This window comes from Musca vetustissima, unplaced genomic scaffold (genome assembly GCF_032173495.1).
Source record: "Musca vetustissima isolate MV318-11 ecotype Yass unplaced genomic scaffold, APGP_CSIRO_Mvet_v1 utg16953, whole genome shotgun sequence".
Taxonomy (NCBI): Eukaryota; Metazoa; Arthropoda; class Insecta; order Diptera; family Muscidae; genus Musca; species Musca vetustissima.
This window is the reverse complement of record NW_026888897.1, coordinates 27,151-99,239: the sequence shown is the minus strand read 5'-3', so window position 1 is coordinate 99,239 and position 72,089 is coordinate 27,151. Positions and strand designations below refer to the sequence as shown.

The following is a 72,089-nucleotide window of genomic DNA, read 5'->3' as shown; positions in this document are numbered from 1 at the left end:
ATGTTTTTTGCTGCCGCGAAGTTAATCAACCTCATGCCGTTGTGGGATGTTTCTTCGTGGAGGCTGAATTTTTCGACGGTGGGACCAAAGATATTCTCCCTTCCGATTTTTGCATTAAAGTCTCCTAGCAGAATTATAATGTCATGGCCAGGGAAACGGTCATATGCTGTTTCTAGGCGCTCGTAAAATATGTCTTTGGTCTGCTCATCTTTGTTTTCGGTCAGAGCATGGGCGCAAATGAGACTGATGTAGAAGAACTTCGCTTTTATACGGATTATATCAATTTGCTCATCTACTGGAGTGAATCGGAAGACGAGGTCTTTTATTCTCCTGTTAAATCCGCAGGCAAATTCATGTCTCGCCTCATGGCAGCTATAATACAGGGCGTAATCATCTGATTTATTTACGCCTGTCACTTTCCATAGCATTTCCTGTAAGGCAATAATATCGGCTTTGTACCTCTTGAGTACATCTGCCAAAATGAACACTGCGGCTGTTCTGTACAACGTGAGCACATTCCAAGTGCAGATTCGCAGATTACGGAGGTCGTCAACATTATGGGGGTTTGGTTTACTTTTTCTTAGCTTTTTCATAGTAGTTTGGGTTTTCCGAGTGTGGGCAACTAACACGATGCCTCAACCCATTTTTTTACAGTTCTTATAGGTGAACTCGCGGCACATATTAGCTCACTATTTCATCGGGTGATGAAAATAGCTACCCCAGGTGTCACCGCGAAAAGGTCAGTGTCCACAATTGAGATGAAAGAGGGACCAAGTTAAGCTTGGACTTCGCATTCCTTGGTACCGCCATAAATAAAACGAATGACATCAGTTTTGAAATTTGGAGAAGGATAGGGGTGGCCAACCGGTGGCAAATCTGAGCAAACAACTCAAAAGCAAGACCACCTCCCACCAGACCAAACTCACACTCTACAAGACGTTGATACTACCCGTGCTGTTATATGGATCTGAAGCATGGGTACTTGAGTAAGCAGATGAGGCAACTCTTGGGGTGTTTGAAACAAAAATTCTCCGAAAGATCTACGGGCCGATCTGCGTCGGAGGTGGATATCGGCGGTGAATATCGGCGTCGAATGAACCACGAGCTTTACAATTTATACGCGAACATCGAACAGTCGTATTAAGCTGCAGCGACTACGATGGCTAGGCCATGTTGATCGAATCTAAGAGAATGCCCCAGCTCAAAAGGCATATAAAATCGAGCCTACTGATGATTCTCGCAGAAGGGGAAGGCCACGAATCAGATGGAAAGGCCAAGTAGAAAACAACATATTGGAACGTGGTTTTTCAAATTGTAGGAGATGCTCACAAGACCGACACGCTTGGAAATCTTTTTTTAAGTTCGGCTCATGGAACAACCGTTCTGTAACAAGCCGGCTAAGTAAGTAATAGTACCATATAGTACCTTTCGTACACATGACCATACGCTTTCAAAACCATCTTCTTAAATGTAACCTACTTAACTTAAATGTTAACCTACTCAAACTTAAATCACACGCTATCCGTTCACGTGCTACGAAATTGTACCAAATTTAGTACATTTCTGATAGTTATAGTTCGAATTTTGAAAAACCCTTTGGTACATCTATCCTACACTCCATCATCGATCACCAATCCAATTTTTAGAGTTTTAGCTTCGCCAAATACAAATAGTATCACAATTAGGACTTTTCGTACCGTTCTAGTACGTATTTCCAAAAACCCAGCCTTATCTGTCACCTTTGGACCAAGAGTGACCCTCACCCAAAATTTCAAGGTTCTAGCTTCAGCAGTTTCGTCTGGGCGTTGATGAATCGTTAAGTCAGTCAGTCACTCACTTTACTCTTTTATTATTGTAGATAATTCTTAAAATATAAATTTTTGTATTCTTTAAGAATTTTAGTATTTATTTTAAATTTTGTTGTAATTTTTTTGTACAACAATTTTAGTCTATATCAACAATATAAGTTTTTTTTTTAATTTTTCCTTCAAACTGTTGACTTGTAGTTTTTAATCTTTTAAGTTGTAGTTTATTTTCCCCCAACTCTTACATAAAAGACAAAGTCATCTGCAAAAGTTTGCCCACAGGAATTAGATGAGAATGAAATAAGAGAAAAAAGAAAACATATAAAAAAACTTAGTCCTGAACATTGAAACCCCATAGCAAATATGCAACAATTTCAACATTTTATCTAATTATACAAAGTCTGTTTTTATACCCTCCACCATAGTATGGAGGGTATATTAGTTTTGTTTTTCCGTTTGTAACGCATCGAAATAACCATTTCCGACCCTATAAAGTATATATATTCTTGATCAGCGTAAAATTCTAAGACGATCTAAGCATGTCCGTCTGTCCGTCTGTCTGTTGTAATCACTCTAGCGTCTAAACGAATTGAGATAGAGCCCCAAAATTTTGCATAGAGTCGTCTTTTGTCTGCAGGCAGGTCAAGTTCGATGATGGGCTATATCGGTCCACGTTTAGGCATAGCTCCCATATAAGGGTACCTCCCATTTTTCAGTATTTTGAGGTTCTTGAGCGCGCTTTTCAACCGAATTCGCTGAAATTTGGTACATTGGGTTCTTATTGGGTACCAAATGTCCCTACTAAAAATTATATATATAGGTCCACTTTTTCTGGTAGCCCCCATATAAGGGTACCTCCCCATAACGAGTTTTTGGGGGGTTTTGACCGTATTTTTTCACCGAATTGGCTGAAATTCGGTACTTTGAGTACTTGGTGGGTAGCAAATCTTTGTACTAAAAATTATAAATATAGGTAAATTTTTTCGGGTAGCCCCCATATAAGGGTACCCCCAATATTCGGTATTTTAGGGTTCTTGAGCGCGGTTTTGAATCGAATTCGCTGAAATTTGGTACATGGGGTTCTTATTAGGTACCAAATTTCCCCTCTAAAAATTATAAATATAGGTCCACTTTTTCTGGTAGACCCCATATAAGGGTACCTCCCAATTTCCAGTTTTTGGGGGTTTTGACCGGATTTTTTTACCTAATTGACTGTAATTTAGTAATTTGAGTTCTTATTGGGTAGCAAATCTCTTCACAAAAAATTATAAATATAGGTCAATTTTTTCGGGTAGCCCCCATATAAGGGTACCCCCAATGTTCGATATTTTGAGGTTCTTGAGCGCGTTTTTCAACCGAATTCGCTGAAATTTGGTATTTTGTAGTCGTATATGGTAACAAATCTCCCCACCAAAAATTATTAATATTCACCGCTTTTTAGGGGTAGTCCCCATATAACCCCCTTTTTTATATTAAAATAGTTATCTGATTTGTTCCGTGTGTTGCGGTTGGGTAGTCGTTACGGGGAATAGTCAATGTTTACCCTACAAAGACTATTTAGCCATCTGTTGCAATCATTCCGCCTTCTAAAGGTATTGTGATAAAAGAATCCTCAAACATGACGATAACGAAATATATCGGCAGACATTTAGGCATCTCCTCAATATAGTGATACCTCCTGAAGGAAAGAATTGAGATAAACAACTAAAATATTGGGTTCAATATTGGCATATACCGGTGATTAATTAGGCATAGCACTCATATAATGATATCCCCAAATATTCGCCATTTTCCTACACTATGTAATCAATATTAGTCCCCCTTTAGGCATAGCCTCATATAACTTTGTAATCTAAAGTACAGTAGTTTGAGGATTTTATACTCTACCATGCGTTATCAGCATCAGTCCACTTTTTGGATCTTGCAGATTTTAGGAAAAATCCCCATTAAAAATTGCTGAAGTTTGTATTTGGTGTACATAATGGTTTACATAAATCGGTTTGTAGAATTATCGGTATATACCCACTTTTTGGTATTTTCCCTATATTTTCATAACATGTATCTGTCAGTATAACTATGGTGGAGGGTATTCGAAGTTCGGCCCGGCCGAACTTAACGCTTTTTCACTTGTTTTTTTCTATAATACTACAATTTAGATTTTACTTATTATTTTTTCTGGTTCTGTTGGCTTTGCTCTTGGTAATTTCTAGTTTTGCATACAAAAATGTAAACAATTTAATTTGTATGCAATTCTAATGCCATACATGCAGCCCTAGATGTATGTAGCATTTTTTATATTAGTATTTGTGTTGTAGTAACACAAAGGATATGGAAAGCTAGGATATCCTTTTCACATTTTAAATTCTGTATACAAATTATTATTATTTTTGTTTATAAAAAAAATATGGATAGGACTTTCCCATGTTCATGTAATTCTTTAAATGTCTGTCATGCCACTGCTAGCAAACAACTTCTATTCTCTTGGATTTTTCTATAATAAATTAAATTTCAACTGTTGCACAAGAGATAAAGGAAATCCTAGCAGGTATCTCTTTTTCTTTTTTTGTCACATGGTGACGTAGCAAAAGTAGAAAGAAAAATTCCACAGAAAAATGGAACAAAAAGTAATGCAAACATTTACTGTTTGCATAATTAAAAAGATAAAAAGTGCTGCAGGATAACCAACCAAAGCATTCAACAATTTCATTTTTTTGCATTTTTAATGGCTTCGCGGTGTCATAGTGATGGCTGCGGAAATTCGCAATTAAGCTACGAACAGAGGTGTTACTATATTTTCTATGCAGAGATTTAAACGTGAGCTTTTCAAAGCAGATCTTTAAAGCTATACATTTAGATTTGAAAAGAATTTTTCCATCAATGATTTTTTCTCAAGGATTCCTCGACCAGTTTTCCAGCCACAAAGTGGGAAAGTTACTTTTCAAGAACTCTCACAGCCTTTGACATTGATTTTTAAAGGGATTCAAACACTTTTTTATTATAATATTTTTAAAATAATCACAATGTGTTTTGTTATATTTTATAAAAAACAAATCCAAGCTTGCGTTTTTTTAAACTTACACCTATGAAAGACTCCTTAAAATTTGGTATTCAAAAAATAAATAACAAAAAATCCATGTTAAAAAAAAATTTAAAAAATGGTTGCAGATCCCATGTTTCTTTGGACCAAATGCGTTTCAGAAAACTTGTAGTTGATTTAGCCATGTTCGTTCGTTGTTCGTCTCTCTGTCGAGCTGGCTGGTGCGCACGATAACTCTCGTCGAAGGCAGCAACCGATTTCATTCAAACTTTGCACATCTTCATCTTTCTTCCGGACTTAGTTTAATTTCGAAGATGGAGAATATCGGTACACACCTTCTGTTAACTCCCTCCCTCATAAGATAGTCAAAATTTTTCAAAAATTAATTTTATATTAACATGCAAACGGAAATTGGACCCATTGGTCCACTCCTTCTGGTACCTCCCCCACAAATGGTCAACATTTTTCGATATTTATAAAACCAATATCAGTCGATTGGAATGTCTAATTTGAACCACCATTTGTATAATTTTTTTATCTTTACCAAGAATAGATCAAGTTATAACATGGGACCCATTGGTCTACTCCTTCTCGTACCCCCCCCCCCCACAATGCGTCAAAATGTTCAATGTTTATATATCCAATATAAATTCTAAGAGCTCCTCCGCACACCATAGGGTGAGGGTATATATCCGTCGGCAACATCGAATGACACATTTTTACTTGTTTTAAAAATCCACGTCTATTCTGGGTCGAGTTCTCTAAAAATTATTTTTATTCTATTCTGGGTCGATTTCTCTATTTTTTTTTTAATCCACGCCTATTTTGGGTCGATTTCTCTAATTTTTTTTTTATATCCACGCCTATTCTGTGTTCGAGTTCTTTAAAAAAATATATTTTTTTAAATTCACGCCCATTCTAGTTCGAGTTCTCTAAAAAATCAACGCCTATTCTGTGTTCGAGTTCTTTAAAAAAATATATATTTTTTAAATTCACGCCCATTCTAGTTCGAGTTCTCTAAAAAGTATATTTAATAAAAAATCAACGCCTATTCTGTATTCGAGTTCTCTAAAATATATTTTTTTAAATAATCCACGCCTATTCTGTGTCGATTTCTCTAAAAATGATTTTTTTAAATCCACGCCTATTCTGGGTAGTGTTTCCTATTTTTTTTTTTAAACCCAAGCCTATTTTGTGTCGAGTTCTCTAAAAAATATACTTTTTTTGTTTAAATCCACGGCTATTTTGGGTCGATTTATCTAAAAATAATTTTTTTAAATACACGTCTATTATGTGTTCGAGTTATCTAAAATTTTTAAACCAGTGAGGGGAGCAGTATAGTCGGACGGGGCCGACCATACGAACCTGTATCGTGTTTACAAATTATAATGGGCAGACGGATGGACACACGTGTCTAGATCGACTCACTTAGTCGAGATATACTTAAAGGTGGGCCTAGGACCAATATTTCGCGGCGTTATAAACTCTTGGGGCTGCACAAAGTTATAATACCCTGACAACATAGTTGTGTAGGGTATAATTAAAAAAACCACTACTATTTACGGTTCCAAAAATATATTTTTAAAAAAATGCACGCTTGTGTAGGGTTCTGGGTAGCCTTCCCTAATTATTAATTTTAAAAAATAGGGTTAAAATGTATATTTAAAAAAAATATATATTAAAAAAAATATATATTAAAAAAAAAGAAAATTCATGTAGGGTACTAATAAAATCTCGCTTAATTAGGATTCCTGGTCTAGTTCCCAAATTATTACTGTTTGAAAAAAAAATCTCCCTGATTAAGGTTCTCTAAAAATATATTTTTTTTTTTTAGAAAATACTCACATATTGAGTTTTAAAAAAATGTGTTCTTAAAAATTGTTTCTGTTTAAGGTTCTTAAAAAATAAGTTTTAAAAAAGTTAAACCAGATTTTCACGCATGTCCAGTGTTCTGTGTCGAATTCTCTATTTTTTTTTAATTCTAAACTGTTTACGGTTACAAAGATTATTTTGTAAAAATTTACGTCTGTGAAGGGTTCTAGAAACTGGACGCCTGTTTAGAGTTCTTTGTAGAATTCTTTTAAAAATTTTCTATATTTGTTAAACATTCTAGGCAACGTGGGCTTCTCTATAAAAAATATTTTTTTAATACACACTTACGGATTGTTTTCTTAACAAAAACATATTTTAAAAATCCACGGAAGTTTGTGAATCTAAATCTATGCCCTTGGTACCTTAAAATATCGTTTCGAAGTAATTAACACCTAGCTGTCTTCTCTTAAAATATTATTTTTTTTATAAACTCCGACGGGTGATTTTCTAACTTATTTTTAACCATCATCTGTAAAATATTATTTTTTTATCCACTCCTTGGAGTTGGGTAAAAAATTTATCAACGAGGCATTTTTTTAATCATTGTTTAATGTTCAGATTTCCCTTGAAGTCCATTGTAACTATTATCGGATTGAATAACAAATGTGAAATAAAATAAACAAAAAAAAACATATATTTTATTATGATTTCAAAATTATATAAATTTCTATTGTAACTCGAAACAAAACGAGAAAACAGCCCTAAAGTATGCTTCACATTAAACATCATGTAATGTAGAAAATTACATTACCCATACCCCCCGGCCGATGCAAAAAATACAAAGATGTTTTGACACAAACCTGCGAACAAATGTACACGTGCACACACACAGACACACTTCAGAATAGCAACAACAGAAGAAAAAAACAACAAACCAACAATAAAGCAATGCCTTTAATAAAAACAACAACAACACACAAAAACCGGGATTGGCTTTTGTGGAAACGGAAACATAGCTATTATGTTGTCGTTATTATAAGCCTCAAGTATGCTTGTATGTTGTTATGTACTTACGCACACACACACATGCACAAAACTCAAACGCACTCACTCACACACACAACGACATTAAATGGAAATGCCCTTTTGTTGTTGGCGTTTTCCATACATACACAAGCACACACACCATCACACATACTCCATTATATTCTCATGTTGCGAGGGAGGAAATATTTTCCTTATTTTTTGTGCCAGAAATAACATTGGCTTATTAAGCCGTAACAATGTAAACAACTTTAATACTCATACATTGACACACACAATCCTGGTAACGTTTGTGTGTGTGCGTGTAGTTTGAGGCTTACAACTTCATGTTGTGGTTATTATTGTTGTTATTGTAATAATGGCAAACAAATAACGGGAATAACAGAAAGATTGAAATAAAATAACACGAGACCTTTTATTTAACAAACTTCCCGAGGAGTTATTTTTGAGGACATAAAAAGGACCTCAAGGAGTAGTAAATGTCCTAAAATAACATCATTGATTTTAGTGATTATTTTGTGTTTTGTTTAAAAAAGTTTGGACCATTTGTAGGCATAGACTTTTTAAAAATATTTTGTTCAGGGCCATTTGTTGGCGTAGATTTTTAAATAATATTTTTATAGACCATTTTAGGCGTAGTTCTTTAAATAATAATTTTATAAACTATTTATAGGCCTGGATTTTTTAAATAATATTTTTCTTTGCCTATTAATACCCTACACAACTATGTTGTCGGGGTATTATAGCTTTGTGCAACCCCAAGAGTTTGCAACACAGCGAAATATTGGTCATAGATCCACCTTTAAATATACCGATCGTCATATCTCAACTATCTAAGTCGATCTAGATATGTGTGTCTGTCCATTATAGTTTGTAAACCCGATATAGGCCACACAATATGGACCAATCTTCACGACATTTTTTTGTCGGTTTTTGTGGTCGCTCCTGAGGCCGCAATTATGGCCCAAACGTTGCGAAACGTTTTTACATGGAGAAGGTTATCGGTCGAAAGTATAAGCATGCCTGTTTTGATAAAGATCGGTCAATATTTAGCGGGTCAAATGGACCCTGACTTTTGTGTGAAAAATTACACAATTTGTATTCTATAGCGTATATATTTACCCATGAAGGACATAGGCCCGAGAAGTTGATAATATATCCAAGGGGAGTGGCTGTCCTTTAAATTGATACCAGTTATATTGTCGAATGTATGGGAGATAAACCTAAATATTTACAGGTGCTTACGTATTCAGATATTATTTAGTTTTGAAATTTTCCATGAGGATCCAGGTAGGGTCAAGAACAACTCCTATAATTTTCAGAGATTATCAGATAATAATACTGGGATGAAGTGGACCGAAAACTAATCTTTTCTGGTTTTTCGAGTCGATGCCAATAATAGTACGAACATCACAACAGAACCCACGGTGAAGGGAATCTGGACAATTAATTAGAAGGGCGGTACAGAATATGAATAGTAATATTCGGAAAAGTGTCAGTGTAAGGACGAAGTGCTGTTGACCTCTAATCGGGCTAGATTGAACAAATATCACGAAATATTGCCCATGCTCGGAATAAACATTCGCAGAAAGTTAGAGTTCCGTGGTAGTTGTGTAGGGTAACGTATGGTCGGGCCCGTCCGACTATACAGCTCCACTCACTAGTTTAAATATGTTTTTTCAAATCACCACCAACAGGCGTGATTTTGTTAAACATATTTTTTAAGGACCTTGTGGATTTTTTAGAGAAGATTTCCAGGCACGTCTGTCTTTTGCGCAGTTTTTCCAATTTGAAAGCCCATATTCGGCAATGTTGTCTTGCACTTGGTCTTTCCTTCATATTCGTGGCCTTCCAATTCTGCGTGAACCATCAGGTGGTTCGCTTTTATATGCATTCTGGGCTGGGGCATCTTCATCCATTCCCACAATATGACCTAGCCACCGTAGTCGCTGCAGCTCAATACGTCTAACAATGCCGATGTCCGAGAATAGCTGGTACAACTCATGGTTCATTCGACGGCGATATTCACTGTCAACGCAGATCGGCCCACAGATCTTTCGGAGAATTTTTCTACCAAACACTGCCAAGAGCTGCCTCATCTGCTTGCGCAAGTACCCATGCTTCAGATCCATATAAAAGCACGGGTAGTATCAGCGTCTTGTAGAGTGTGAGTTTGGTCTAGCGGGAGGTGGTCTTGCTTATTAGTTGCCTACTCATACCATAGTAGCATATGTTGGCCATCACAATCCTTCTCCGAATTTCCAAACTGATGTCATTCGTTTTATTTATGGCGGTACCAATCTTTAACTACTTCTCAAGTTCCACAGTTGGTACAAGTCTACTGGACGTCTTGTGCGTTGATACCATCAGCTTGGTCTTCTCGCCGTTTACTGCCAGACCCACTTTGGCTCCTGCTGCTTTATTACTCTTCAGCCGATTGATTGCTATTCTTACTTCATCTTTGCTAGGTGGTATAAACTCTATACCGTCATCTATTATTGGTTCTGGGGTATCCTATTCACCGATATTATTTGACACCAGAAGTTTTTCAAAATGCTCCTTACAGATCCTCAGTACGCTCTCTGCATTGGTTACCAGGTTTCCTTCTTCATCTCTACAGGAGGATGTGCCTGCACAAAGGCCTTCGGTTTGGTGTTTTACCCGTTGGTAGAATTTTCGGACTTCATTCTGACTCCTGTACATCCCCAATTTTCGGTATTTTGGGGTTCTTGAGTGCGTTTTTTCAACCAAATTCACTGCAATTTGGTATTTTGTAGTCGTATATGGTAACAAATCTCCCTACCAAACATTTTTTTTATACTTTTTGGTATTTTCCATATTTTTTATTTCAAGTACCTGTCAGTATATCTATGGTGGAGGGTAGAAACGTACGAAATGAATTTTTTCACGGTAAATTTATGTTAGCAACAGCGACTTTTTTCATTTTGTACTACCGATTTTTTAATTTATTTTTTCCTGGATAATTTATCTTTGCCATTTCATAGGCGTGGAATTTTAAAATGCGTTTTTGTTATGTATCATTGAATAAACAATTACAATGTATCCTTGGCAATATTTTTTTACACCCAACAAATAAATCTACACACAAAAAAATAATGTTTTTGATGTGTCATGATGAGCCGATAATTGAATGGTTCAATTGTTGGAATTCTAAGAATGAAAAAAAATATTTCTTCAATGGAAGGTTTAAGAAGAATTAAAAAAAATAATAATGATACTGTGGTGTTTAATTACTGTCAGAAGCAGAACGCCAAAGAAAACAACAGATTAAAAAAATATGACATTAGGTTTGAGTCAATAAGGGCCGAACGATTGCATATTATAAGGCACACAATAAAAAATGGAAAGGTGGTAGTCGTAACTGGGTCGACCTTTGTAGAAAGTGGTACTTTAAAGCAACCTTAGCCACGAGGAATAGCATCAGTGGCTAGCTATTCCCAGGTCCCATGTGGTAGTCTTAGATTTTATAACATATATAAATAGAATAAATAAATATAATTTTAACACTTTAGGAATACTTCATGCTGTATGTCGACAAAAATAAATTTCTCTTTTAAATGTCCTCTAATGTAATAACTGATTTTAACTGTAAACGACATGGATTTTTTTGCCGTGTTTCCTACCCCTCAGGAGAAATTAATACAATTACAGAACAATTTATTTAAAATCATCATCATCAGTAGTAGCATCATCGGAGTATCGCCAAAATGCCATTCTGCGCAAGTCGTTATGTAATACACCTGACAAGTAAATCAAATTTATCAACATCATACTATGACATACTCACATGTGAATATTTACACATGTACGCACACATATATGTGTGTGTGTGTAACAGCTAATTTATTCATCATTCACGTTTCAGAATTTTTTTATGATTGGCTTTTTCGTAATATATTTATATGTCAAAATAGGCTTTTCAATATTTTTATTTTTTTAAGTCGTTAATAAGAGTTGCCAGATTTCCTAAAATAAAAAAATATTATTTAAAAGGCTCAAAAAATATACTTTAAAAGGGTTAAAAAAATATTCTTTAAAAATCCACGTCTTGTAAAAAGACTGAAAAAATTCTTTAATTCTTTAATCCACGCCTTGAAGGCTGAAGGCTTAAAAATCCACGCCTTGAAGGCTGAAGGCTTAAAAATCCACGCCTTGAAGGCTGAAGGCTTAAAAATCCTCGCCTTGAAGGCTGAAGGCTTAAAAATCCACGCCTTGAAGGCTGAAGGCTTAAAAATCCACGCCTTGAAGGCTGAAGGCTTAAAAATCCACGCCTTGAAGGCTGAAGGCTTAAAAATCCACGCCTTGAAGGCTGAAGGATTAAAAATCCACGCCTTGAAGGCTGAAGGCTTAAAAATCCACGCCTTGAAGGCTGAAAGCTTAAAAATCCACGCCTTGATGGCTGAAGGCTTAAAAATCCACGCCTTGAAGGCTGAAGGATTAAAAATCCACGCCTTGAAGGCTGAAGGCTTAAAAATCCACGCCTTGAAGGCTGAAGGCTTAAAAATCCACGCCTTGAAGGCTGAAGGCTTAAAAATCCACGCCTTGAAGGCTGAAGGAAAAAAATCCACGCCTTGAAGGCTGAAGGCTTAAAAATCCACGCCTTGAAGGCTTAAAAATCCACGCCTTGAAGGCTGAAGGCTTAAAAATCCACGCCTTGAAGGCTTAACAATCCACGCCTTGTATAAAGGCTCAAAATATATTCTTTAAAAAATCCACGCCTTGTATAAAGCCTCAAAAAATATTCTTTAAATAATCCGCGCCTTTTATAAAGCCTCAAAAAATATTTTTTAAAAAATTAACGCCTTGTATAAAGCCTCAAAAAATATTTTTTAAAAATCCGAGGCTTTTGTAAAACTTAAGATATATATATATATATTTTTTTTTGTAATTGATGAAGGCTTTGTATAAAGGCTTTAAAAAATCTTCGCCTTATGGCAATGATAATGGCTATCCAGCAAATGTTGTCGAATCAAATGCCATTGTATTTTATTTTGAGGGGAGATGGAATTTCTTTAGATCTTCGCAGCGACCTTGAATGTTTCTTTTTCTTTTACGAAAAAGAAGAAGAATTCGAATATAAATACAATGGATTTATGATGCCAACATATTTACGCTAAAACTTCTGACAAGTGATTTGTGTTAAATAATACCATTAGTGAATGTAACTACTGTTGTTGTTGGTGGTGGTGTTATTTTATTTGTTAACACACAAAAGACAACATCTGGTAAAAATTTGTGGTATAATACACACACACACCTGCTTACAAAAGATATGCTTTTGTTATTCGCCAGACACCAAATCTATTGATGCTCTCAGCCTGTCTGTTTGTTTCTTTTTGCAAATATATTTTTATTTTTGCCTTAAGATATGCTATACATTTTGTGCCATTTTGTCAATCATTGCCTACAGCAAAGCGGGGTGGTGGTATGATGTGCGTATTTCTTAGATGTGATTAATGTAATGCCTTAAGCTGTTTAGGTGGGGTGGCAAAGTCGGGAGATGGAAATACCTTTGACATGCCGATAATAACTAACTGTTGACATTGTTATGACGCCAATGACGTTGGGTGGCACAAAGGCGCTTATTATATATACAACAAGCAATGTGTCATCCGAAAAGATTCTTAAAATTATCTAAGACTTGTATAAAGGCTGAAAAAATATTCTTTAAAAAATCCACGCCTTGTATAAAGGCTGAAAAAATATTCTTTAAAAAATCCACGCCTTGTATAAAGGCTGAAAAAATATTCATTAAAAAATCCAAGCCTTGTATAAAGGCTGAAAAACTATTCTTTAAAAAATCCACGCCTTGTGTGAATACTGAAAAAATATTCATTAAAAAATCCACGCCTTGTATAAAGGCTGAAAAAATATTCTTTAAAAAATCCACGCCTTGTGTGAATACTGAAAAAAAAATATTCTATAAAAATCCACTGCAAGTAAAACCCTGGGAAAATAATTTAAAAAAAAAATCCACTTTAAAGCCATGAGACGTATGATTAATGCAAATCCATACAAGTTTTCCATTTCCATTGCTCATACACCCCACCGAACCTATCAACCATGGGCCGACTATATGATACCCTTCACGATTTTGGGTACATGCAAGACATGTTAATATCTACAATATCCTGTAGATAGAACGGTCATATAATCTTTGGAGGACCATTGAGATTAAATCGGGCAAAATTAAATGTGCCACAGTGTGGTGAAGGGTATAAAAAACCACGCCTTGTGTAAAGGCTGAAACAATATTCTTTAAACCAGTGAGCAGAGCAGTATAGTCGGACGGGGCCGACCATATGATACCCTACACAACTACCACCGAACTCTAACTTTCTGCTCGTGTTTATTCCGAGCCGGGACAATATTTCGTGATATTTGCACCCTCTTGCCCTATTAGAGGTCAACAGCACCATTTCCTTACACTGACATATTTTCGGAATATTACTAATATTCAGTCCTTCTAATTACTTGCCCATATTCCCTACACCGTGGGTTGTATTGCGATATTCGGCTTTCAAATGTGGCCTATACGTCGACTCGAAAAAACACAAAAAATTAAGTTTTCGGTCCATTTCATCCCAAAATGATTATGTGATCATCAGCGAAAATTATAGGCTTTGTTCTTGACCAAAACTGGAATCTTATGGAAAATTTCAAAGTAATCAGCGCTATAATTCTACCCTTTAGTGTGGTAATGGATTACTAAATAATATCTTTGTACCTAGGCACCCGTTAATATTTATGCGTAACTCCCACATCGGAATACAATTTAAAGGTCAACCACTCCTCTTGAACATACTATCAACTTCTCGGGTCTAGGACCTTACACAAAAGTAAGGGTCCATTTGACCCGCTAAATATTGACCGACCTTTATCAAAACAAGCATGCTTATACTTTGGCCCGATCCCCTTCTCCATGTAAAAATTCGCGATGTTTGGGACACAATTGCAGCCTCTAGAACGACCAGAAAATCAGACAAAAATAAAGTTTTTGGTCCATTTCATCCCCTAAATATTAACCGATCTTTTCCAAAAACAATAGGGGTCTTTGTTGGCCAGAACCCATCCTACATGCAACATTTCATGAAGATTGGTCCATAACTGTGGCCTGTATCGTGTTTACAAATTATAGTGGACAGACGGACGGTCGGTCACACATGTCTAGATAGACTCAGCTAGTCGAGATATGACGATCGGTATACTTAAAGGTGGGCCTAGGACCAATATTTCGCGGCGGTACAAAACTTTGGGGGATGCACAAAGCTATAATACCCTGACAACATAGTTATGTAGGGTATAAAAATCCACGCCTTCTATAAAGGCTGAAATGAAAAATATTCTTTAACAAATCTACGCCTTGTATAAAGGCTGAAAAAAATATTCTTTAAAAAATCCACGCCAAGTTAAAACTCGGAAAATAGTTTTTAAAAAATCCACTTCAAGCCCAGGGGACGTATGACTAATGCCGCACAAATTTCCCATTTCCATTGCTCTTACACCTCACCGAACCTAACAACCACGCCTTGTATAAAGTCTGAGAAAAATTATTCTTTAAAAAATCTACAACTTGTATAAAGGCTGAAAAAAAAATATTCTTTAAAAATTTACGCCTTGTGTGAAGGCTGAAAAAATATTCTTTAAAAAATCCACTTGTTGGCGAAAAATATTCTTCCACCAACTGATAATATTAATTATTACTATATGTGTTAATAGTTATTAATAATTCTTTCACATTTTTATGTTACAAAATACTTTTATTATTAACATTTCTAAATCATATTTGAGCCACTGTCTCTCCAGCGTAAATTTACATTTCATTCCTTTTTACATTCGGTTCTTAAAATCAGATACAAAATTTGCATATCATTTCTGTTAATTTGAGAGAATGGTCAAATAAAATAGAAAGAGAATCAGCAAAAATGTGACCACTCAAGAATAATTCCAGTATTCTATTTTTATGAGTATGAGCACATTAATAACCACAGCTTAATGTCTTGTTAAGCTGTTTGTTGTTGTTGCCGTCGGTAGGGCTTAACTGCAAGTGCATTGTGCCAGTTACACTGATGTCTGCATGTACACAACGATGTTTGCGGTCAAACATTAAACAATAATAAATGGATACATTTAAGTTTACTGTATGTTGTACATGCAGACCGAAGTGTACTCTGGTTGAGATGTTAATAACTGGAATTCTGAAGTGAGTTGTAAAATTTTTTTTGGAATAACTAAGAGGTTCGTGGTAGTTTAAATCTAAATTCTCTTTCTATTCTGTTTGAACATTCACCAGAGACACTTGTCGATAAGTATAAACTGATCTAACATTTACTGTTGCTTTTTTTTTCTTTACATGCTCTGTTGGCATATGTTTAACATATAGCATTTTTTTGTGAAATTCTTTGCTTTAATAAAATTCTTTTTTTTTTTTTTTTGATCCTTTCGATAGAAAAGATATAAACATTTTTTTTATATTTTTTTTTCTGAAAAATTGTTTTTTTGAAACTTTACGTACATAATTGGTGCCGAAACCCGGGATATCTCGTGAAACTTTAACAAAAATTTCTTTGTGGTACAATACAGTGTGGCAGAATTTAGTGAATCATTGCATAACCAAGTGAACTTGTGGTATCATCTTTTAATAAAACTTGTGAAAAATGAACTCTATGGATCAATTAATTCAATTGCAACGAGATTCATTGTCAACGTTGTTAAAATATCAAACCCGTTTTTTATCCAAAAATATTTCGGAAATAACCCCTGGTTATTTGCATACAATTGGGCAACGGGTTGATGATATATTTAACAACTTTGAAGGGCAACATAATGACATATTGCAAAAGATCCACGATGAAGACATAGATGGCCGCGATGTTCCATACATAAGTGATGAGTGCTACTTCGAATTTTCCGAAATTTATTTTACTTTTAAAGGGAAAATTATGGACGCTCTATCACAACATTCTCTTGCATATTCCCCTTTTTCAAGCACATTTGTTGCACCCAATGGCCGTGCTGATACCACAATTGGAGTCGATACAAAGCTCCCAAAAATTTCTCTTCCAAAGTTTACAGGCGATTACATGGAGTGGATACCCTTCCGTGATATTTATTTGTCGCTTGTCCACAACAATGAATCACTAAACAAAATTCAGAAATTTTATTATCTGAAAGGTACACTCGCTGGCGAAGCCGCGAGTCTTATAAAAACAATTTCAGCCACAGAGGCTAACTATGATTCCGCTTGGAAAACATTGGAATGTAGGTACCACAATAAAAGGATGATCGTGGGTCACTTAATCAGTAAATTGTTTAGTATAGATAAGTCAAATGGAGAATTTCGGACAATAAAAACTTTGCTTGACTCCACAAAGGAGTGTTTATCATCTCTTCAAAACTTGGGAATTGATACAAGTAGTTGGGACCCAATTTTGATTCACCTCATAGCCCAAAAGTTAGACCTTCACACAAGGAAAGATTGGGAAAAGTCTTTAAAATCTTCGACTGAGATTCCAACCCGGTCTGAAATTTTCGAATTTCTCGAACGAACGTTCAGAACTCTTGAATCCATTCACGATGATTTTCCATCTTTTAGTAGACAGAAATCACACAAAACTAATAAATATAATTCACCAGTCAAGAAAACTACGGTTCATACTGGTAAATTTTCTAAATCGAATACAAAATGTGCTTATTGTGATAAGCCACATTCACTTTCCAAGTGCTTTAAGTTCTTAGCGTTGTCATTACCTGAGAAAAATGAGTTTGTGCTGAACAAAAGAGCTTGTAGGAATTGCCTTTCAATTGGTCATAGCTCTGATCACTGTTCCTCACCTTTCCGTTGCATCATATGCAAACAATTGCACCATACTGTTCTTCATTCGGACGGACGTCCAGAACAAGTAACTTCGAACAACAACTCTACTTTATCTACGGAATCTAATTCAGTAACATCTAACAATGCCAATACCTTCACATCTGTACTTCTTTATACCATTCGTCTGTACATTCGTACAGATTCCGGATTTTATCCCTTGAGAGCTCTTCTAGATCCAGGATCACAAGGAACTTTAATTTCCGAATCTGTTGTACAGCTCATTGGTCTTAAAAAGCAAGGGTCACACTGCAATGTTATAGGGATTGGTGAGGGTCATGCTAACTTATCGAAATATTCTGTAAATCTTGATCTTTTTTCTCATTCAAAACAACATGTTTTGTCTTGTAGCGCGTTAGTATTGTCCAATTTGTCTGCCTACACACCACAGCCTTCTTCTAAGCATATATCTATGCCCGATTTATCAACAGATAGTTTAGCAGACCCATTTTTCTACAAATCTGATAAAATTGACATAATACTTGGATCTGATATTTGCTCTAGTATTAAGATCCCAACCGAATCCTTTGTGTTTAAGAATCTTTTCTTTCAAAACACATACTTTGGTTGGGTGTTTTCTGGCTCGACAAGCCACAACGTATCAAATAGAATTCACGTTCATACTTCCAACTTGGAAAATATTCTTCGCTCGTTTTGGGAGCAAGAAGAAATTTCTCTCGAAAGAAATTTCTCCGATGAAGAGTCAAAGTGTGAGGCATTTTTTAAAGCAACTACAAAGCATTCTGAATCTGGAAGATACGAAGTACAACTACCATTTAAATCTTTAATACAAAATAATACTCTTCCAGAAACAGATAATAATGTCGTAAATGCTCTCAAAAGACTCAGACAACTTGAAATTTCTTTCTCTAAGCGACCTGATTTTGCCCAAAACTACATATCATTCATGTCAGAATACGAAAATTTAGGACATATGTCTAAAATTGGAACGTATCCAAAAGATATTCGTACTAATTCCTATTTCCTACCACATCATGGGGTCTTCAAAAATGATAGCACAACGACCAAATTGAGAGTTGTTTTCGACGGTAGTAGTCATGCCAAGGACAAGCCCTCATTAAACGAAACGTTATGTTCTGGTCCTGCTCTACAAAATGAATTGCCAACCATAATGTCGCGTTGGAGAAGACATAAATATGCCTTTAGCGCAGACATCGAGAAAATGTTTCGCCAAATCGATATTTTTCCTGAGCAACGTAGGTTTCAACAAATCCTTTGGCGATATAATCCGTTAGATGAAATATCAATATATGAGTTAAACACGGTTACCTATGGTACCACATCAGCTCCATATCTCTCCATACGTGTTCTCCATGAAATAGCTCATGATTTTAGATCTGAATTCCCTGAGCCTTCTCAAATCCTGTTAACAGACTCATACGTTGATGACATTTTATCAGGATCAGATTCCTTGGAACAAACCATTTCCTTATACAAAGGTTTATCTTCACTTTTAAAGAAGGGCGGTTGTTATCTACGTAAGTGGATATCAAATTCTAAAGACGTTTTGGACGTTATTCCTATAGAAGATAGAGACCCTTCCTTAACCTTGGATTTCAATGGTGGGAATACTGTGAAAACCTTAGGAATACAGTGGAATACGTATGATGACTGTTTTTCTTTTCGAATAAACTTATCTGATAGCAAATGTGTCACCAAACGGTCTATTCTTTCCGAATCAGCTAGTCTGTACGATCCTTTGGGTTGGCTGACTCCATCCACATTACTGGCAAAAACTATATTTAAAAGCTTATGGGAACATGGACTTGATTGGGATACTGCAGTACCAAATTTTATAAAAACCAAATGGTTAAAGTATCGCACTTCTTTGCCAACACTTTCCTCCATAAAAATCCCTAGATGGTTACATAGTTCACCTAGTTCAAAAATGCAATTGCACTGTTTTTGTGATGCATCAACAGCAGCATATGCAGCTGTTGTGTATTCTAGAATTGAGTGTGATGATGACGTATTTGTCTCCTTACTACAAGCCAAGTCAAAAGTATCGCCAATAAAAACTGTCACCATTCCCAGGCTAGAGTTGTGTGCTGCTGCACTTTTGGTCAGGTTAACAGAAAAAGTTAAAACATCCTTGAACGACTTTGAAATAGACAGTATTTTTTATTGGAGTGACAGTTCAACCGTCTTGAGTTGGATACGAAAATCTCCTACACATTGGAACGTTTACGTAGGCAACAGAGTTGCTGAAATACAACGTTTGAGTAACCCCCTTGATTGGAGGTACGTTCCGTCAGGTTTGAATCCGGCAGATTGTGCATCTAGAGGCATTTTTCCACAAGATCTAGTTGAAAATGATACTTGGTGGCAAGGACCTACATTTTTGTACCAATCTCCACAAAATTGGCCCAATAATTTAGAAAACTTGTCGACAATGGAAGAACAAAGGAAAACCAAACTGTCTTCCAACATTTCTACTCTCAAAGACTACCCTATAGTTCTGTCTCAATTCTCGAAATTACAGGTCCTTCTAAGGTTTTCTGCGTATCTTATTCGATACATTAAAGTACACAAAAATCCAGATAAAAAACAAACTGGTCCTCTAGTCTATGCGGAAATATTCAATTCATTAATGAATTTTGTAAAAATGGTTCAAGCTATAGATTTTGCTGAAGAAATCAAAACTCTATCCAAAAATGGTATATTAAAAAATCGCCACATTTTAAAACTAATGCCATTTTTGGATAGCAATGGTATTATCAGGGTCGGCGGTCGTCTTGAAAACTCTACATTTCCGTTTGAGTTTAAACACCCTATTTTGCTCACAAAATCGAACCCATTATCACGGTTAATCGTCCTGGATGCCCATGAAAAAACACTTCATGGTGGTATTACATTGACTATGTCCTATGTTAATAGAAAATATTGGATCATTTCAGGAAACCAGCTAGCCAAATCCTTAATTCATAAGTGTGTCACATGTTTTAAATACGCTGCTAAAACTTCACGGCAAATAATGGGTAATTTGCCAAATGTACGGTTGAATATCACGAGGCCATTCAGACATAGTGGAGTTGACTACGCTGGTCCAATCACATTAAAATCTTCAACTTTACGATCAGCAAAAACATCTAAAGGATACATATGTCTGTTTGTATGTATGGTGACGAAGGCCATACATTTAGAAGCCGTCACTGACCTTACCACTAACGCTTTCCTCGCCGCCTTCCGTCGGTTTATATCCAGGAGAGGAGCTTGCACCGATTTGTACTCCGATTGTGGTACTAATTTTGTAGGGGCTTCGAAAGAATTGCAAGTTCTTTACAATAAGGCACAAAATTCACTACCGGAAGAGCTGCTACAGGCGCTAAGTTTAAATGGAACGGATTGGCACTTTATCCCCCCAGCTTCCCCAAATTTTGGTGGCCTTTGGGAAGCTGGAGTTAAGTCCACGAAATACCACCTCAAACGTATAGTGAATGATCGAGTCTTAACATTTGAGGAACTAGCGACACTGCTGTGCCAGATCGAAAGCTGTTTAAATTCAAGACCTCTGGCTCCACTATCCATCGATCCAACCAATTGTGACGCTCTGACGCCAGCTCATTTTCTGGTTGGCGAACCCACGACATGCATCCAAGAACCTTCTTTACTGGATAAAAACACAAATCATCTCACTCGATGGAAATGCGTTGAAAAAATGAAGCAGCATTTTTGGAAGAGATGGCGCAGTGAGTATTTGAATCGGCTACAATCCCGGCCAAAATGGTTAAGTCCGACTACAATGCCTAAAGTCGGTGACTTGGTCTTAATATCCGACGAAAGATGTGGTCCAGGTCAGTGGTTACTCGGTAGAATAAAACAAACACATCCTGGAGCAGATGGTTACGTGAGGGTTGTATCAGTCCAAACAAAAAACAAAATTATTAAACGTCCAATAACCAAAATTTGTCTCCTTCCAGGAAATGAAAACCCAGAAGAAGAAATGCCATATTCGAAACAGAAAGACAACACTATTTCATCACAATCGTCATCTATATTTTCATCTTTACCTAAAACCATGAATTTATCACAACCATAATCTTTGCATCAAAATATGTACAATATCATCATCTCATGACATCCTTTACGAGTTCTCGCCATATATTATTACACATTTGGAGATTTAAACATTGGAGGGGGATGGGGCCTAAACGTATTAAAGCTGTGAGCCGGAGCATAGCTGAGTCTTGAACTCAAATAAAACACTCCCAACGATAGGCCGTCCTTTTGTCCATACTTAAAAAACATTCGTTCTTTGGAGGGGGAGAATGTTGGCGAAAAATATTCTTCCACCAACTGATAATATTAATTATTACTATATGTGTTAATAGTTATTAATAATTCTTTCACATTTTTATGTTACAAAATACTTTTATTATTAACATTTCTAAATCATATTTGAGCCACTGTCTCTCCAGCGTAAATTTACATTTCATTCCTTTTTACATTCGGTTCTTAAAATCAGATACAAAATTTGCATATCATTTCTGTTAATTTGAGAGAATGGTCAAATAAAATAGAAAGAGAATCAGCAAAAATGTGACCACTCAAGAATAATTCCAGTATTCTATTTTTATGAGTATGAGCACATTAATAACCACAGCTTAATGTCTTGTTAAGCTGTTTGTTGTTGTTGCCGTCGGTAGGGCTTAACTGCAAGTGCATTGTGCCAGTTACACTGATGTCTGCATGTACACAACGATGTTTGCGGTCAAACATTAAACAATAATAAATGGATACATTTAAGTTTACTGTATGTTGTACATGCAGACCGAAGTGTACTCTGGTTGAGATGTTAATAACTGGAATTCTGAAGTGAGTTGTAAAATTTTTTTTTGGAATAACTAAGAGGTTCGTGGTAGTTTAAATCTAAATTCTCTTTCTATTCTGTTTGAACATTCACCAGAGACACTTGTCGATAAGTATAAACTGATCTAACATTTACTGTTGCTTTTTTTTTCTTTACATGCTCTGTTGGCATATGTTTAACATATAGCATTTTTTTGTGAAATTCTTTGCTTTAATAAAATTCTTTTTTTTGATCCTTTCGATAGAAAAGATATAAACATTTTTTTTATATTTTTTTTCTGAAAAATTGTTTTTTTGAAACTTTACGTACACACTTCAAACCCATTGGACGTATGACTAATGCAAATCCATACAAATTTTCCATTTCCATTGCTCATACATCCCACCGAACCCAATAAATAGTTAATTAACTTATGAGAAATCCATGAATATCTAATGATTGTTCAAAATTAAAAGTAAATTCTTTAATAATTTTGAATACACAATATTTTGATTGACATATATTGTATATATGAAAATTATTAATTAGTTGGTTAACACCATTTAGTAGTAATTTGAGAACAGCTCCTGAAAATCTTCATGTTGATTAGTTTTAAAATATTAATTATCTCCAATCTAATATTCAATATTGCCGATACATGAATAGGTATTAATGATGATTATAACGTAATTATATGAAAAATTTTAAATTTAGTGTTAAGGTAGATAATCAAATATTAAAAACTAATTTGGTGTTGGAAATTAATAAATTAAAGATTGTCACTTCATTACAATGTAGCCATTGGGGATTGTGTTTTTAATATGGGTCATGTTATTACTTAATTTAGTGAGTGTGACATTTAAGTTTCTTCAATAAATATTCTGTAAAAATCCACGACCTATGACCCTAAAGACCTTTCCAACAATATCCTTTAAAATTCCACGGCTAATGGCTAATGAATTTCAAGGGCTGAGCCGAGCCACAAACTTGATTTTTTCAATAATACAGGGTTGCCCATATTCGACGGACCCATCTGGCAACGCCATAACTTTTGACAGAGATGTCACATCGCTTAATGACATACCACGTTTGAAGCGTCAGTCCAAGCAGATTTTTACCATGAACCAATACACGCCACGCGAGCGCTCTGAAATAATTGAAATTTACATACAACAGAAGAAGTCAATTGTGAAAACTCAACGTGCCTTTAAAAAATTAAAAAATGTGAGAAGTGCGCCATTAAGCGTTTATACCAAAAAATTTTCGACTGGTAAGGCTCTTTCTAATCCGAAGAGACCATATAAAAGTCGACCAAGGCGATCGGCCGAGAATATCGCTGCCGTACGAACCAGTGTTGAGAGGTCCCCAAGAACATCCCAAAACCGCCGTTCTCAGCAGTTGGGCATGGCTCGGTCCACTTTACAACGGATTATTCGCATTGATTTGCATTTGTTCCCGTACAAAATTCAATTGACGCAAAGAATGTTGCCTGGGGACAAGCCTCGTCGATTGGAATTGGCCCAAAGAGTCATCGAAATGGCCGAAGATACGAGCAATTTTTGAACAAAATTATCATGTCCGATGAAGCCCATTTCACATTGAATGGGACCGTAAATAAGCAAAATTGCCATTTTTACGCCACTGGAAATCCTCAGGAGATTCAAGAAGTGCCTCTTCATGACGAAAAAGTGACAGTTTGGTGCGGCGTTAGTGCGAAAACGGTCATTGGGCCGTTTTTCTTCCAAAATGAAAATGGCCATGCTGTTACCATCAATCAGGAGCGTTATCGCGACATGATGACCAATTTTGTGATGCCAATTATTCGTCGAAAACGTATGAGGCAGTTCTGGTTTCAACAAGACGGCGCTTCACCGCACACAAGTCGCATAACAATCGATTTTCTGAAGAATTTGAAGAAAAGTGGTCATTTGGACTGGCCAACGCGTTCGCCCGATTTAACGCCGCCTGACTTCTTCTTGTGGGGATATTTGAAGTCAAAGGTTTACGTTAACAAGCCAAGGAGCGTAGAAGAGCTCAAGAACAACATTCGTGAAGAAATAGCCGCTATTCCGACCGAAATGTTGGCAAAAACGATGGAAAATGCAGCAAAAAGGGCACAATACATCATCAACGACAGAGCGGCCATTTGAGAGATATCATATTCAAACATTGATGTAAACAAATCTACTTGGAACAAATTAAATGATTAACATCGCCAGCCGCCAATTTTTTATGTTTTTCTTTGATTAAAAAAAAAATACATAGGTCCGTCGAATATGGGCAACTCTGTATTTTAGAGACCTTGACATGGATTTTAAAATTGTTGTCTTAATCATTTTTGAGGATCTATTATGTCTGCACATCTGGTACCCCTTCAAATTAAATTCATTGCCCCCCCCCCTCGTTATTTCCGTATCGCCTTTTAAATCCAAATCCTAGCATGCCTATAATTATGTTTTCAAAAATCTAATACAAGTACCACTTCAGATACCAATTATTTTCATGCCAATTTGTTAATGCTTTATGGGTTATTTTTATCAAACGATTTTTTTCTTTCTTTTGAGAAATGTCACACCCCATACACTAACACACACACTAACAAGGGCATTAGCAAATTTACACATACACTTGAAATGATGTTGATGATGATGGTGTTACACTGCTGCTGCTAAGTGCTAAGTAGTTGTTGTCGATCATTACTTCTTAACAAGTTAAAGCAATTACCATGAATCGAAAGAGAGAAAACACACACACACACTAACACCCATAATCACACTCACTTTGTTTTCATCCGTTGGAAAATGATGTGAAAAGTGTGTGGAATAAAATGAAAATGTTAAAGGTGACGACACGTAAGAAATGGATATTGTGCAGATTTAAATTGCGGAAAAGCAGGAAATTATGAGAAAATTAAAATTTCATTAAATTTAATTTGATAACAATTTCAGGAACGGCATCGTAATTTGGCACATCATGAAATATAGAGAAATTAATAAAAGTTCTGTAATGAAATTTCTGCCGATTTTCGTACAAGTACTCCCATCGGAGATATTCTATCTTTTATAATATCCATTAAAACACATTACTCTCTCGTTTAGTTTAAGTTTTTATTTTTTTTTTTTACAAAACTTCAGTTTGCTTTTTATTTTCAAAAACTCACAACTTTTGTAAAAGTTTTAGTTTTTTCTTGTTTGCTGTGCTAAAGTTCTTTCCAGCAACCTGAATATAATAACAAACTTAAGAATATTTTATGGAAAATTGAAAAATGAGAAAATATGCAGGAGTTGTTTTGCCAAAGAAGTTTTAGTTTAGAAATGGAAAGTGTATGGCTATGCACGAGCGGAATATTAGAAATGAAATAATACAGGGACATTAATTCATTGAGGAAGAAACGAAGAAGAATAGAAGAATATTGGAGCAGGCTCAGAAAATATTCTGTAGGCTAAAAAAATACTCTTTAAAAAAAATCCACACTTTGTAGGAAGGGCTGAAAAAATATTCTTTAAAAAATCCACGCCTTGTAGGAAGGGCTCAAAAAATATTCTTTAAAAAATCCACGCCTTGTAGGAAGGGCTCAAAAAATATTCTTTAAAAAATCCACGCCTTGTAGGAAGGGCTCAAAAAATATTCTTTAAAAAATCCACGCCTTGTAGGAAGGGCTCAAAAAATATTCTTTAAAAAATCCACGCCTTGTAGGAAGGGCTCAAAAAATATTCTTTAAAAAATCCACGCCTTGTAGGAAGGGCTCAAAAAATATTCTTTAAAAAATTCACGCCTTGTAGGAAGGGCTCAAAAAATATTCTTTAAAAAATCCACGCCTTGTAGGAAGGGCTCAAAAAATATTCTTTAAAAAATCCACGCCTTGTAGGAAGGGCTCAAAAAATATTCTTTAAAAAATCCACGCCTTGTAGGAAGGGCTCAAAAAATATTCTTTAAAAAATCCACGCCTTGTAGGAAGGGCTCAAAAAATATTCTTTAAAAAATCCACGCATTGTAGGAAGGGCTCAAAAAATATTCTTTAAAAAATCCACGCCTTGTAGGAAGGGCTCAAAAAATATTCTTTAAAAAATCCACGCCTTGGAAGGCTGAACAAAAATATTATTTAAAAAATCTCTCCTTGTGTGAAAGTTGAAAAAATATTCTTTAAAAAATCCACGCCTTGGAAGGCTGAACAAAAATATTATTTAAAAAATCTCTCCTTGTGTGAAAGTTGAAAAAATATTCTTTAAAAAATCCACGCCTTGTAGGAAGGGCTCAAGAAATATTCTTTAGAAAATCCACGTCCTGTATAAAGGCTGAACAAAAAATATTCTTCAAAAAGTCCGCACCCTGTATACTTACTTATTTAACTGGCTTGTGACAGAACTTTCGTTCCATAAGCCGATCTTAAGAAAGATTTCTATGCACGTCGGTCTTGTGGGCATCTCATACAATTTGAATGACCATTTTCGGCAATGTTGTCTTCGAATTGATCTTTCCATTGAATTCGTGGCCTTCCCCTTCTGCGTGAACCATCCGCTGGTTCGCTTTTATATACCTTTTGGGCTGTGGCATCTTCATACATTCTCACAACATGACCTAGCCAACGTAGTCGCTGCAGCTCAACAATACGTCTAACAATGTCGATGTCCGAGAATAGCTGCTACAACTCATGGTTCATTCGACGGCGATATTCACTATCAACGTAGATCGGCCCATAGATCTTTCGCAGAATTTTCCTCTCAAACACACCAAGAGCTGCCTCATCTGCTTGCGCAAGTACCCATGCTTCAGATCCATATAACAGCGTCTTGTAGAGTGTGAGTTTGGTCTGGCTGGAGGTGGCCTTGCTTTTGAGTTGTTGGCTCAGACCATAGTAGCATCGGTTGGCCATCACTATCCTTCTCCGAATTTCAAAACTGATGTCATACGTTTTGTTTATGCCGGTACCAAGGTATATAAAATCTTCGACTACCTCGAAGCTGTAGTTCTCAAGTTCTACTGTTGGTCCGAGTCTACTGGACGTCTTGCGCGTTGATACCATCAGCTTGGTCTTCTCGCCGTTTACTGTCAGACCCACCTTTGCAGACTCCTTCTCAATTTGTCATCGGCGTAGTTGAGTAACATGTGTTGTTTGGTGTAAAGAGTGCAATTTCTGTTCACCTTTGCCTCTCGTATGACCTTTTCCAGCAGAATGTTATACAGGTCACACGACAAACTATCACCTTGTCTGAATCCTCGTTCGGTATTAAAGGGCTCCGAGAGGTCCTTTCCGACTTTAACTGCTGATCTTGTCCATGTTCAAGTTGTCCTACATAGCCGAACTAATTTTGCAGGAATGTCAAACGCAGACATGGCTTTATGCACCTCTGAATGGATAGGACTGTCGAATGCGGCTTTATAGTCGACGAATAGGTGGAATGTGTCGATGTTGGCACATATCGTCTTGTCTCCTTTTTTGTTCACGGGAAACAGTATGCTGAGGCTCCAATCATTGAGCATGCATTCATCTAGCCAAATTGTACTAATCAGCTGGTGCATGTTCCTGACCAGCATCTGACCACCAGTCTTGAATAGTTTGGCTGGTAACCCATCGGCACCTGCTGCTTTATTGTTCTTGAGCCGATTAATTGCTATTCTGACCTCATCTTGGCTAGTTGGTATATACTCTCTAATTGGTTCTGGGGTATCCTCTTCACCGTTACTATATGATACCAGAAGTTCTTCAAAATGCTCCTTCCAAATCCTCAGCACGCTGTCTGTATCTGTCGCCAGGTTTCCTTCTTCATCTCTACAGGAAGATGTGCCTGCACCAAAGCATTCGGTTTGGTATTTTACCCGTTGATAGAATTTTTGGACTACATTCTGACTCCTGTACATCTAGATTTGCTCACGCTCACGTTTTTCTTGTTCTTTCTTCTTTTTTCAGAAAATACTCTTCTCCTCTTTCCTTTTCTCCCGATTGTTCTCTATTGTATTACGTGTTGCTACTGTCCGCAGGGTTGCCCTATACACTGCGTTCCTCATATCAGTAGCATTACGACACTCCTGACCGTACCACGGATTTCTTGATGGTGGTCTTTGGTACCCAAGTGTTGCTTTTGTTGCAGTTTGTAGGCAGTGGGCAATTCTCTGCCATAGTGCCTCTATGTTATTATCGGGACAAGGGGTGCTTTAAGCAAGCAGTTAAGTAAGTTGAGCGGAGTAGGCATCCCTACCTGTAGTGTTTGCAGCTTCTCGACATCGAGTTTCCGCGTTGTGTTAGATCCCACATTAAGAGGGGTGTGTACATTGGCTGCTACAAGGTAATGGTCCGAATCGATATTCGCTCCGTGGATCGATCGGACGTCTAGAACACTGGATGAATGTATTCCGTCTATCACAACATGATCGATTTGATTTCTCGTTGTTCGATCGGGAGAAATCGAAATGGCCTTGTGTATACTGAGATGCTTGAATCTGGTGCAGCCAACTACCATGTTTTTTTGCTGCCGCGAAGTCAATCAACCTCATGCCATTGTCTGATGTTTCTTCATGGAGGCTGAATTTTCCGCCGGTAGGGCCAATAATATTTTATCTTCGGTCGGAGCATGGGCGCAGATAAGACTGATGTAGAAGAACTTCGCTTTTATTCGGATTATAGCAATTCCCTCATCTACTGGAGTGAATCTGGAGACGAGGTCTTTTATTCTCCTGTTAACCATAAATCCACAGCCAAATTCATGTCTCGTTTCATGGCAGCTACAATACAGGGCGTAATCATCTGATTTACTTACGCCAGTCCCTTTCCATCGTATTTCCTGTAAGGCAATAATATCGGCTTTGTACTTTTTGAGTACATCCGCCAAAGCGAACACTGCGTCTGGTCTGTACAACGTGCGCACATTCCAAGTGCAGATTCGCAGATCGTGGTCCTTTATACGTTTGAGGGGGTTGTCAACATTAGGTGGGTTTGGTTTTCTTTTTCTTACAGCCTGTTTTTGTAAAATTCCAAACGAATGAATTCGAGTGACTTACGACCAAACGTTTGTTTATGTTTATAAATGTTTTCTGATTCAAAACAAAAATAAATGACATATTTTTCAAAACCAAGGAGTTTGGTCGTAAGTCACTCGAATTCGTTCGTTTGGAATTTTACAAAAACAGGCTGTTAGATTTTTCATAGTAGGTTGGGTTTTCCGAGAGTGGGCCTCAACCCATTTTTTTATAGTTCTTAAGGGTGAACACGCTGCACATATAAGCTCACTATTTCATCGGTTGATGAAAATAGCTACCCCAGGTGGCACCACGGGGAGGTCGGTGTCCGCAGTTGAGATAAAAGAGGGACCAGGATAAGCCAATTAGCCGTTGCTTGGTATCTATCATCCCCTACGCCATGCGCCTTGTATAAAGGCTGAAAAAATATTCGTTTCAAAATCCACGCCTTGTATAAAGGGGGGAAGGGGAAATTTTTAAGAATATTTTCAGGGAGATATAAGACATAAGGCATGAATTAAAAAAAATTTAATAGGGCCCCCAAAATTCTTTTCTAATGATTTTTATTATGGTAGACCCTTCAGAAAAATTCTTAAAAATCTACGCTATATGGTAGACCCTTAGAAAGATTCTTTAAGAAATCTACGCTTATGGTAGACCCTTAGAAAAATTCTTTAAGAAGTCTACGCTTATGGTAGACCCTTAGAAAGATTCTTTAAGAAATCTACGCTTATGGTAGACCCTTAGAAAAATTCTTTAAGAAATCTACGCTTATGGTAGACCCTTAGAAAAATTCTTTAAGAAGTCTACGTTTAAGAAATCTACTACGCTTATGGTAGACCCTTGGAAAATTTTTTTAAGAAGTCTACGCTTATGTTAGACCCTTAGAAAAATTCTTTAAGAAGTCTACGCTTATGGTAGACCCTTAGAAAAATTCTTTAAGAAGTCTACGCTTATGGTAGACCCTTAGAAAAATTCTTTAAGAAGTCTACGCTTATGGTAGACCCTTAGAAAAATTCTTTAAGAAGTCTACGCTTATGGTAGACCCTTAGAAAGATTCTTTAAGAAATCTACGCTTATGGTAGACCCTTAGAAAAATTCTTTAAGAAAGTCTTCAACCTAATTCTTCTTGTTCAACTAACTTTCTCTTGAAGACAGTCCAAAAAATCTCCACAATCCACCATAACCTGGTAAACAAAAGTTGCCAAGAAAAAAATTGCAGAATCTCTGTTCAAATAAATGTAAATGATTTTGTAACCTAATTGACCCCAGAGCAATTTTCCATTCCATTGATTTTATAATGTTCTCCCTCCAAATAAAAGGAATGCCATAAAGTATGCCTATTGTTTATGTTCCGACAACGAATGCCTTAAAGTATGCATTACATTTATTCGTGTTGCCTTAAAGTATGAAATGTTCGCTTCATTAAAATGTAAGAAAATGTCGAAACGAGAAACTTTGAAGAATTTCCTGGAAAAATATTTACTTTGCTTTACTATTTCAGGGTAGGAAAAAAATCTTTAAATTGTTTCATCAATTTTTTGTTGTTGTTCTTTAAATACAAAGATGTGATCTGAGGATGCGATTTTAGTTCTTTAGGGGAAGCCTTCAAAGTTACACACAAACTACAACCCTCAAAAGTATGCTTTACATGTTTGCCTTGCAGATAGATAGACGAAACTAATTATTTTCAACGTAAACTATCTACAAATTTCTTTCTACACACACACACACATCGAACGGATAATGAACTAAAAATACTATGTCATGTTTCCATGGAACATGGAACTTCATTGTTTACCAATGCAAATTGGAAAACTGGGGAGGAGGGGGAGATAATTCCCCTATCCAAAAAAAAGAGAGCATCAAATCCAAAACTCCCAGCAGTCATTAACCATTCGATTAGCCTTCAACCAAAGAAGCAACAGCAAACGGATACAATGTTCGTCGATGTTGGCAATTTATTTCCTTCCTGTTCTATATGGAGGCCTGGCCTATATGGAGGCTGAGTCGGCACAACACCAATGGCCTCAAGGCCAACCAAACATAAATATGCCAAAGCGACTTAACAGCAAAAAAAAAACAAAAAACTGTGACAAAAATTTTGGCACAAAATATTGATGGCAATATTAGTTTAGGGGGGGTGGAGTGTTTGTCTTCTACTTTGGCATACAAGTTCAATGTGTTTCATTTTTTTTATTTTTTTCGGAGAATTTTTTTTTCGATAGGGTGAAAAATCGATAAAGTTGAAAAAGATGTTGAAAATATGATTGAATCTATTGCCAACAGCTGGGGGTAATTGTTGTATTTTTTCTGTCAGATAAGGCTGGATTTTTGGAAGTTCGTACTAGAACGGTACAAAAAGTACTAAAAAGTACTGAATGTAGTATCATTTGTATTTGGCGAACTGGTAGTGCCACAACTCTTCAATTTAAAATGCGGGTCACTGATGGACATTTGGACATTCGAACTATAATTATCCGAAAAGTACTAAAATGTACTAAAGTTGGTACAATTTCGTAGCATGTGATAAGATGGAGCTAAAAACTTAAAATTTGGAATGCGAATTAGGGTTCGGAAGTAATGTCGATATAAGTAGGTGGATTTGAAAACGTGTACTCATGTATACGAAAAGTACTAAAGTGTACTAAATTTGGTACCATTTGAATTTGAAGAACCGGAGGAAGCAGGAATCGTGAAATTAGAAATTAACATTACCGTCGGAATGTATTATAGTGATATATAGATAGTTTTGGAAATTTGTACCTATGTGTACGAACGGTACTAAATGGTACAATTTGAATTTGGATTGAACCGATAGATCTGGGACACTGAATTTTCGAAATAATATTACTGTTGGAATGTAGAATTGGTAAATTTCTGAATTAAGGTTCAGAAGTAGTGTCGATATAAGTAGGTGGTTTTGAAAGCGTATACTCATGTATACAAAAAGTGCTAAATTGTACTAAATTTGGTACCATTTGAATTTGAAGACACGAATGAAGCTGGAATCATGAAATTTGAAATTAACATTACCGTCGGAATGTATTATAGAGGTGTATAGATAGTTTTGGAAATTTGTACCTATGTGTACGAACGGCACTAAATGGTACAATTTGAATTTAGGTGAAACGATAGACCTCGAACACTGAAATTTGGAAATAAGATTACTGTTGGAGTGTAGCATTGGGATTAAGGATTCAGTTTAATAAATTTATGATTATGGGTACTAAATGGTACTAAATTTTGTATAATTTAAATTTTGGGTGAACGAATTAAGGTTGAGAAGTAGGTATATAAGGAGGTGGTTTTGTATACGAAAAGTACTAAACTGTACTAAATTTGGTACAATTTGAATTTGAAGAAACGGATGAAGCTGGAATCGTGATATTTGAAATTAACATTACCGTCGGAATGTATTACAGTGATATGTAGGTAGTTTTGGAAATGTGTACCTATATGTACGAACGGTACTAAATGGTACAATTCGAATTTGGGTGAACCGATAGAGATGGAACACTTAAAATTTGGAAATAAGATTGGAAGTTGGAGTATAGAATTGGGATTAAGGATTCAGTTTAATAAATTTATGCTTATGGGTACTAAATTTTGTATAATTTAAATGTTGGATGAACCGATAGATCTGGGATCCCCAAATTTGGAGTTGGGATGATTGTTGGGGTGTAGGATTGATATGTAGGATTTGAAAAATTGTACTAATGTGTACTAAATTTGGTACAATTTGAATTTGAAGAGTACCGATAGAACTTAAATCTTGACATTTGAAGTTGGGATCACTGTTGGTGTGTAGAATTGGGCTATGTGGGAAATTTTGGAAATTCGTACTAAATTTAGTACAATTTAAATTTTGTGTGAACCGATAGATCTTGTATCTTCAAATTTGGAGTTGAGATGATAATTGGGGTGCATGATTGAAATATGTAAGAATTTTTTGAAATGTGTACTAAATGGTACCAAATTTGGATTTCGGTGTACCGATTGAGCTGGAATCCTCAAAATTGGAGTTAGGATGATTGTTGAGGTATAGGATTGGGATATGTAGGAAGTTTTGGAAAATTGTACTAATGTGTACTAAATTTTGTACAATTTGGATTTGGGTGAACCGATAGAGCTGGAATCTTGACATTTGGAGTTAGGATAACTGTTGGTGTGTAGAATAGGGATATGTAGGAAATTTCGGAAATTCGTACTAATGTGTACTAAATTTAGTACAATTTAAATTTTGAGTGAACCAATAGGGCTGGAATCTTGACATTTGGAGTTAAGATCACTGTTGGTGTGTAGAATAGGGATACATAGGAAATTTCGGAAATTCGTACTAAATTTAGTACAATTTAAATTTTGGGTGAACCGATAAATCTGGGATCCTCAAATTTGGAGTTAGGATGATTGTTGTTGTACAAAATTTGGTACAATTTAGATTTGGGTGATCGATGAGCTGGAAACTTGACATTTGGATTTGGGATCACTGTTGGTGTGTAGAATAGGACTATGTAGGTAATTTTGGAAATTCGTACTAAATTTAGTACAATTTAAATTTTTTTGGGTGAACTTTGAACGAAATTAATACTAATGTGTTCTAAATGGTACTAAATTTGGTACAATTATATTCTATTGGATTTATATTAATGTTTACTAAATGGTACAAATATTTCCAAATATCCGATAATGTGAACATCCAAAACAGTGAACACTTGATAAGGTGAACTAATTAATTTCGGGGTAGTTCATATTTTTGATTCGATCATGTCCAGGAAACGAGATAGACAAATGGTACTCTTGGAGAAAATGCATAGAATCACTTTTTAAGTCGATTTATGCATGTCCGTCCGTCTGTCCATGTTAAATTGTAAACAAAGTACAGGTCGCATTTATTATTCGAATTGGATGAAATTTGGCACATCTTATTAATTTGGCACAAGGACGAACACTATTGAAATTGAAAAAATCGGTTCAGATTTAGATATAGCTCCCATATATATTTTAGTCCGATTTTGCGTAAATGGTGCAACAAAATCCCTGAAAATCATTCGATTAGTACGAATTTTGGCATAGTGTACTGACTTAAGTCTAGAATGACGTGTGCTAAGTTTCGTGAAAATCGGTTAAGATTTAGATATAGCTATCATATACAGTTTCGCCCGATTTTAGGTAAATAGTGCTCCAAAGTCCCTTTATATCCTTCGATTTGCACGAAATTTGGCATAGCGTGCTGAATTGAGTCTAGAATGATGAGTAGTAAGTTTAGTGAAAATCGGTTCAGATTTAAATATTGCTCCCATATATATTTTCGTCCGATTTAAGGTAAATGGTGAACTAAAAACCCAATATATTCTTCGATTTGCACGAAATTTGGCATAGCGTACTGAAGTCAGTCTAGAATTATGTGTGCTATGTTTCATGAAAATCGGTACAGATTTAGATATAGCCCTATAAATATTTTCGTCCTATTTTACATCTCCCACCAAAATCTTAATGTTTGTCCGATTAACACGAAATTTTGCACAATGTATCAAATTGAGATTTGCATGACGTTATTGGGCTTTGTTGAAATTGGTGCAGATGCAGCCATAACTTCCATATGTATTTCGAACGGGTGTCTAATTGAGATTACATTTTTAACAGTGCGGAGTACCGAATAGTGTGTATCAATTTCGCTATAAATCGTTTTCCATAAATTTGTCTCATGGTACGCAGAAGACGCAGGAGAGAATTGGTGAGAAGTGCTACGATATGGAGGTGGTTTTAGAAATACGTATTATAAGATAACAAAGGAACTAAATGGTATTAAAATTGTAATTATGGTCAATGTTGGTGTGTATGTTGATTAGCTCTTCTAACATATTCAATTCTCTTTGAAAACAAAATAAAAAATTTAGATATGTTTAAATAATTCTCAGATCAGCTAACGAAGTAGCGGACATAGGCTAGTAAAAAGTGAGTAAGAGATTATGAATCTACAAATTGCAGATTTTTTAATTTATTACTAAAGTACTTCTGGACCTGCAGACCCAGGACTTTTAAACTGGATATTTGAAGTAGTTTCTTCATTTTAAATACTCTATTTGAATTCCTTTCCGTTTTATAATTAAATTCTACAAAACCTGTCATGTGGCACATTATAAATAAATTCAATATTATGTACATATATATGTATATATATATATATACATTTCCTCTGGCATTTCCCATTCATAACAATAATGCAATGCTCACATTTTTCCCCCCATGGTACTATGCGTAGCATATTGCATTGTATTTTCTATCGGCAATAATAACAATTTTACCATTAATAGAAAATTGAAAAAAAAAAAATAAAACTAGATTTTCTCAATTTCCCAAATGAATTGAAATTTAGGAAAAAAAATACAACTCTTAAGTATCCTCCTCTTGCTTATTTTACCAACCATAAAAACGAGCATTTGTTGCACACATTTTTTTACATTTCAGATGTTAATATTTGTTGCCATAGAAGATGAAGTATGCAAAGAAAAAGGAGGAAAAGAAAAAAACTTTGCCAAAAAGTCGGTCGAGAGAAAAAAATGCCAGCTTGTGGCAAAAAAAAAGTTGTTAGAGAAAATAATGTAAGATATTCTAATAAGTTGTTGAGTTGTGTTAAGTTGTTGTTCAGTAAAAGTTTTTTTTTTCGAAGAAGAAGAATCAGCAGCAGAAGTAGAAAGAATGTTAATTTGAAAATGTTCGCCATTAACAAGTTAATATAGCAACAACAACAATAATAATGATGATTATTGCCTATGCTTAATTAGTTGGCAAAGTATTTGCAATGTAATCTGCTGACGAAAATTTGATGCCTACTGTGCGGCATATTTTAATTGTTAGGGAAAATTTTAGCATAGCCTAGAGGGCAAGGGGGAAATTATTGAAAATATATATCAACAAAAACATATTTGTTTTGAAAACTCTACAAATGGAATTGAAGAATCTACGCCTCCCGATTTAATAACAAATCCACGCCTTTTGCTGACCCTTTGAAAAAATATTTTTTTTTTAAATTCCACGCCTTTCGATAGTCCTTGAAAAATATATATTTAAAAAACCAGTAAGGAAAGTAATAAATTTGGACGGGGCCGACTATATGATACCCTTCACCACTTGGGTATATTCGACAGATGCATTCTAACAGACGTCGCATTTACGAAATACCATAAAATCAGATGAAAAACATTTGATCTATCTATATCTAAATGTGAACCGACATAGATCAATCCATAAACATGTCATTCGGTAAACTATATTAAACTCTTCATTTGGATAGATAGGGAATGAGACAAAATTATGTAAATCGATTTAAAGCAAATCTCAATCGGACAGTACTTGATTATTTGATCATAAAATCGGTCGAATATATGGGCTAAGGCTGCATTTTTGCAAAATTTCGCGTCACTCTGACAAATCTGAGGAATTTGGGGCACCATTTACTCAACATCGGACGAACATGTTAATAGAAGCTATATCTAACCCGATTTCAACGAAACTTGTCACAGGTTAGTTTGTACTAATTTCAGCACGTTTTGTCCATAAAGGCAATATTTTAGGTACTTGGTGCATCATTTACTTAAAATTGGAGGAAAAAACATATAGGAGCTGATTGCAATGGGTCCTTGGGACATCACTTACATATATCCAAATCTGAACCGATTTTCACGAAACTTAACACACATCATTTCATACTCAATTTGGTGCGCTGTGCCAAATTTCATCCAAATCGGAAGATAAACAGGTACATTGGTGCACCATTTACCTTAAATCGGGCGAAAATATATATGGAAGCTATATCTAAATCTGAACCGATTTTCACGAAATTTAATACACATGGTTCCAGACTAAATCCAGTACGCTATGCCAAATTTCGTGCAAATCGAAGGATATATAGGGACTTTGGTGCTCTATTTACTTTAAATCGGGCGAAAATATATATGGAAGCTATATCTAAATCTGAACCGATTTTCACGAAATTTAACACACATCGTTCTAGACTTAATCCAGTACTCTATGCCAAATTTAGTGCAAATCGAAGGATATATAGGGACTTTGGTACTCTATTTACCTAAAATCGGGCGAAAATATATATGGAAGCTATATCTAAATCTGGACCCATTTTCTCGAAACTTGGCAGACGTCACTCTAGCCTCAATTCAGTACGCTGTGCCAAATTTCGTGCAAATCGAAAGATATATAGGGACTTTGGTGCAACATTTCCATTAAATCGGAAGAATCTATATATGGGAGCTATATCTACATCTGGACCGATTTTCACGAAACTTGGCAGAAGTCAATCTAGGCTCAATTCAGTACGCTGTGCCAAACTTCGTGCAAATCGAAAGATATATAGGGACTTTGGTGCTCTATTTACCTAAAATCGGACGAAAATATATATGAGAGCTATATCTAAATTTGAAACGATTTTCACGAAACTTAACACACATCGTTCTAGACCTAATTCAAAACTCTATGCCAAATTTCGTGCAAATCGAAAGTTACATAGGGACTTTGGTGCACCATTTATAATAAAACGGACGAAAATATATATGGGAGCTATATCTCAATCTGGACCGATTTTCACAAAACTTAACAGACATCACTCTAGGCTCAATACAGTACGTCGTGTCAAATTTCGTGCAAATCGAAAGATATATAAGGACTTTGGTGCACCATTTCCATTAAATCGGAAGAATTTATATATGGGAGCTATATCTACATCTGGACCGATTTTCACGAAACTTGGCAGAAGTCAATCTAGGCTCAATTCAGTACGCTGTGCCAAACTTCGTGCAAATCGAAAGATATATAGGGACTTTGGTGCTCTATTTACCTAAAATCGGACGAAAATATATATGAGAGCTATAGCTAAATCTGAAATGATTTTCACGAAACTTAACACACATCGTTCTAGACGTAAATCAAAACTCTACGCCAAATTTCGAAGGATATATAGGTACTTTGGTGCACCATTTACCTTAAATCGGACAAAAGTATATATGGGAGCTATATCTAAATCTGAACCGATTTTTTTCCAATTTAAATAGGGGTTGTCCTTTGGCCAAATAAATGAGCTGTATCACATTTCATCCAATTCCGATCATAAATGTGACCTGTACTTTGTTTACTGTTTAACATGGACAGACGGACATGCTTAAATCGACTTAGAAAGTGATTCGATGCATATTCTGTAAAGGAACCATGCGTCTATCTCGTTTCCTTTTGCCTCTTACAAACATATGCACAATGACATAAACCCTGTACCACAGTGTGGTGAAGGGTATAAATATACGTCTTTCGATAATCCTTGAAAAATCCTTATAAAAAATCCGCGCCTCTCGATAGTCCTTGAAAAAATATGTTTTAAAAACCCACGCCTCTCTGTAGTCATTACAAATTATTTTTACAAAATATTTTCTTGGTATTATATTTTAAAAAAATCTTCGTCTATTGGTAGTCCTTAAAAAAATTAAAAAATCTACGCCTTTTGATAGTTCTGAAAAATATTTTTAAGAAATAAGAAATTTACGCCTCTCGATAGTCCTTAAAAAAATATGTTGTAAAAAAATTTACGCCGATTGGTAGTCGGTGAAAAACTTTTTCAAAAAAAAACATAGTTGTTGAAAAATGTTTCAAAACAAAATTATATATTATAACGTGGAAAATAGCCAACATCGATGCATGCACAGTTTGGGTAATGGAAATAAAAGAGACAATTTTCCAATTAAAAATAAATCCGACCCCAACCACTATTTTTTTTTTTGCAGATATGTTTTTGTAATTTTAGTTTCTGAAGCAACAATAATTTACAACCTATTAAGTTCGTAAACAAGTTACAGCAACAAGAAATCCTCAAAAAAATATTTGGTACCTTGGTTCCGTGTACAAAAAACAAAAAAAAAACCGAAAAAGAAAAGACCATAAAACAAAGACAACTAAAGTTACCTATAAATCACCAACGAAAGTTACTTTATAAATAACAAAACAACAACAACTACAAATTCAACATCAAACAAAAACTAAGCTGCTCTAAAAGCAAAAAAATACTGTTATATTAACTGTTATAAACTTTATATAAAAGAAGCAAATCACCAAAAAATTACAAAAAAAGCCTACAAAATACGCGACCTACATCATTAAACACACATCAATAGCTCTAACTCAACAACAATAACGTCTTGAAATAAAAAAACAACAACAACAAAACATGTCGTCCAACGAACAGAATACCTCACCGCCACAATATATCGTTACAACGCCAAGTGAAGCTGATGCTGATGAGGAACGTTCCGAACTGGGATCCGATGCTGGCACGGTTGTTGTTGTTCCGACCACAGCCACAACCACAGTTGTGGTCGAACATCAACAACATCAGCAACAGAGACGTGTCGTCAGTCAAATGTCTCGTCAAATTGCCAGTCGTTCGTTTTCCATAGCGTCCGCTTCAAATTCCATATTGGAAGAGGGTGGTGGCATTGGTATTGGTGGTAGTATCCTGACTCAAGGTGGTGCCCTCCAACAGCTACAGCAGAAAACGCAACAAACACAACAACAAGTCTTTACATCACAAAAATCCATAACGACCAGTGCCCGTAGCCAAAGTCTGCAATCGTCATCGGTGACGGGTGCACCCGGTGAAATGGCCATACAAATTAGTGGTGGCGGTTGTGGCAACACCTTGGCCACCATACAATTGGGTCAACAGCTGAAGGCCCAATCAAGCACCTCCATTATGTCCAGTGAACAGCGTTCAAGTTTTATGCAAAAAACCTCCTCAACTTCATCGACCACTTCGACCAAATCGAAATTTCAAAGTTTTCTCCAGCAACCAGATGTCTCCGATCATCCGGCCAGCTCATCATCGGGTGCATTCCTGACGGCCCATCAAAAACATGTACGACAATTTGTACGTTCCACTTCGGCTCATTCGGAAGCGGCTGTGGGTGTCTCGATGGGTACGCGACCCGACAAATGTATACGCAGTGCATCAACACAAATTGATGAGCCCAGTTCGGTGATCTCCGAATCGTCAGCGGGTGGTAATGTTGAACATCTCTCCGTGAATACAAGTAAAATGGGTCTCCATCAATCATCGTCGATTTTAATATCGAAATCCGCCGAAACAATTGAAATGAAATCGGCTGCTTCATCGGCTGGTATGCGTACCCAGCTGACATTGTCGGGTGGGTTGTTGGCACCACCAAATCGTAAGATCACCATTCTTAGTCCCATCCACGCTCCACCTGGTCTCCATGATATGCTGAAAAGAGCTGGACGCTCACCATTGTCGCCAAGGATAAGTTTTCCCGGCAGCGAGGCGGATTTATTTGGGTAAGTGCTGAATATTAAATTTAAGAAAAATAATTAAAAAAGAGGTACAACAGAAGATAAAAAAATCGGTAATTGTATGAACAAATATTTAAAAAAGTGCAAACTTTTTTAAATAGGAAACATATTTTAAAAAAAAATCCAAGCTATTTGATGACTTTAAAAAAAAAAAATTTGCTAAATTTCTTGGGAACTATTTTTAAAAATCTACAGCTCATAGTAGTCCTTGTAGTTCTCCTTTTGATGACCCTTATATTTTTTAATCCATATTTATGTTGTCTATGTTGTCAGGTGTGACGACGTGTTTTCACTTTGAAGCTAGGGTAGGTTCAGCGGGGGCCAGAGTCGTCACAAGAATTTATTTGTTAGGACATAAAGAGAGAGAGAGCGAAGCAAAATGTTTTATTAAAACGTTATAAATTTATTTCCTTAAATAACACTAAACACTACACTAAACACAATAATATCACGTTCAGAAACACGAAGAACACTAAATCACAGAGTTCAGTCGAAATGTGAGTAAGCGGGTAGCAGTGGTGGCAGCATTGGCACAGCGGCAGCCCGATGAGTACGCAGGTGACTAATAGTAGTGGCGGCAGCTTTGGCACAGCGGCGGCCCGATGAATACGTCAGCGGCGAGTAGTGGCGGCAGCTTTGGACAGTGGCGGCCCGATAAATACGCGAACGACGAATAGGGTGGCGGCAGCTTTGGCACAGCGGCAGCCCGATGAATACGCAGGTGATGAATAGTAGTGGCGACAGCTTTGGCACAGCGGCAGCCCGATGAATACGTCAGCGGCGAGTAGTGGCGGCAGCTTTGGCACAGCGGCGGCCCGATGAATGCGCAGGTGACGAATAGTGTGGCGGCAGCTTTGGCACAGCGGCAGCCCTATGAATACGCAGGCGACGAACAGTAGTGGCGGCAGCTTTGCACAGTGGCGGCCCGATGAATATGCCGGTGACGAATAGTAGTGGCGGCAGCTTTGGCACGGCGGCGGCCCGATGAATACGTCAGCGGCGAGTAGTGGCGGCAGCTTTGGACAGTGGCGGCCCGATGAATACGCGAACGACGAATAGGGTGGCGGCAGCTTTGGCACAGCGGCGGCCCGATGAATACGTCAGCGGCGAGTAGTAGTGGCGGCAGCTTTGGCACAGCGGCGGCCCGATGAATACGTCAGCGGCGAGTAGTAGTGGCGGCAGCTTGGCACAGCGGCGGCCCGATGAATAGGGTGGCGGCAGCTTTGGCACAGCGGCAGCCCGATGAATACGTCGGCGGCGAGTAGGGTGGCGGCAGCTTTGGCACAGCGGCAGCCCGATGAGTACGTCAGTCACCGTTAACGCAGCCCGAAGAATAGGGAGTATTTCTACAACCCTCACTTGACCCTGCGTTCAGTCGCCGTCAACGCAGCCCGAAGAATAGGGAGTATTGCTACAACCCTCACTTGACCCTGCGTTCAGTCGCCGTCAACGCAGCCCGAAGAATAGGGAGTATTGCTACAACCCTCACTTGACCCTGCGTTCAGTCGTCGTCAACGCAGCCCGAAGAATAGGGAGTATTGCTACAACCCTCACTTGACCCTGCGTTCAGTCGTCGTCAACGCAGCCCGAAGAATAGGGAGTATTGCTACAGCCCTCACTTGACCCTGCGTTCAGTCCAGTCACCACAAATAGTCAAGGCTTATTGTTTGGCTTACTAAGACTCAATTCAACCAAGGTTGCGCGCCTTTTCTTCCTCCCAATCACACTTGACTCACCAGCCATCAACAGAAGACTGATCCCGATTGTGTGAAATGCATCTCCTTTTATACCTTTTTGGCTGGTCATCTATTGTTGTTTTCTCATGACAGCAGCTGATCCCAATCTGACAGTTTTGCGTAGTTCCGCCATTTGCCACCAGGGGTTCCAACGTGGTATTTTAATGATAGCTATCTTCACTAGGGGACCGGTGTAACCGTTAATATTTAAATTAATTCTTCAAACAAAAATATTTCCTTGTTGGTTTTATATAAAAAGTAAATAAAAATTATATTGAAGATAATAATGTACCCCAAAAACGAAGATCATGACTTTTGGGCGTTACACAGGGTATTATAGCTTTGTGCAGCCCCAAGAGTTTGTAACGCCACGAAATATTGGTCCGCCCGTCCGAAGGGAATCTGGATAAGTAATTAGCAGGGCTGTAGTGAATATTGCGAATATTCGGAAAATATGTCAGTGTAAGGTAGAGGTGCTGTTGATCTCTAATCAGTCAAAAGAGTGCACGAAATATTGCCCAGGCTCGAAATAAACGTCCACAGAAAGATGGAGTTCCGTGGCAGTTGTGTAGGCTATCGTATGGTCGGCCCCGTCCGACTATACTGCTCCGCTCACTGGTTTTCTAATAGTGTATTGCTACCTTCCTCTCTTTTCGCCCCCTTTTCAATGTTCCTTTTTAATTAACTAACGAGTTTTGCGGAAAATCCATTCCGTTTTTTAATCACACGTTCGTTATCAGCTAATTGCGAGAGCATTATATCCTCTGTTCGTGGAAAATCGTTATTTGCGTAAATTTGTTTTAGCTTTTTTATTTTCAACTTCTATTGTGTTTCCTATTCCAATAATGAACATAATGTAGTTTTAATCAGCTTCTTTATCTTGGGGGTTGAGAGCTAATGTCAAGGTGTAAATGTTTATTTTTATATAATCCTATAATGACTTTTTATATCCTGCCCCTGGAGTATTGAAATTTAATTGATGGTCAAAATTATGGTAATTAAAATACCTATCACCTAGAGAAGGACTATTTTTATACCCTTCACCACTCTGTGGTACAGGGTATTAAGTCTTTGTGCATGTGTTTGTAACAGGCAAAAGAAAACGAGATAGACACATGGTTCCTTTAGAGAATATGCATAGAATCACTTTCTGAGTCGATTTATACATGTCCGTCCGTCTGTAGATGTTAAATTGTAGACAAAGTACAGGTCGCATTTATTATGTGATGTGGATGAAATTTGGCACAGCTCATTTTTTTTGGCCCAAGAACGAACCCTATAGAAATTGAAGAAAATCGGTTCAGATTCAGATATAGCTCCCATATATATTTTCGTCCGATTTTAGGTAAATGATATCCATCGATTTGCACGAAATTTGGCATAGCGTACTGAAATGAGTCTAGAATGATGAATGCTGCAGTTCAGGAATATCGGTTCAGATTTAGATATATCTCCCATATATATTTTCGACCGATTTAAGGTGAATGGTGCACCAAAGTCCCTATATATCATTCGATTTGCACGAAATTTGGCATAGCGTACGGAATGCAGTCTAGAATGACGTGTGTCAAGTTTCGAGAAAATCGGTTCAGATTTACATATAGCTCCCACATATATTTTCGTACGATTTAAGGTAAATAAGGCACCAAAGTCCCTATATATCATTCGATTTGCACGAAATTTGGCATAGCGTACTAAATTAAGTCTAGAGTCATGTGTGTTAAATTTCATAAAAATCGGTTCAGATTTAGATATAGCTACCATATATATTTCGTCCGATTTTAGGTAAATGGTGTACCAAAGTCCCTATATATCCTTCGATTTGCACGAATATTGGCATAGCGTACTAAATTTAGCCTGGAGTGATGTGTGTTATATTTCGTGAAAATCGGTTCAGATTAAGATATAGCTCCCATATATATTTGACCGATTTAATGTAAATGGTGCACCAAAGTCCTTATATGTATATCTTTTGATTTCCACGAAATTTGGTATAGTGTAATCAATTAGGTCTAGAATGATGTGTGTTAACTTTCCTGAGAATCGGGTCAGTTTTAGATACAGTTCCCATATAAAGTTTCGTCCGATTTTATGTAAATGGTGCACCATAGTCCCTATATATCTTTCGATTTGCACGAAATTTTGCACAGTGTACTGAATGAAGTCTAGTATGGCGTGTGTCAATTTTTGAGAAAATCGGGTCAGATTTAGATATAGCTCCCATATATATTTTCGTCCGATTTAAGTTAAATGGGGCACCAAAGTCCATTCATATTCATCGATTTGCACGAAATTTGGCATAGCATACTAAATTAAGTCTAGAGTGGTGTGCGTTTAATTTCGTGAAAATCGGTTCAGATTTAGATATAGCTCCCATATATATTTTTGACCGATTTAAGGTAAATGGTGCACCAAAGTCCCTATATATCCTTCGATTTGCACGAAAATTGGCATAGTGTAATGAATTGAGTCTAGAATGATGTGTGCTAAGTTTCATGAAAATGGGTTCAGATTTAGATATAGCTCCCATATATAGTTCCGTCCGATTTAAGGTAAATGGGACGAAAATATATAATCAATTTTAAACAGTGCATCATACCAAATAGCGTGTGTAAAGTTTATGTTGTTAATTCAGTAAACGTTTAATGCAGACTAACTTGTTACAATGAAAATTATGTATAACAAAACGAAAATATGTATGCGTCGAAAATGACAATTCAAGAAAAGCTCACATGTATAAAGGCTAACATGATTGAAAATTAAAATACTACTTATAAGACAAAGTACTTCGTTTATTTCAACACCTCCCCTCGAAGTGCGTCGTCTCATACTCCTCCAGTTACTCCAAGTTCGTGTATGCATTTTCGATGCTTTGTTGATGACAACCCTTTCGTAAGTACATCTGCTGCCATATCTTCTGTTCTCTTATATTCCAATTTGACATGTCCTTCATTTTGTTTTTGATGTATAAATTGATATCGGACATCGATGTGTTTTGTTCGCGAGTGGTATCCAATGCTTTGAATTAACTTTTGAGCACTCTGACTATCGTTGAAAATTTGAACTGGTATTGTTGCTACTCCGATTTCTTTTAAAATACGTTGAAGATATAGTGCTTCTTTTACAGCATCTGTTATAGCCAATAGTTCAGCTTCCGTACTCGATAAAGCCACTGTCCTTTGCTTTCTAGCTTCCCAGGTAATTGCTCCTGCTGACATAATGAACGCAAATCCTGAATAAGAGCGTCTATCGGATAAATTCGATCCCCAGTCGGTATCTACAACTCCATACAATGGTAAATCACTTTTAGTGTATTTCAGGCCTTCATCAATTGTTCCTTTAAGATATCGTAATATTCGCTTTGCAGCTTGCCAATGTTCAGTCCCATAGTTCGAATTAAATTGACTTAAAAAATTCACAGAATATGCAATATCTGGTCTTGTATTCACCGCCAAATACATAAGTGCTCCAATTAAATTTTGATAGGGGATTTTTTGCATTATCTCTAAATCAGGTTGTGAAGGTTTTTCTAATTTACTTTGCGGTTCCAAAGGTGTATTTGCCGATTTACAATTTTCCATACCAAATCGTTTCAGAATTGATTCTATATATTCCCGTTGCTTCATTGTAATTTCGCCCCTTTTCAAATCGTGATTAAATTCAATTCCTATATATTTATTGACTTTTCCCAGATCTTTCATTTCAAATGTTTCTGCCAACGACTTCTTTATATAGTTTGTCATCTCCTTGTCATTTGATGCTATCAGCAGGTCATCCACATATACAGTAACTAAAGTTACTCGTTTCCCATTTCTACTGATAAACAAACATGGATCTACCTCAGAAGGAACTAATCCTAATTCTTCCAATTTTGTACCTAACTTTTGGTACCATTTTAGTCCCGATTGTCTGAGTCCATATAACGCCTTCACAAGCTTACATACAGGATCTTTACACATTCTCCAATTTTTAATCCACTGTTGTGCAGCCCTTTTAGCTACATCACTTTTCTTCTTACATGTTCCCAACGTTTCACCTTTTATTAGTTTTTCCAGCAATTCCTCTAAATACTCCGGTATTTCCATATATACGCTTTCGCTCAGATCTCCATTCAAATAGGCAGTTACAAAATCCATTTGACACATTTCAAGATTATTTTCTACTGCTAAAGCTGCTATTAGTCGAATTGTTGATGATCTGGCGACTGGCGAATAGGTGTCAGTAAAATCCTCCCCTGGACGTTGGGAGCATCCCTTCGCCACTAGACGAGCCTTCCTTTTGTTGCTCGCTTTGGTTCGTAAAACAAATCTGTTGCCAATAACTTTTCTATTTTCAGGTCTTTCCGTTATTTCCCAAGTTCCATTTAAGATTTGGGCCACTAATTCATCTTCTATTGCTAACCTCCAGTTTTTACCATCTGTAGAATTTATCGCTTCTTCACAGGAAACAGGATCGTCTGTAAAAACGGCATTGACGTATTCACATTCTTCAAAAAACTCGTCATCTTCCGTATTGGCATCTTCTTCTTCAATGTTTTTCTTCGTTTGCTTACATTTTGCCGATACTTTTCTAGGTCGGCCTGGTTTTCCTGTTCGAACAATACGCTTTCTGCCTCTAATCGGTATTTCAATCTCTTGTGAAACATCTTCATTTGTTGACTCTTCAGATTGTTCATCAATTTCTTCACAATTTTCCTCAATATGTATATTTCCCGGTTCTTCATGTGTCAAACTAATATCAACTAAGTTTTCTGCCTTTTCTCCATAGAAATCATCGATGAATCTGACGTCGCGACTGATAATCACATGGCGTTTACTTAGAGACCACATTCGATAAGCCTTCGATTCTTCAGAATACCCAACTAGAATACATTCTTCTGAACGAGAATCGAATTTTCCATTTGACTTATCCTTAATCAACACATATCCTCGTAGCCCGAAAGGTCTCAAATGTTTGATTGATGGAGTCTTTCCTGTCCACAATTTTATTGGTAACTCACCCTCAATAGCTTTAGTAGGACATCGATTGCGTATGTAGCATGCAGTGTTAATTGCTTCAGCCCAAAAAACTTTTGGAACTCCTGCCTGCTTCATCATACACCTAGCCATTTCTATAAGTGTCCTATTCTTCCTCTCTGCAACCCCATTCTGTTGCGGAGTGTGGGGTGCGCTTAGCCGCCTTTTAATTCCCGTTTCTTCCAAATACTGATTAAATTCTTTATTTATGTACTCGGTTCCATTGTCCGTCTGCAAGAATTTTATCTTCTTTCCAGTAAATAGTTCAGCTGAATTCTTATATTTCTTAAACGCGTTGAATACATCCGATTTCTTTTGCAAAAAATGTACCTCGCAATGTCTTGAATAATCGTCGATGAATGTGACAAAATACCTTGCATTTGAATGCGAATTTACTCGCATTGGACCACATACGTCACTGTGAACCACCTCCAGCATTTCCGTTGGGCGTTGTTCACTGCTACTTTGAACGTTCGCGTGTCTGCTTCTCGCTCAAACATACCTTGCATTTTGACAAATGTTGTTGAGGACGTATCTTGATACCATGCGCCATTTTACCATTTTCAAGATTCCTCAAATCACGCTCATTTATGTGTCCTAAACGTTGATGCCACATGTCCATATCATTCATCTTTACTTCAGCCGAATTCGCTGATTGAACCGATTGTCGCAAAAAATATAGATTTCCTTTTCTATCCGCTTTACATGCAACTTTATTTCCATCCATGATTCTAGCTTCGTTTTTGTCAAAAATTACCTTGTATCCCTTGTCGGTTAACTTCGATACGGATAACAAATTGGTTCTTAAATCCTCGACATACATGACGTCTCTCACAATAAAGCTTTGTTCCATTTTTCCTCCGGCAGCCTTTATTCGTATGTCACCTATACCCGTAATGTTCCTTAGCTCACCATTTGCTAAACATAAACTCTTGTCAATCTTCTTGATTTGCTCAAAACTTTCTTTAACCGCTGACATGTGGGACGAGCATCCGCTGTCCAAACACCATTCATTTGATATATCCATGCAATTGAAACCAGCAACAATGTTATTGAACATTGAGTTCTCTTGCTTATTTTCCTTAGCTTCACCCATATTTGCATTCTGTTTTGACCGACAATTTCTAGCGAAATGTCCAAGCTTTCCACAATTGAAACATCCCTGATCTTTCCCACGTGTCTTGGCATTTCCATCCGTTTTATTTCCCCTTGCAGATTTTGAATATTTTCCGTTGTTGTTTCCATAATTCTTCGGCTTGGCATATAATGCATTTTGCTCATCCCTTTCTGATTTTGATCGACGAGATTGGTCCTCTTCCAATATCTTCACTCTTAGAACCTCAGGCGTTGGTAATTCATCTCTGGTTTCCAGAGCACACCGGAAAGTCTCAAAGGAATCAGGCAAACTATATAACAACAATATAGCGAGGAGGTCGTCTCCTATGGTCACATTTATTTCCTTCAGTTTTCTCACAGCATCAAAAAATTCATTTACGTGATCTCGAGCACAATCACCATCCTTCATGCGCGCTAGAGCAACTCTTTTCAATAACGTTGCCTTTCTGGCAGGACCCTTTGATTGAAAAGTTGCCTCCAATTTTTGCCATATTTCTCTTGATGTACTGCATTCAGATATTAACCCCAACTCTGAAGGCGTAATCGATAATAATAAGTCTGCACATGCCTTCTGATCCATTATCCTCCATTTCGATGCAGCATCACCTTCTGGACATCTTGCAGTACCATCCACATAGGACCATAAATCATTCTTGATTAAAACTGCTCGCATCTGCAACTTCCACGAGTCATAATTCCCTGAATTCAATGGCTCAATCCTTATACTGCCCGACATTTTCAATTCCTTTTGATTTCACAATGTCCAAATTTTATTTTACACAATTGCTCCAGATTCTCCGTCTGGGCCCATAACCTGTTGTTAATTCAGTAAACGTTTATTGCAGACTAACTTGTTACAATGAAAATTATGTATAACAAAACGAAAATATGTATGCGTCGTTGCGTTGCAGGATGGCATATGTTGGAATTGATGTTAGTCGGTTTACATATAGATAAAGATCGCATATTTAAGTTCGTTCAATTTCATGTCAATGTTCCTTCGAATAGGCGACATCTGTTAGGATACATATGTAGAATATCACCAAAGTGGTGAAAGAATTATGAACCAATGAGCGGAGCAGTATAGTCGGACGGGGCCGACCCTATAATACCCTACACTACTTTCACGAAAATATATCTTTCTGTAGTTCTATATTCAGAGCTTGGGCAATATTTCGCTATATTTGCACTCTCTTGACCGTCTAAAGGTCAACAAATACTGCTAATATTCAGTACAGCCCTTCTAATTACTTGTCCAGATTCCCTTCACCGTGGGTTGTGTTCTGATGTTGTGATCGAGTCGAAAAAAAACACAAAAATTTATGTTTTCGGTCCATTTCATCCCAAAATTATTTTCTGATCATCACCGAAAATTCTGGGCATGGTCCTTGACCATAACTGGAATCTCATGGGAAATTTCAAAGCGATCAGCGCTATATTTCCGCCCTCTATTGTGGTAATGGGTTACTAAATAATATCTCAGTACATATGAGTACATAGGACCATATAATTGGCATCAATTTAAAGGTCAACCACTCCTCTTGAACATACTACCTACTTCTCGGGTCTAGGTCCTTCAGGGACAAATATATACGCCATAGAATACGAAATTCATACAAAAGTCAGGATATATTTGACCCGATAAATATTGACCGATCTTTATCAAAACTGGCATGCTTATTCATTGGCCCGATCCCCTTCTCCATGTAGAATTTCGCTATGTTTGAGCCATAATTGTTGCCTCTGGAGCGACCAAAAAATCAGACATAAATTAAGTTTTTGGTCCATTTCACCCCCCAACATTTTAACCGATTTTTACTAAAAACAATAGGGGTCTTCATTGGCCAGAACCCATCCTACATGCAAAATTTCGTGAAGATTGATCCATAACTGTGACCTGTATCGTGTTTACAAATTATAATGGACAGACGGACGGACACACATGTCTAGACCGACTCAGCTAGTCGAGATGTGACGATCGGTATACTTAATGGTGGGTCTAGGACCAATATTTCGCGGTGTTACAAACTCTTGGGGCTGCACAAAGCGATAATACCCCGACAACATAGTTGTGTAGGGTATAAAAATATTTTCTTCGGAGAATATTATGGTATGGACTTCGTTAAAAATATTGTTTAAAATTTATTTACAAATTTGTAGCCTTTAAAACGCACAAATATAAATATATTGTTAATATTTAAATTCTTATATTTTTAATAACACTGATTTTTTTTATTCCTTTACAAGACATTAAACATTGCATTTGTAATAATATCTATTCATCATTCCTTTCTTTATTATTATTAAATCTTGAGGCGGAAAATCTCAACTTAATTAACCCATTTCATTATTTTCTTCTCTCCCTCTAGGTAAGTCAAATGAAAATTTTAATTGAAGTTTAATTACTTTGAAATATGTAAGTAAAAATTTTATATTTCATTTCCCGTATTTTTTTTATTAATTTAATTTAAAAATTTATTTTAAAAAATTCCCCCCATAAAATGAGACAACACTTTAGTAATTAGGTCACCAAGTGGGGTTAAGTGTATCGTGAATCCAACAAAACATTTCCCATGTTTTCCATTTTTTTATTGTTTTGAAAAATAAAACCTACATTTAAAGTATTTCGTCTGTCATGCGAAACCATAGAACACAACCCCAAAATTGCTGGTACATGTAAAATCTACAATGACAAGGGTGGTCTAGCTTGTAAACATTTTAAGTTGTAATCGTAGGCACCAACAACTACAGCAACAAGACCCTAAACAAGAGGCTGACCAAAATATTTTTTATTTTATTTTTTTTTTCAAATAAAGTTTTTGCTAAAATCACGTGCCAGTCGGAACACCTTTTGCCAAAGCACAATCTCAGAATTGTTTGTAATTCCCTCAGAGCTTTGATTTCTAGTCCCTTTTATTTTTCCATCACCTAATCTATGGGCTAAAATAGAAAAAAAACAGAGGATGTGCCTGCCTGTCATTATTTAATATTCATAACAATAACAACAAAATATTTGCTTCAAAAATTTCAAATTCCATAAACATTAGTATTGGGAAACCAACAAAGCAAACAAACGGAGAGCAAAAAAAATATTACTAATATTACAACCAACATCATACACTAACGCACACACGCATATAGAGACTTACAAAAACACTGGTGTGGTAACAGCTGTGTTACCAGTTTCGGCTAAATTGTAGGGTTTCGCATAACATCTGTTTTCAATTTATGAGTGTGAGTGTTCGGAGTAGCCTGGCCACACCACTCCACACAGGAAAAACCGTCGGTCCATTTTAAGTTAGATGAAATGGCAGGAATGTCATCCTAGCTATAAATTTCTCACACACACAGAACAGATGTTTAATTTTGGCTGGCGTGCTTTTTTCTCGCTCCGCTCATTTTGCTGATGTATTTGTGGCACAGACACAGTAGGGAGTGAAAAAAAAATATAAGTATGTGTTTTCAGTAAAAATATGGAGTTTTAAAAAAATATTTTTTATATAGGATTTTATATAGGCGTGGATTTTTTAAAGAATATTTTTTCAAGGGTCCTCAACAGGCGTGGATTTTTTTAAAGAATATTTTTTCAAGGGTCCTCAACAGGCGTGGATTTTTTTAAAGAATATTTTTTCAAGGGTCTGAACAAGGCGTGGATTTTTTCCACGGACTAACAACAGCCGTGGATTTTTTAGAAAATATATATTTTTCAAGGACTACCAACAGGCTTGTATTTTTGAAAAAAAAAATATTTTTTCAAGGCGTGGATTTTTGCAAAAAATATTTTTTCAAGACGTGTTTTTTTGAAAAAAATATTTTTTCAAGACGTGTATTTTTGAAAAAAATATTTTTTCAAGGCGTGGAGTTTTGAAAAAAATATATTTTCAAGGCGTGGATTTTTGAAAAAAATATTTTTTTCAAATATTTTTGAAAAAAAATATATTTTCAAGTCGTGCATTTAAAAAAAAAAAATATATTTTTTCAAGGCGTAGATTTTTGAAAAAAATATTTTTTCAAGACGCAAATTTAAAAAATATTTAAGGCGTAGATTTAAAAAAAATATTTTTTCAAGACGTGCATTTTTTAAAAAAAATATTTTTTCAAGGCGTGGATTTTTGAAAAAAATATTTTTTCAAGGCGTGGATTTTTATACCCTAAACAACTGTGTTGTCAGGGTATTATAGCTTTGTGCAGCCCCAAAATTTTGTAACGCCGTGAAATATTGGTCCTAGACCCATCGATCGTCATATCTCGACTAGTTGAGTCGATCTAGACATGTGTATCCGTCCGTCCGTCTTTCCATTATATTTTGTAAACACGAAAAAAATATTTTTTCAAGGCGTGGATTTTTAAAAAAAAAATTTTTATCAAGGCGTGGATTGTTGAAAAAATATTTTTTCAAGGCGTGAATTTTTGAAAAAATATTTTTTCAAGGCGTGGATTTTTGAAAAAAATATTTTTTCAAAGGCGTGAATTTTTGAAAAAAAATATATTATAGCTTTGTGCAGCCCCAAAATTTTGTAACGCCGTGAAATATTGGTCCTAGACCCATCGATAGTCATATCTCGACTAGTTGAGTCGATCTTGACGTGTGTATCCGTCCGTCCGTCTTTCCATTATATTTTGTAAACACGATACAGGCCACAGTTATGGACCAATCTTCACGAAATTTTGCATGTACGATGGGTTCTGCCAAGTGAAGACCTCTATTGTTATTGGCTAAGATCGTTTAATATTTAGGGGATGAAATGGACCAAATACTTAATTTTTGTGGGATTTTCTGGTCACTCCAGAGGCCGCAATTATGGCCATCGCGAAATTTTACATGGAGAAAGGGATAGGTCCAATGAATAAGCATGCCTCTTTTGATAAAGATCGGTCAATATTTAGCGGGTCAAATGGGCCCTGGCTTTTGTGTGAAAAATGACAATATTTGTATTCTGGTGTATATATTTATTCCTAAAGGACATAGACCCGAGAAGTTGATAACATATACAAGAGGAGAGGTTGACCTTTAAATTGATACCAAGGCTCGAAGTAAAAATCCGCACAAAGATAGAACTGCGTTGTAGTTGTGTAGGGTATCGTATGTTCGGCCCCGTCCGACTATTACTGGTTTAAAGAAGCCGGACTACCAAAGCCGTTGATTCCTTGAATAATTTTCTGGTTTATTGTTAATGTATCCCCATTGTGCGCGTAATGACAATCTAATTTCCATAGGAATACAAAATACCCAAAAGGATTAATTTTGATATTCCCCTGCCTACTACCAACAAAACAAAATTTGCAGGCATTATAAAAATGTCAGTTTTACTAAATTTAGAAAACAAACAATAAAAACGCCAAACTTAATTTATGGTAAATATCATTCGTCTATCTGGACATTAAACAAGATTTAGCACTCTAAAATGGTTGTTAAAGGTTAAAGCTGTTTGATGATTGGGATCTATATTACATGGTTTTTTGCGAATTTATTTGGCTCATGGGAAAAGCTGTAAATAAAAATAAAAATTTGAAAAAAAAAATTAAAATCAATAAAATTCGTATTTGTAAATGTTGGAAATTTTCAAAATGTGACAAAAGTTCTCAAAATTTTTACAATAGGTATGGACAGTGAGGATGAAATCCTTTTTTGTCCAGATCTACTTTATGGTAAAATGTATTGTTAAGGTCATTAAAGGTTAGGTTATGTTAGGTTAGGGATGTACGACAACCGTCCACTCGGAGACTATGTCCACTTCCAAACTGTTTATGTCTTCTGTTGTTCTTCGTCCTCACATAGACGACAGTAATCCTCTCCACTGGAGTGAGAGATCTAATTTTGCAGTGACCAGTTATAATCCCCACAACGATTTTGATCTCCCTCTTATTGTGTTTCAGCAGCGAAGACGTTCTTTTACGATAGAATTCAGGCCAGATAGATTTTGAGATTCTGCAAGCAGGTTCCCTTAGCCATCTGCTACCGACTATCTCGCAATGGAACGCCCGGATTCTGCCAATGAAATAGCTGATGGGAGGTTTCACAGATCTCTCAATCAGAAGATTGGACGACTGTGAGCTCCCTCGAGCAAGCTCGTCGGCTATCTCATTCCCTTCAATGTTATTATGTCCTGGAACCCAGCATAAACCAACTATCTGTCGTATATCATTCAAAGAGCTTTTACTATCTCGGCCGCTTTCGTGATTGCAAGAATCTCTGCTTGAAAAACGCTACGGTTATTGTTGAGTTGTATATTCCTAATCCCCTACAGATGGGTAAGACGATCGTCGTATACAGCCAGTGTATAATTTCGAGTCTCAATCCCCAACTCTTACCTATGGAGTTCTTGCATTAATAGAGTGCCAGCAATCCCTTCTTAGAGTGTTCCTCAACATTCCTATTCCACAATAGTTTGCGGTCTAGGATGGAGCCAAGATATTTAGCTTCATCAGAAGGGGTAACGTCACTCCTCCAAGTGATGGCAGACGGAAACTAGGAATTTTGCGCTTCCTAGTGAAGAGCACCAATTCGGTTTTAGTGGGGTTTACACCAAGACCTTTGGTGCAAGCCCAATTAGACAGGGTTGAAAGGGCACCCTCCGAAATTGTCGTTAGAAACTTACCCCCAACCAGCAGGACTACATCATCAGCATAGGCTACAACCTTTATCCTGAGATGATTGAATTTCATAAGTATCTCATTTATCACCAGAAGCCACAAAAGGGGGGATAGTAATCCTCCCTGTGGTGTGCCTCTGTTGACAGATTTCCTCACGGAATTCCCTCCTAAGGATGAGTTGATAATTCTACTTTCCAGCATTCTATCAATCCATTCCGTAAGGAGTGAGGGGATACCTATGCTTACGAGAGCAGAATGAATGTCCTCTAGCTTCACATTATTGAAAGCTCCCTCGATATCGAGGAATGCTGCCAACGTGTAACCAGAGGACACCATATTATTCTCGATACATCCAACCACCTCATGCAGGGCTATATCCACTGATCTGCCTTTGATATAAGCATGCTGGGATTTACTAAGTTTACTATGGTCAATGGTATTTCTAATTTTTAGACTAGTAACCTTTCTAAAGTCTTGCGTAGAAAGGATGAAAGGCTAATCGGTCTATAGTCTTTTGGTAACGTACAACTCGGCTTCCCGGCTTTCGGGATGAAGGTCACGGCTACCTCTTTCCATAAATTTGGTATGTACGACAGAAAAGGTCATTAAAGGTGTTCCGCTCTATCGAAAGCCTATTAAAAATAAAAAAAATAATATTTAAATTTTGTATTTATTGATAAAAATAATCACCCTTTTCCATTAATACAATAAACAATAATCACATTTTCACATGTGAATTATTAAAAATAAATAGCCATTTCATTTAAAAGAATTAAAAATAAAATTGCAAACATTAAATTTGTATGTCAACGATGTTTGCATGCATACATCGTTTTAATTGTTTCTTTAATAAATCTCACCAATGAAACCTTGACAATGACATATTTATCCATACATGTCACAGCAACAATAACAACAACATCATCATCATCTGCATATTTACATACGTAGACGTCCATGCCCTTATTAAGTGTGAACAATTAATTGGCATGTCAGACAAAAAAAAGCGAAAAAAACAAAAATGAATTGAATTGCAATAAAATGTTAATACAACAGCAAGCCGACGTAAAAACGTATCATTAAAATAGGCAGGCGGAAGAATATTAAATATACAGTAGAAACTGGTTTCTCAGGTTCTCAAAATATATTTATTAAAAAAAAATCGATGCCTTGTCAGGATCTCAAAAAATATATGACAGATCACAAAAAAAAATATGTATATACACCTTGTCAGGATCTAAAAAAAAAATTATAAAATTATACACCTTGTCAGGATCTTAAAAAAATAAAAAAACGCCTTGTCAGGATCTTAAAAAAATAAAAAAACGCCTTGTCAGGATCTTAAAAAATAAAAAAAAAACTACGCCTTGTCAGGATCTCAAAAAATATTTTGCAAAACATACGCCTTGTTAATATCCTCAAAAAATATTTTTTTTTTTAAATCTACGCCTAGTCAGAATCTAAAAGATATTTTTTAAAAAATCTACGCCTTTTCATGATCTCAAAAAATACTTACTTACTTAGCTGGCTTGTGACAGAACTTGGAAAAGATTTTCAGTCTCGTCGGTGTTTTACACAGTTTTTCCAATTTGAAAGACAATTTTCAACAATGTTGTCTTCGACTTGATCTTTCATCGTATTCGTGGCCTTCCCCTTCTGCGTGAACCATTAGCTGATTCGCTTTTATATGCCTTCTGGGGTGGGACTTCTTCATCCATTCTCACAACATGACCTGGCCAACGTAGTCGCTGCAGCTCAATACGTCTAACAATGTCGATGTCCGAGAGTGGCTAGTACAACCCATGGTTCATTCGACGGCAATATTCACCGTCAACACAGATCGGCTCATAGATCTTTCGGAGATTATTTCTCTCAAACACTCTAAGAGCTGCCACATATGCTTGCGTAATTACCCATGTTTCAGATCCATATAACAGCACGGGTAGTATCAACGCCTTGTAGAGTGTGAGTTTGGTCTGGCGGGCGGTGGCCTTGGTTTTGAGTTGCTTACTCAGACCATAGTACATCGGTTGGCCATCACCTTCTCCGAATTTCAAAACTGATGTCATTCGTTTTGTTTATGGCGATACCAAGGTATATAACATCTTTGACTACCTCGAAGCTGTAGTTCTCAAGTTCCGAAGTTTGTCTGAGTCTAGTGGACGTCTGGCGCGTTGATACAATCAGCTTGGTCTTCTCGCCGTTTACTGCCAGACCCACTTTGGCAGACTCCTTCTCAATTTGTTCAAAGTTGGCTGTTACCGCTCTCAATGTTCGACCCATTATGTCGATGACATTGGCGTAGGCGAGTAACATGTGTTGTTTGGTGTACCGAGTGTCATTTCTGTTCACCTTTGCGTCTCGTAAGACCTTTTCCAGCAGGATGTTAAAAAGGTCATACGACAAACCTTGTCTGAATCCTGGTTCGGTATTAAAGGGGCCCTTTAAAATATCAATTCCGACTTTAACTGCTGATCTCGTGCCTGGTAAAGTTATCCTGCATAGCCGAATTAATTTTGCAGGAATGCCAAACGCAGACATGGCCTATACACCTCTAAACGGATAGGGCTGTCGAATGCGGCTTAATAATCGACGAATAGGTGTTTTTTCCAGGATTTGACGCAGGGTCAAAATCTGGTTAATAGTGGATTTGCCAGATCTGAAGCCACATTGGTATGGTTCAATAATGTCACTGACCATTGGCTTCAGGCGTTCACATAGTACGCTGGATAGCACTTTATATGGAAGGAGACTTATTCGTCTATAGTTGGCACATATCGTCTTGCCTCCTTTTTTGTGCACGGGATACACGATGCTGAGGATCCAATCAGTGGGCATCTATTCTTCTAGCCAAATTGTACTTATCAGCTGGTGCATGCTCCTGACTACCAGTCTTGAATAGTTCGGTTTGTAATCCATGGGCACCTGCTGCTTTATTATTCTTCAGTCTATTGATTGCTATTCTGACTTCATCTTGGCTAAGTGGTATACACTCTATGCCGTCATCTATTCTTAGTCCTCTTCACCGCTACTATTTGATACCAGAAGTTTTTCAAAATGCTCCTTCCAGATCCTCAGCACGCTGTCGGAATTTGTCACCAGGTTTCCTTCATTATCTCTACAGGAGGATGTGCCTGGACCAAAGCCTTCAGTTTGGTGTTTTACCCGTTATTGGGATTTTCGGTCTTCATTCGGATTCCTGTACATCTCGATTTGTTCACGCTCACGTTTTTCTTGTTCTTTCTTCTTTTTTCTGAAAACACGTTTCTCCTCTCTCCTTCAGTAGCATTACGATCAGTAGCATTACGACACTCCTGATCGTACCATGGGTTTCTTGGTACCCAATTGTTCTTTTTGCTGCAGTTTGTAGGGAGTGGACAATTCTTTGCCATTGTGCTTCTATACTATTATCGGGACAAGAAGTGCTTTCTTCAAGCAGATGGGTAAGTTGAGCGGAATAGGCCTCGGCTACCTGTTGTGTTTGCAGCTTTTCGACGTCGAGTTTCCGTGTTGTATTAGATCGCACCTTTGCTGCAACATTAAGACGGGTGCGTACCTTGGCTGCCACAAGGTAATGGTCCGAATCGATATTCGCTCCTCGGATCGATCGGACGTTTAAAACACTGGATGAATGCCTTCCGTCAATCACAACATGATCAATTTGATTTCTCGTTACTTGATCAGGAGAAATCCATGTGGTCTTGTATATATAGAGATGCTTGAATCTGGTGCTGCTAACTACCATGTTTTTTGCTGCCGCGAAGTCAATCAACCTCATGTCGTTGTGGGATGTTTCTTCATGGAAGCTGAATTTTCCGACGGCGGAGCCAAAGATATTTTTCCTTCCGATTTTTGCATTAAAATCTCCTAGCAGAATTTTAATGTCATGGCGAGGGCAACGGTCATATGGTATCTATTATCTCCTACGCCACCAAATCTCAAAAAAAAATTTGAAAAACATACGCCATGTCATATCAACAATTTGGTTAAAAATCTATGCCTCAGATCCTTGTCAGGATCTCAAAAATTATTTTTTATAAAATCTACGCATGGTTTAGGACGCCTTGCTGGTACTTAAAAAATCTGTGCCGTGTTTGCCCTGGTGAAAATGTCTTCGTAAAAAATATCTCTGTGAAAAATAGTCTTTAAAAAATCTACCCCTTGTCCGTCCTGTTTTAATTACGTTAGCTCAATTTCCACCTGCTTAATTTGTTCGCATGGTCCATATAAAACGTAAAACGTGATTTTCCTCCTGATTTGAAAATAAAGAACAAACGATGATGACGAGAATGAAAGATGACGATTGTGATGATTACAAATCCAAATTAAACAAAAACATGAATTGAATAGAGAAACTGGAACGTCATAGTCGTTTGCTATCCATGTGTGTGTGTGTGTGTAAATGACTATCTCCCTCCCTGTCTATGTATTTTGTGACATTGTCATTTGCATCAGTAAAACATTATTCAAATATATCATGAGCAACATACAAACAAACAGACACACTCACACACACACACATATACTACAAATACCAATCTGACGTTGACATGTTCGGTACATTGTCTCAGTGTGCATGTGTGAGTTCTGCCTTGCTGCTGTTGTTGTTGTTACAAAAATTGCAATATTTTGTGGTTACCATTTAAATTATGGCTTGGCTGCTTGGCTGCACACGCATGTAGCATACATTTGGGCGTTAAAGCCATCATTACCATAAAATGCCAATGTATCACAATTATAAATATTCTGGTTGGCTGCATGGTTGCTTGAATGGTTGACTGGCTGACTGGTTGATTGTCTACGTGAATGGATGAGGAAAGTGACTGAAGGGGTCACCCATTTAACATTATCATTGTCACATTGTAATAAGGACGAAACCGTTGTAGAAATAAATGATATGTCCCTGCTAATGATTTAAATGAATTGAATGGAAATAAAAGGTGATAATGGGAGATGTATAGGTGGAAATCGTTATTGTGGTTATTTTCAAGAACCAAAAATATTAAATAATATTTTTCAAGGAGCATTAAGGCGTAGATTAAAAAAAATATATATTTTTTCAAGAACCAATAATTCGCAGCGTAGGGGATGATAGACACCAATCAACCGCTCTGATTGGCTTTAACATGGCGAAGCCCAGGCTTATCTGGGTCCCTCTTTCATCTCAATTGTGGGCACTGACCTCTCCATTGTGTCACTACCTATTTTCATCACCCGATGAAATAGTGAGCTAATATGTGCCGCGAGTTCACCCATAAGTTCTATAAAAAAATGGGTTGAGGCGTCGGGTTAGTTGCCCACTCTCGGAAAACCCCTCTTACTATGAAAAACCAAAGAAAAAGAAAATCAAACCTCCCTAATATTGACGATCCCCGCAAACGTATAGAGGACCACGATCTACGAATCTGCACTTGGAATGTGCGCACGTTGTACAAACCAGGCGCAGTGTTCGCTTTGGCGGATGTACTCAAGAAGTACAAAACCGATATTATTGCCTTACAAGAAATGCGATGGAAAGGGACTGGCGTAAGTAAATCAGATGATTACGCCCTGTATTATAGCTGCCATGAAACGAGACATGACTTAAACTGCGGATTTATGGATAACAGGAGAATAAAAGACCTCGTCTCCAGATTCACTCCAGTAGATGAGCGAATTGCTATAATCCGAATAAAAACGAAGTTCTTCTACATCAGTCTCATTTGCGCCCATGCTCCGACCGAAGATAAAGATCAACAGACCAAAGACATATTTTACGAGCGCCTAGAAACAGCATATGATCGTTGCCCTGGCCATGACAATAAAATTCTGCTAGGAGATTTTAATGCAAAAATTTTGTAGGGAAAATATCTTTGGCCCCACCGTCGGAAAATTCAGCCTCCATGAAAAAACATCAGATAACAGCATGAGGTTGATTGACTTCGCGGCAGCAAAAAACATGGTAGTTAGCAGCACCAGATTCAGGCATCTCGATATACACAAGGCTACTTGGATTTCTCCCGATCGAAAAACGAGAAATCAAATCGATCATGTTGCAATGGATGGAAGGCATTCATCGAGTTTTTTAGACGTCCGATCGATTCGGGGAGCGAATATCGATTCGGACCATTACCTTGTGGCAACCAAGGTACGCACCCGTCTTAATGTAGCAGCTAAGGTGCGATCTAACACAGCACGGAAACTCGACGTCGAAAAGCTGCAAACACAGCAGATAGCGGAAGCCTATTCCGCTCAACATACCCACCTGCTTGACGTAAGCACTCCTTGTCCCGTTAATAGTATAGAAGCACAATGGCCCACTCCCTACAAATTGCAGCAAAAGTAATACTTGGGTACCAAAGACCACCATCAAGAAACCCGTGGTACGATCAGGAGTGTCGTAATGCTACTGATGTGTAAAACGCAGCGTATAGGACAAACGTACGGACAGTAGCAACACGTAATGTGATGGAGAATTATCGAAAAAAAGGAGAGAAGAGAAACGTGTTTTCAGAAAAAAGAAGAAAGAATAAGAAAAACGTGAGCGCGGGCATATCGAGATGTACAGGAGTCAGAATGAAGTCCGAAAATTCTACCAACGGAAGGCTTTTGTGCAGGCCCATCCTCCTGTAGAGATAAATATGAAACCTGGAGAAGCATTTTGAAGAACTTCTGGTATCAAATAGTAGCAGTGAAGTGGATACCAAAGAACCAATAATGTATGACGGTATATAGTGTATACCACCTAGCCAAGATGAGGTCAGATTAGCAATCAATCGGCTGAAGAATAATAAAGCAGCAGGTACCTATGGGTTACAAGCCGAACTATTCAAGACTTGTGGTCAGATGCTGGTAAGGAGCATGCACCAGCTGATTAGTACAATTTGGATAGAAGAATGCATGCCCAGTGATTGGAACCTCAGCATCCTGTGTCCCGTGCATAAAAAAGGAGACAAGACGATATGTGCCAACTAAAGAGGAATAAGTCTCTTTCCCATCGTATATAAAGTGTTATTCAGCGTACTGTGTGAACGACTGAAGCCAATGGTCAATGACATTATTGGACCATACCAATGCGGCTTCAGACCTAGCAAATCCACCATTGACCAGATTTTCAATCTGCGCCAAATCCTGAATGAAACCCACGAAAAACACATCGAAACATTCCACCTATTCGTCGACTATAAAGCCGTATTCCACAGCCCTATCCGTTCAGATGTGCATAAAGCCATGTCTGCGTTTGGCATTCCTGCAAAATTAATTCGGTTATGGAGGATAACATTAACAGGCACATGGCCAGCAGTTAAAGTCGGAAAGGACCTCTCGGAGCCCTTTGATACCGAACGAGGATTCAGACAAGGTGATAGTTTATCGTGTAACCTTTTTAATACGCTCCTGGAAAAGGTAATACGAATGGCAAAAGTGAACAGAAATGACACTCTTTACATCAAACAACTCATGTTACTCGCCTACGCCGATGATATCGATATAATGGGTCGACAACTACAGCTTCCACGTAGTTAAAGATTTTATATACCTTGGTACCGCCATAAATAAAAGAAATGACATCAGTTTTGAAATTCGGAGAAGGATAGTGATGACCAACCGATGGTCTGAGCAAACAACTCAAAAGCAAGGCCACCTCCCGCTAGACCAAACTCACACTCTACAAGACGCTGATACTACCCGTGCTGTTATACGGATCTGAAACATGAGTACTTACGCAAGCAGATGAGACAGCTCTTGTAGTGTTTGGGAGAAAAATTCTCCGAAAGATCTATGGGCCGATCTGCGTTGACGGTAAATATCGCCGTCGAAAGAACAATGAGTTGTACCAGCTATTCTCGGACAACGACTTTGTTAAACGTATTGAGCTGCAGCGACTACGTTGACTAGGTCATGTTGTGAGAATGGATGAAGATGCCCCAGCTCAGAAACCATATAAAAGCGAACCAGCTGATGGTTCACGCAGAAGGGGAAGGCCACAAATACGATGGAAAGATCAAGTCGAAGACAATATCGCCGAATATTTTCTATCAAATTGGAAAAACTGCGCGAAAGACTGGCTCGCCTGGAAATCTTTCCTAAGCTGGGCTTATGGAACGAAAGTTCTGTTACAAGCCAGCTAAGTAAGTAAGTAAATAAGTAATTCGTAGATTTTAAAAAAATATATTTTCAATGACTAATAAGGCGTAAATGTTAAAATAATATATTTTTTTAAGGACAAATAAGGCGTATATTTGTAAAAAATATTTTTTCAAGGATCAATAAGGCATAGATTTTTAAAAATATATAATAAAATATGAAGAATATATAATAATATATAATACATTCTAGCTAGCCACAATATACCATGAAAGTATGGGAGCTTAGGTGACGTAGAAGTAATTGATGATTTCTAGCATCCAATAGCTCATACGCCACCATGTCAAGAAGTAAGAAAATTTGGTGGTCGCTCTCTTTCACTCTTAATTTCATTTAATATTATTTGTATAGACATATTGCAAATAAAATTTTCAGTCATTAATTTTTTTTAAGCATTTCCCTTACTTTAAATAATCCATCATGACATTCATCAAATATGCCAGCATCTACCACCCATTGTTAATGGATGATAGTTCATTTCCCAAAAAATATTAAACAATAGCTTTGGCTTTTCTTTTGTTAATTAATGAATTTTTAATTTCATTGTGCTGCTTCGGCTTGGTTAAATAAAATATTTAAAATATCGGGTTCTCCCGAATAACTGATGATGCGAATTGGTTGTAATGGTTTGTGGATGTTGGTTTTTATTTGCCAAGTATTTTCATCATTCATCAATTTTCGGTTGTCGATAATGGTTGGATATTTTATTACACATAATTTTCATATTGTTGTTAATAAAAACAAAACTTTTAATGGCCTATCAGAAAATAAATATGCATTATTATGATAATGTAGGGATATATTCATGATTTAATATTTTATTAAAGAATTCGAATTATTTGAAAAAATGTTTGTTGATGCTCCTTCATACGGGTATTATTTATAAATATTATTTATTTAAGGATCCTTCAGAAGCGATAAGTGATTTTTTAAAATTTTTTTAGGCTCCTCCATAGGTATGAATTAGTAACAAATATTTGTTGAAGTTCTTATTAAGCCGTGATTTTTTAAATAATATTTTTGATGCTTCTTCATTGGTAAGACTTATTAAAAAATAATTTTGATGTATCCTTCCTTTTTTCTGGATCCTCATTGGGTGGATTGTTATAAAAAATTTTTGTGATCCTTCACAGGCGTGAATTTTTAAAGGGTAATTTTGAGGCTAACTACACATGTCCGTCTGTCTGTCGATCCGTCCGTCCATGTATTTTTGTGAACAAAGTACAGCTCGCATTTACGATCCGATTTGGATGAAATTTGGCTTAGTTCACTTATTTGGCCGACGACGAACCCTATTGAAATTGGCAAAAATCGGTTCAGATTTAGATATAGCTCCCATATATATCTTCATCCGATTTAATGTAAATGGTACACCAAAGTCATTATATATTTTTTGATTTACACGAAATTTGGCACCGCGTAATGAATTAGGTCTAGAATGATGTGTGTTAAGTTTCCTGAAAATCGGTTATATAGCTCCCATATATATTTTCGTCCTATTAAATGTTAAAGGTGCACCAAAGTCCCTACGTACCTTTCGATTTGCACGAAATTTGTCACAGCATAAGTAATTAGGTCTAGAATGATGTTTATTAAGTTTCGTCAAAATCGATTCAGATTTAGATATAGCTCCAATATATATTTTCGTCCGATTTAATGTAAATAGTTCCCCAAAGTCCCTTAATATCTTTTGATCTGTACGAAATTTGACACAGCGTAATGAATTAGGCCTAGAATGATTTATTTTAGGTTCCCTGAAAATCGATTCAGATTTAGATATTGCTCCCATATATATTTTCGATCGATTTAAGGTAAATGGTGTACCTAAATCGCTATATATCTTTCGATTTGCACGAAATTTGGCACAGTGTAATGAATTAGGCCTAGAATAATGTGTGCTAAGTTTTCTGAAAATCGTTCAGATATAGCTTCTATATCTGACCAAATGAAAAATTTAGTATCGGTTGCAGAATGACATTTTAATTGATCCAATTTCATTTTACTGGTGTTTTAAAAATGCGGCGTCTGTTAGGATTCATCTCTGAAATATATACACAATGTAGTGAAGGGTATCATATAGTCGGCCCGTTAAAAAATATTTAGGCTCCCTCATAGTTTTGTAGACTCCTTGAATATATATCAAGCTTAAATAAACTCCTCCTTTTAATGACTTCCTTTTTATACCCTACACCACTATGTTGTCAGGGTATTATAGCTTTGTGCAGCCCCAAGAGTTTGTAACGCCGCGAAATAAGTATATACGCCACCTTTAAGTATACCGATCGTCATATCTCGACTAGCTGAATCGATTTAGACATGTGTGTCCGTCCGTCTGCCCATTATAATTTGTAAACACGATACAGGCCACAGTTATGGACCAATCTTCACGAAACTTTGCATGTAGGATGGGTTCTGGCCAATGAAGACCCCTATTGTTTCTGATAAAGATCGGTTAATACTTAGGGGATGAAATGGACTAAATACTCGCAATTATGGTCCGAACATCGTGCAATTTTACATGGAGAATGGGATCGGGCCAAAGATTGAACATGCCTTTTTTAATAAAAATCAGACAATATTTAGCGGGTCAAATGGACCATGACTTTTGTGTGAAAAATGACAAAATTTTGATTCTATGGCGTATATATTTACTCCTGAAGCATATAGACCCGAGAAGTTGATAGTATATCTATCAGAAGTGTGCCTGACCTTTAAATTGATACCAATTATGTTATCGTATGTTCTTGGATGTGGAAGTTACACTTAAATATTTACAGGTGTTTACATATTCAGATTCAAATCCATAACCACACTAGAGGGCGGAAATATAACGCTGATCGATTTGAAATTGTTCATGGGGTTCCAGTTATGGTCAAGGACAGCGCTTATAATTTTCGTTGATGATCAGATAATAATTTTGGTATGAAGTGGACCGAAAACGTAATTTTTTGCAATTTTTCGAATCGATCTATAGGCCACAGTTACAAACCGATCATCACCATACAACGCTGAAGTCAATCTGGACAAGTAATAAGAAGGGCTGTAGTGAATATTAGTAATATTCGGAAAATATGTCAGTGTATGGAAGATATGCTGTTGACCTTTAATCGGCAAGAGGGTGCAAATGTCACAAAATATTTCCCAGGCTAGGAATAAACTTCCTTACAAAGTTAGAACTCCTTCGTAGTTGTGTAGGGTATTATATGATCGGCCTTGTCCGACTATACTGCACCGCTCACTGGTTTAATTTTTATTTTTAGCCATGTTGTTTACATTTTATGCTTAAATAATTTGTTCAAAAAGTTTTGCGTTGTTGTTTTTTTAATACTTTAAAAGTCAACCACCAAAACAGCACATTCCACAATGGGAAAGTTTTAAGCATGGCTGATTAATTTGGTTAACACCTACAAAACCAGGTCGATGACAACAAGCCGTACGTTCATGAAAACCCCACCACAGGAATATAGGTGGTTGATGGAAGGGAGAAAAACCACAAAACCAATACTAACGACGAATACTATTCCAATTGTTGTTGTTGTTGCTGCTGCTGTTGTTTTAAATAAATTTTCCAAAACGGATCCAATGAATGCTCCGAATAATAAATGTGTTCTAATTAACCGCACTTATGGGGTCCAAATGTAATCACTCAGTGAGTCACATGGTTACGCAGTTTTTGGTTGGTTGACACACCGGTGTGGCAGAGGTGTACAGCTGCTTTTAACAGCGTTACCACAAAACGTTAACTTGACATTCAAAGCTAAGTGTACAAACACAGAGAGCTACTCATATGCATACACTAGGCATCCTTTCAAATTTACGATGCTAGTCTGTGAACTCAAGATGAACGAGAATATTTTAAGAATACCGAAAAGTAGACGCAGATTACACTCATCCTGCAACAGCAACACATGGACTCGAGCCACAGCCACTTACTTTTGCCATTCGCTTCAAACTAAGTAGCCACAAGTACTTTCTTGACAACAACTATCATTAATATAGTTACAACAACAGCAACAACAACAATGCCAGAGAAAATCTACATAAACTCTGTCGTTCTCTCATCCACGTTGCTGTCTTGTTGTTGTTGCTGTTGTCTCAGCCATGACCATGTCCATGACAAATAACTAACGTTAGTGACAATGTTTAAACTACGTGACAGTTTTGTTTTCAAACTACAACGACTACGTGGAAAGGGAGGGAGAAGGAAGGGATGGATGGATGGTGGCAAAAAGGATAATAGAGGATCTGTGTGAAAGTTTACATTCCTTTCTGATGTTTTGGTAGTTGTGCGCTTTGATGATTGTTGTGCATTAAATTGCTGTCTGACGACGGCAGTAATGCCACAACTACTTGAAAATGAATTAATAAAAGAACTAAATACAAAGGGAATGGAAATTATTTTTCTGTGGAGTGGAGGAAAAAGGGTAAATTTTCAGAAAATATTTTTATAAAATTCTCGCTTATGAAGCCATTTACCAATTATAAACCAGTGAGCGGAGCAGTATAGTCGGACGGGGCCGACCATACGATACCCTACACAACTACCACGAACTCTAACTTTCTGAGGATGTTTATTCCGAGTCTGAGTAATATTTCGTGATATTTGCCCCCTCTTGTCCGATTAGAGGTTGACAACACCTCTTTCTTACTATTTTCGAATATTCAGTACAGTCCTTCTAATTACTTGTACGGATTACCTTCACGGTGGGTTGTGTTGTGATTTTTGGATTATACTCTACTCGAAAACACACAAAAAATTATATTCTCCGTCCATTTCATCCCAAAATTTTAATCTGATCATCACCGAAAATTATAGGCGTTGTTCTTGACCATAACTGGAACCTCATGAACAATTTCAAAGCCATCAGCGCGATATTTCTTCCTCTAATGTGGTAATGGGTTACTAAATAATATCTGAATACGTAAGCACCTGTAAATATTTGACTGTAACTCCCACATCTGAGTAGATACATCACCATATTTGGTATCAATTTAAAGGCCAACCACTCCTCTTGGATATGCTATCAACTCCTGGGGTCTACATCCTCCAGGAGTAAATATATATGCCATAGAATACAAATTTTGTCATTTTTCACACAAAAGTCAGGGTCCATTTGACCCGCTACATATTGACCGATCTTTATCAAAACATGAATGCTTATTCTCTGGCCCGATTCCCTTCTCCATGCAAAAATTCGCGGTGTTTGGGCCATAATTGCGGCCTCTGGAGCGACCAGAAAAACCGACAAAAATTTAGTATTTGGTCCATTTCATCCCCTAAATATTAACCGATATTTTCCAAAAACAATAGGGGTCTTCATTGGCCAGAACCCATCCTACATGCAAAATTTCGTGAAGATTGGTCCATAACTGTGGCCTGTATCGTGTTTACAAATTATAATTGACAGACGGACGGACGGACACAGATCTAGATCGACTCAGCTAGTCGAGATATGACGATCGGTATACTTAAAGGTGGGTCTAGGACCAATATTTCGCGGCGTTACAAACATTTGGGGCTGCACAAAGCTATAATACCCTAACAACATAGTTGTGTAGGGTATAAAAAAAAAACTAATCCCAGTAGAAAGTGTCTTGCAGACTACATTAACGAATCGTGTTAGATAATGGCAATTCCTTGAAGACACTTTGCAGACAACAATGTGAGAGCGTTGACGAAATTTTCACACTAGTGTCGCAGTGTTCATGCACGACAACTTGGGCGACAGGGTAAGCGATACTGTCGTTGACGACAATTTCGGCGACTAAACTCCCTGAATGAGTATTCATAAATTTTTTAATAAACCAAGGAGCCTTAGAAAAATATTTTTAATAATCCACCCCTATTGGGGGTGGATTATTTTTAATCTACGTCGATGAAGCAGCCTAAAAACATGCTGTTTATAATACATCAAGAAGCCTATCAATGAGCCTCAAAAACGATATTCCCATGAAGGAGTAAAAAAATATTTAAAAACTAACATACGCCCGCTACTTCGTTAGCGAATGTGGAATATATTTATTACATACACATTATTTTATTTTCACAGAAAACTGCATATGTCAGAAAAACTAAACTAAGAAAAAATATCCACACACTAATGTCGACCATAAATTAAATTTGAGTACCATTTAGTACCAAAATTCATGATTCGAGCTCTACAGGTACACCCAAATTCAAATTGTACCAAATTTAGCACACATTATTTCCAAGAGTACCCACCTCAACCATCCAACAAAACTTCCTGCATACCCCTATCCTACACCTTCAGAATGATTCCAAATTTAAATTTCAGGACTCTATTGGTTCACCCACAATTTAAATTATACCAAATTTAGTACACAGTAGTACGAGTTTTCAAAACTTCCTACATACCCTAATCCTACAACCCGATAGTGATTCTAAATCTAAGTTTCAGGATTCCAACTTCGCCCACAATTCAAATTTTACCAAATCTTGTACACAGTAGTACCAATTACAATACTTCCTATATACCCCAACCCTACACCCCCACAGTGATCCTAAAACCAAGTGTCAGGATTCTAACTCTATCGGTTGATCCACAATTCAAAGGGGATCATAAAAAATATGCTTAATTAGCCTCAAAAGTATTCTTTAAACCAGTGAGCGGAGCAGTATAGTCGGACGGAGCCGACCATATGATACCCTACACAACTTCCACGAAACTATAACTTTCTGTGGTTCTATATTCTAAGCTTGGGCAATATTCCTCGGTATTTGAACCCTCTTGACCGACTAGAGGTCAACAAATATTCAGTACAGCCTTCTAATCACTTGTCCAGATTCTCTTCACCGTGGGCTGTGTTGTGATGTTCGGCTTTCAATTTTGGCCTATAGATCGACTCGAAAAAAAAACACCAAAAAATAAGTTTTCGGTCCACTTCATCCCAAAATTATTATCTGATTATCACCGAAAATTATAGGCGTTGTCGGTGACCATAACTTGAAGCTCATGGAAAATTTCAAAGCGATCAGCGCTTTATTTCCGCCCTCTAGAGTGATAATGGGTTACTAAATAATATATGAATACGTAAGCACCTGTAAATATTTAAGTGTAACTCCCGCATCCGAGTACATACGACAATATAATTGGTATCAATTTAAAGGTCAACCTCTCCTCTTGAACATACTATCAACTTTCGGGTCTAGGACCTTCAGGTGCAAATATATACCCCATAGAATACAAATTTTGTAATTTTTCACACAAAAGTCAGGGTCCATTTGACCCCCTAAATATTGAGCGATCTTTATCAAAACAGCCATACTTATTCCTTGGCCCGATCCCCTTCTCCTTGCAAAAATTCGCGGTGTTTGGGTCATAATTGCGGCCTCCGGAGCGACCAGAAAAAACGACAAAAATAATGTTTTTGGTCCATTTCATCCCCTAAATATTAACCGATCTTTTCCAAAAACAATAGGAGTCTTCATTGGCCAGAACCCATCCTACATGCAAAATTTCGTGAAGATTGGTCCATAACTGTGGCCTGTATCGTGTTTACAAGATCCACACAAAAAAAGAAGGGTGCCTTCAAAATTATTTTTTAATAATTCTCGCCAATGAATGACCATCAAAAATATTATTTAAAAACTCACGGTTTAAAAAGATCTTCAACACTTATCGCTTATCCCCCAAAAAATAATATTTATAAATAATATCCTTATGAAGGAGCATCAACAAATATTTGTTCTGATAATTCTGGGTAATGAATCACCCTCAGGAGCTTCAAAACATTTTTTCTTAATAAATGAATACTTTAAAATCAATCATGAACAAGTTCTAATAAAGTTCTAATAATAATGAAAGCATCACAAAAATATTGGTTTCAAAAAAATCCTGACTAATAGGTCGGATTGTAACTCGCTGAGGCCCTGAAGTTGGCTTAAGAAATATTTTTTTTTAATTTTATGCATACCTCAAGAACTCCTCCATAGAAGGTAATTCCTCTAAAATTTATGAATGTCCTCAAAATGTTCAAATAATTCCATTTTTTTAATATTAAATCATGAATATTGCCTTACATTATCTTAAAAATGTAAACAAAAGCATATTTATTTTCTGATAGGCCATTAAAAGTTTTTTTATTATTAAAAACAAATAAACAACAATATGATATTTATGTGTAATAAAATATCCAACCATTATCGACAACCGAAAATTGATGAATGATGAAAATACTCGGCAAATATAAAAACCAAAATCCGCAAACCATTACAAACAATTCGCATCATCAAGTATTGGGGAGAACCCCAAAAGCAGAAGTCAAATATTTTATTTAACCAAGCCGAAGCAGCATAATGGAATTAAAAATTCATTAATTAACAAAACCAAAGCTATTGTTTAATATATTTTTGGAAAATGAACTATCATCCATTAACAATGGGTGGTAGATGCTGGCATATTTGATGAATGTGATGATGGATTATTTAAGGGAAGGGAATTGATTTAAAAAATATATTATTGGCAGAAAATTTGATTTGGAATATGTCTATACAAATAATATTAAATAATATAAAGAGAGAGGGAGAGAGCACCACCATATTTTCCTATTGCTTGACATGGTGGCGTATGAGCTATGAATGATTGAAATCATTATTACTTATACGTCACCTAAGCTTTGAAAAATTATTCTTTAAAAACTCTACGCCTTAGTGGTCCTTGGAAAAAATATTCTGTCCTTTGAAAAATTATTCTTTAAAAAATCTACGCCTTATTGGTCCTTTGAAAAATTATTCTTTAAAAAATCTACGCCTTATTGGT

The 72,089-nt window shown here is 36.7% G+C and overlaps 1 long non-coding RNA gene across 4 annotated transcripts; it reads left to right on the top strand.

Moving 5' to 3' along the window:
- The first annotated feature begins 41,290 nt into the window (after positions 1-41,290).
- Positions 41,291-41,943, top strand: LOC133336679 (uncharacterized). Of its 4 annotated transcripts, none has more exons than XR_009754551.1 (3): positions 41,291-41,348; positions 41,510-41,619; positions 41,895-41,943. It is a non-coding gene; the product is annotated as an uncharacterized LOC133336679 (long non-coding RNA). The 4 variants fall into 4 exon arrangements; XR_009754552.1 differs by having other exon boundaries at positions 41,348-41,458; positions 41,513-41,619; XR_009754553.1 differs by having other exon boundaries at positions 41,348-41,458; positions 41,513-41,622; positions 41,898-41,943.
- Positions 41,944-72,089: the final 30,146 nt, after the last annotated feature.